The sequence below is a fragment of the Diadema antillarum genome, unplaced genomic scaffold (genome assembly GCF_040938485.1).
Source record: "Diadema antillarum isolate AM-2024a unplaced genomic scaffold, OU_Dant_1.0 seq00000932_RagTag, whole genome shotgun sequence".
Taxonomy (NCBI): domain Eukaryota; kingdom Metazoa; phylum Echinodermata; class Echinoidea; order Diadematoida; family Diadematidae; genus Diadema; species Diadema antillarum.
In genome coordinates, this window is record NW_027271783.1 from 1017330 (window position 1) to 1089418 (window position 72089).

General features: G+C 37.8%; 2 protein-coding genes across 2 annotated transcripts; both read right to left on the reverse strand.

Moving 5' to 3' along the window:
* Positions 1–941: 941 nt before the first annotated feature.
* LOC139741523 (adhesion G-protein coupled receptor G7-like) lies at positions 942–14432 on the reverse strand. Its single transcript, XM_071652104.1, has 13 exons — positions 14346–14432; positions 13823–14051; positions 13300–13413; positions 12680–12801; positions 9712–9858; positions 7682–7867; positions 6868–7020; positions 5875–6141; positions 5302–5511; positions 4340–4449; positions 3191–3468; positions 2802–2868; positions 942–1764 (listed from the first exon to the last, which is right to left on the reverse strand). The coding sequence occupies exons 1-13, from the start codon at positions 14373–14375 to the stop codon at positions 1125–1127; spliced, it is 2553 nt and encodes an 850-aa protein (XP_071508205.1). The 5' UTR covers positions 14376–14432; the 3' UTR covers positions 942–1124.
* A 1661-nt stretch (positions 14433–16093) lies between these two features.
* On the reverse strand, positions 16094–54552 carry LOC139741521 (uncharacterized). Its single transcript, XM_071652103.1, has 30 exons — positions 54264–54552; positions 49661–49751; positions 45533–45772; positions 44127–44286; positions 43335–43462; positions 41691–41954; positions 40854–40958; positions 40038–40142; positions 37490–37723; positions 36611–36767; positions 36011–36129; positions 35030–35290; positions 34425–34577; positions 33389–33613; positions 33039–33201; positions 31780–31907; positions 30714–30974; positions 29970–30062; positions 27532–27756; positions 26725–26847; positions 26064–26177; positions 24782–25003; positions 23479–23700; positions 22772–22891; positions 21395–21616; positions 20010–20132; positions 19364–19474; positions 17882–18130; positions 17192–17320; positions 16094–16341 (listed from the first exon to the last, which is right to left on the reverse strand). The coding sequence occupies exons 2-30, from the start codon at positions 49737–49739 to the stop codon at positions 16214–16216; spliced, it is 4863 nt and encodes a 1620-aa protein (XP_071508204.1). The 5' UTR covers positions 49740–49751; positions 54264–54552; the 3' UTR covers positions 16094–16213.
* Positions 54553–72089: the final 17537 nt, after the last annotated feature.

Consider the following 72089-nt stretch of genomic DNA (forward strand, 5'->3'; position numbering starts at 1 on the left):
CCATCAGCTTGATACTGACATATATTTAGGTAGTAATTACTCCCCCTGCTTTCAGAAAGCGGTTAGTCAACTTTAGTGCTCATTCATTATGCTAGAAGAGTGAAAGCGTGTCGAATTCTCTTTATTATTTTCGTTATATTGTTGTCCACATACATGTATGACGTCATAACCTCTAGTAGTCTCCTCATCCAGCGGTTCCATCACCAAAACTTTTGAGTCGATTGTCCGAGTTTCCTCAAACTTTCAGTGATGTGTTCTACTAATGTTGCTGCTCTCACTCCATCCACATTTCTCTTTGGGTTTTGGTTTCCTTTAATAATTTGAGCCTGAGCCCTTTGTGGAGAACTAAAAAGCGATACTAACCATTCTCGACGAAACAGTGATCATGGTGCCCCTTCTATATTGTGAGTTTCAGTTTCAGTTTCCGTTCAGTTTATTTTCATATTTTTCAAAACATACAGAAAATATTATGGTAACACAAAGTGTTTTCTCAGGAAACATATAACGAATACAATTAAACATTTTCAAGTGTTAACGTCAATTGTGCCAATTAATTATTCTCAGAAACTTGCACAACAATTTCCTTCTCTGTACTTCTTAAGTTTTTTTTTATTCCAATATCATTACCATCACCATTCCTAACTGAAAAAAATATTAATAATCTTTTATTTTCCCAAATGAACTGTCAATATTCCATAGAGACAACGTTTACTATGGGCTATGATGCCAATGAAAAAAGAAAAAGAGTACTTTTGTTCCAGAATGAATTCTGTTTCTTTAACTTAGACGATTTCAAATAGACATTTCATTTTTTTTTTGGAAAGTTCGAGGTTCCCTCTGGATTTTGGACCTTTGACTTATGTCATATCGTCACAGTATGTTTTATCTGCACATGTCATTCAATATGATAATAATCCCCACCCCCCCCCCCCCCCCACACACACACACAAACACACACAATTCCAAACAATTCTTGAAAGTACATGTAGAAAGAACTACATCTGAATGAATAAAGATACGGGGAACAACGATGCGGGGAACTCAATTCAAGGTAAACACGGAACACACTCATGTGTTGTCTTCAATGTCTTCATTATTTTCTGTCTTCCAGGATAACGGACCTACTAAACAAAAACATTATCTGATTCTTTGTGGTTTCCTTTGTCGTGCGTAATAATGGGATTGTTATACCATTGTAACTCACTTTGGCTATTCGACTGTGTCGTACCGTCGATATGACTAGAGTCAGAGAGAGTATTGTCTCTAGCTCTATATTTGCTATCATTTTTGTGAGTTTTAAAAAGCCCAGTTGTAAGAGAAGAGCTCAAGGCAGAGACCGTGCTGATTTTGCGTGACCCGGAACTACTTCCGTCCACGGAAGCGTCCATCCCAATGCCGCAAGCCAACCCCCACTGTTTGCGCACGACCGGCTTGCGCACGCAGTAGAGTAGGAAGATGAAAAGGCCCTGGAAAGAGTTGAACACGATGAACAGGGTTTGGACGACGTCGCTGATACTGTCAATCAGAAGAAGGTATCCGGTTATCCAGGTGAGACCCAGCAGCACCAAAATGGTGATTGCGTTCTGAACGCGTTCGATGGTTTCGCGACGCTCAGCCTGCTTGTCTTTCTTGACCTTTCCGCCCACCTTAGCGGAGAGCGCCAACTGGCGAATGACCAGGATGAAGATGATGACGTTGATTAGCAAGATGACCGCCACTGGGATGAGAAGTCCGCCGACTTGCGACCACAGGTCTGGAAAGCAACTGTACGACAAACAGAGGCATATTCCACAACGGTAGGTTTTTGAGCCACAAATAGAGAAATATTTCCGAGACGATTTTTTTTTCTAAATCATCAGAAAAATTTAGCCTGTGTGTTCGCAAATGCTTGTGCTACAGCTATCCTTGAAGCAAACGAAAGAAATATATATACATATATATATGGTTTGCCCTTTAACAAAAACCCAGCATTGGTGCTTTAAAATAGTTCTAAAATGTGGGTTAGGAATAGAAACAACAACTGTAAAAATTTGAATCGGTAGAATCGATGTTAGATGTATTTGTTAAATATACAAAATGTGAACAGTAGTTATAATAAAAATGTTTCCAGACTAAACCGTCTACAGTTACAGTTTATTGAGAAAAATAAGATATCTCCATATATTTTAGGCTTTATCGTGAAAATTTTATGTGATAGGATGTTTCGTGGTACAACAGACATACACATATGCATTAAATGTCATATCTTGATGTTTTTAAATCACTGTTCCCAAAGGTAAACAGGACCTTTAACTAAGACACCTTTCAGATGGATATTGTATCTGCTATAAGCGAGGTATCAAAGAAAAGCATTTAAGTCCAATGAAATATGACAAGGTTGGGAGTATTTTGTCTCTTCTTTTCACTGGCAGGAGGATTTCTATATTGTCTCTCTCACATTCCTTACCTCCAACTTCCACTGGAATAGGATAGCAGTCCGCTTGTGTCATTTATAATATTTCCCTACAACTGCGAAAAATACATCGATGAAATGGGTCCAATTTAAAGAAAAATGTATAAGGTCATACCTGCGTCCTTGAAGGCCACATAGTATCGGTGACGACTTTTGTTATTTTTGTGTGATGTATTGATGACTTCTTGTTCTCGTTTCCCATCATCCGTGCCTTCTGTATCGATGTTATGGAATGTTGATTACGGAGTCATGAAGCGTTTTTATTACTTTAATATAAAGAATACTCGGACCAATGATCATGACACAATAAAGCAAAACAAGAAAATCTTAACATCATTTGTATACTTACACTGTACGCCTGGTATATTTGTCTCTTGCAATGGCCCCATTTATGATAACTCCCAAAGCTGGGATACCTGTGTAAATGTGATGGACAGGAAAATTATAAGAGAAATGCGAATGCAATAAGGAAATGAAAACCATGACAGCGTGAAATCACGAGGAACACATTCGTTGCTTTTTTTTTCCCCGCGAAATTTTTTTAAGGTTTTTCTCCAACCGACAAACTAACAGTCAATTCTGAATAGAATTTTGATGGAATCGTGTACTTAACTTACGGCCTACACTGAAGTAAAAATAACGTCAAGGAAATTTTGATGTGCTAACCATTATGATATTGGCTACATATCAAGCAAAATTCTAATTTGTATCATAATTATGATTCTGCTATAGCCATACCCCATGCTGCAAGAGCCGCCTTCTGCAGGAAATTTGGCACGTAGGTGTTGAAGACTTGGACAATGATGAGATACGTGTTGTAGCCCTCAACGCCCATCCAAGCAATGGATGACAACATGAAGAATTGGACCAGTCCGGCTAGGGCGCCACAAGCGGTAGGATTTGCCCTGCTCTGTTCAGAGTCTAGAGAGCTCATGATGAGGTAAGTGACGTAAAGACCAATCAACGTGACGCACAGGCACATGAACACTTGATGGCACTGCCTTTCTCTAAGCTTCCTAGGAATGAAAGAAACAAAAGCGTTTCAAAAATAAAGGTTTTAGCTTATTGAACTGCAGTGGTATGTAGCTATCTAACCAAAAATAGAAGAAAAGGAAATCATGCTGGTGCTACGGAAAAGTGTTACATGTGGATACTAAAGATGAAGACACTTATGGCCAGCGAAATATCCCATAATTCAAAAACTCGGTTTGTTGACCAATAAACTTAAAGTTTATTGCCGAAAAACTTAATTTGCCGCAGAAACACATTATAGTTTTGTTTGTTTGTTTGGTTGGTTGGTTTTTGTTCGTTTGGTGGGGTTTTTTTTTGAGAGAGAGAGAGAGAGAGAGAAACTTTGTATCTCGACCGAAAAGTAAGTTTATCCATAAAATTCGTTTGTCGATAAGTTTTTCGAGTTTATCACCTCCGGGATTTTTGGATTATCGTATGGCAAGCCAAATATCCAATGAATCAATAAGCTTGGTTTATTGACCGATGAACTTTAGGTTTATTTTCTGAATTCTAATGTCTCAAAAACTAGGTGAAAAACTACATTTATCAGGCAAAAACACTAGATAAACTTGGTTCATTACCGGCCAAAAAAAAAATCGAGTTTATGCGACATTTGGCTTACCATGCACTCGGCAAAATAGTGTGAAAATGGCTGCAAAAACAAGAAATTCATAAGTCTTCTAAGGTTGACGCCTTTACAACCTCTTGTCTTAATCTGATCAAAATCGTAATGAAATCGCTCTTCTCAATTTGACTTCAGTCCCATGTAAAGAAAAAAAGATGGTTGTTGAGTAATATTAACAGTACGCTTCTATGGCGAGTTCTGTCATCCTAAAAGAAAATGCCTTTAGTTCATTACTTGTAGTTGATTCTTACTTGTTAGAGAGATACGTAGCCAAGGCCACAACCAGACATACGATAGATACTACACAGCCAATGTAACTCAGTGCGCGAAGTGCTGGGTGCCCAGACGACTCTCGGGTGTCCTACGATTTTAAGAACCAAAAAACAGTGAAATTCAGATGATAAAAAATCCTCATCTGGTAATACCAGAATAATCGAAGCACTCATAGTTAGGATATACCCCCCAAATATCAATAAGCCTAGATAAATTATAAATCCCTGCCTCTTTTATTGTCTCCACCTTCTCATATAAGGCATCAAAGCACTCATCTTCCTTCTCATATGGCTTTTGAGATGTTCCATTCCAGATATGAGGCATCACTCTGAACTAAAGATGTGTATATCTGTGTGTCTCTGCCAGTGTGTATGTTTGTGTGCGTGTATGAGTATGTGTGTGAATGTGCGCGAAACTAATTCTAAGTTTGATCAGGCCCGTAACTACTCTCTAAAAAAAAAATCGAGTGAAAATATTCACTTTTAAAGGAGTGAATACAAAAAAGAGTGAAATTAGAGTGAAATTGGAGTGAATTTTGAGTGAAAATGTTCATTTTCACTCATTTTGGAGTGATCTCAGGGATCACTGGAAGATTTTTGAGTGATCCCTGACGTCACTAAAACGAGTGAAAATGAACATCTTCACTCAAAATTCACTCCAATTTCACTCTAATTTCACTCTTTTTTGTATTCACTCCTTTAAGAGTGAATATTTTCACTCGATTTTTTTTTAGAGAGTAGGATTTTTAATGAAGGATTCAGAATCAGAAAAAGTGTGCCTTTTTAGTTCGAGTTTACATGTATGTTCACTTCCGTTATTTTACACATTTGGGTTCAAATGATATATATGTATAATATATATATATATATTTCTGATTCCACTTCCGGTTACCTCCTCTCCCCCCCCCCCCCCCCCCCCCCCTTTCATCCTTTCAACTCACCATCAAAACTGCGAAATTTGTGAGATGGTTGCAGGAACAGGTGTGGAACTCCGGTTTGCTCAAATTTCCGCGATCGGTCGAGAGTTCCGAAGATGGGTCCTGGGTCACAGCGTCAAAATCTGTTGTCTGTTGTACATACTCACAGCCTTTGGATGACCAGTCACTGATGGTGAAATTCCAAAAGACGCACGTTTGGTTCTCGTAGTCCGGCTGCAGTCAGAATCAAGTAGAAATAATTTCACGGCACTTTAATGATATTCAATTAATTTCAATTCAACTTAATTTGTTTTCCTTTTTTCCAAAGAGTAAGGGAAATTAACAATGATCTTGGGTATACATTCTTTGACTGCAATATGAATTATTGAATAAGCGGTTCATAATATGAATGAATGCATACAGGGTTTAAAACCAAATTTTGCATTACAAAGATGTATTTACGTTCCGAGGAAAAAAAAAATCAATGGTCCATCAAAATCGTAGTGCTTTTATATTATTATGTACATCTTAACTAGTCTATCCGAAAACTTGGTCAAGTAGTGTTTAAATTACCGAAGAATGAATGTGCTTTCTTACCTCCATAGCGGTGAATGTTAAATTTATGGGCTGGGCAAGGTTCTCCAACTTGACATCGCCGACACTCAACGAAATCACGGGCGTATTCGCAGTACGATTCACCGTGGCGTTTTTCTCGCTGAAAGCAACGATCGAATTGGAAATGAACAGCCGGGGGGTAGAAAACACGTTCATGATTATTTTGATGTTCTCTCCGCTGGAATTGCCTTGACTAAAATCAGATGACGAAGAGGCTGCAATACTCGAAATTGCCGGAGGGAGGGCCACCTATAAACAGAACAATAAAAGTGCATGATTTATGAAGGGAGTTATAATAGTATGTTCCTTACTTTTGAACGTATGAACGTCTTCCGTGTTACTTGCTGCACCATCTTCGCTATCATCCACGAATTTCCCTATCGACAAAAAGAGCACAAAAAAATGAATATGCACCCACTTGGGTATAACATAGCGTAGCTCAATGAAGATCTCAATCCTTTGCTCTATGACATATTGGCGAATAAAGCAATACATGTGCAGCAGACATGTAGACTGAGGAATAAAGCTGAGGAATAAAGCTGAGTGAACAAGAGGGAATTATATAACTTGAAACGTGTGACATCATACAACTAGACCAGAATCTTTTGCATCAGGGAGAGGGCAGTAGGGGCAGATGTTCCTTCAGAAATTTTCAGAATTTTCTGTGGGATAGATATAACTCAAGATTGTCTTCACTATTAAAAAATAGAAATTGTACAATGAATAAAAAGAAAGGAGGTAATACGTTGCCCCCTACCCCTATACCAAGCAACAACAACAAAAAGGACAATCAAACTACTCTCCGTACAACGTACCTTGCGTCCTACCGCATAACTGCAGAGAATTATACTGCACATATTCATATAGTCATTATCAACTTTGGTACCTTATTGTGTTTTGATCGCTTTAGTGAAAAACTGATGTGCCTTGTTCTCCTTATCACCACTATAATTTGCCTACGTCTAGTGACGTCACCTGCGCAATCAAGTCTTCGATCTCTTCAAAGTCATCTCCACCGCCAGCTGTAGTGTTCAAGATGATCCGAGACTGGCTGTAATCTGCAGCACTGTCTCCTGTCACTGTCAAAACAGCGCCCTCTTGCAAAGTTTCGGCTCGAACAGAAGCGACCTGGAGACACACATACATTATGTACACAAGCAGGTAAACAATAATTCAACAAAAACAACATGATAGATGTACAGCCAACATGTACTACAAGGTAGATGACGTAATACAAACTACTCACTCCATTTATGTTTTGTTGACTTTGACTCAATGGCTAAAAAGAAAAAAACGGCGAATAATTCATAACTTATGAACTGACTGTCTGATTTTTCCTCAAATTTTCAAGTAGTGTTTTACCAATCTCTCTGCGTTCGCTAATCAACATAGGTTTAGCTTACTTGTCCCGGAAACATGTCTTCAATACTCGGTGACAGAAATATCTTTTTGTAATGTTAAACGGTTAAACCACATGAGCAGTATTATTATGAGCTGTATTCTCCATAATCAGTATGAAACACACGACAATAAACAGATTACATATTTGCTACGGTCCCTTTTCGTACCTAACGGTTTATAATTTGTTTTCATGTACATGTACTATGTTTTGAAGTACGTTTATGTCATTCTTACTTCATGATGCATAGACAAGAGGAAATAAGTAAATGAAATGAATTTTTTATCATCGTTATAATTATCATATTATCATTATGAAATGAAATGAAACATTTGTGTATCTCTGCGTGTGTGCATCTAGAGGTGTGTGTGTATTATTTTGTTTAAATACCTGAACTACGACATTCTCCTCTGCAACGTTGAGGGCTTCTCCGTCTTCAACTTCCGTGTTCCTCAGCTGCTGTTCGAAGGCGGTGACGATGTCGGAGATGGCGTGGTTGTCTTCTTCCGCGTTCTCTAGCTGAGAGCTTTCCACGGCGGCGATGTTGCTGACAATTCTTACCACTTCCCTGGTCACCTTGGTATCATTTTGATTAGAAAGAGAGAGAAAAATGACTTTTTGAGCATTTCGCTGATTACCCACGTAAGCTTGGGTCGTGGTGACGCCATATTAGAACCATCACGCATCAGGCTGGGGGGGGGGGGGGGGGAGGGGCAGTTTCCTGCACTTTTAACATTATTACCACAAGAACTAAGTACTGTGCAAATTTATGGGGAAAAACAGTTAATATGGCATGGTAGAATCATGAATTTTGATACATATTAACTTCATTTTAGAAAGTTTCACCTTAGAACGTCAATAATTTGAAAAGTTTTCATAAGAGTTTAGAATCATCATCATCGATGGAGATTTTGGATATATTAGTTATTACTGCGTGTGTCATTTAAGTTTATAGCGTACATCGAGACGTTCGAGAAATTTAGCACAGGTGATCCAATATTCTCGTAACACATAAATCAGATATTTCACTAGATTTATTTTGAATCTAGCATTGTCAGGACATAGGCCTATTTGTCGGGGAGAATTATATTTTGTTTTGAGCATATTGTACCAATTGGCCAATGTTGCAATCACATCAACTATCGAGAATTCATTCATACGTCAGCTCAGTAATTGCTGAAATGAAGTGAAAATCTGAAAGAATGTACCTATTTTGCCAGCCTGCCTCTCTAAACTTCCTCAGTCGTCAATACTTAATTGAAAGCTTCTATATTTTCTTCAAAAAATAAAAAATAAAAAAGATAGTGCACGTTCTGTCTTACACACCAACATTTCACGTTATGCTTTGAGTTCGTGTGATACAACACCTATAGATTCTTGTCATTTGATTGGTTGCTTGCTATTGATCATTCGTCCCACTTTACTATTATGTCATCATTCGTGCAATTTTTGCTCCATTTACCGTGCAATCTTGGATCCATACGATTTGCTCCATTGCCAGAACGTCGAGAGCCCGGTACACTTACGCATGTAAGACGCTTGCGTTTGCAGTGTTCATGCGAGACAGCGCGCTAGCGTAAAGCGCTCAGCTCAGTGAGCACTCTCTCGATCTCATTAAGATCCAGCACATTCTCTTTTGTTTCTAAATTCATAAAGCATCAAATGACAAGGATCTATTGTAGGTGTTATACAAAACAAATAATACGTTTTTCATTCGTACAATGGACAGAATATTTCATTTGGTGAAAGATTAAATTATCAATCCATTCAACTCGGCTCACCTCGTTGAATGGATCATTTCATCTTTCACCTCATGAAATATTCTGTCAATTGCACTCATAAACATTCATTGTTACCTCCGCCAAGGGAGGAGGTTATGTTTTCGTTACCGTTGGTTTGTGTGTTCGTTCGTTCGTTCGTTCGTTCGTTAGTTAGTGAGTTAGTTAGTTTGTCCGTGTGCAAAATAACTCAAAAAGTAGATAACGGATTGGGATGAAACTTGCAGGAAAGGTTGAGAATGACACAAGTACCAAACGATTAACTTTTGGTAGTGATCCGAGAATTTGGGGGGAATTTATGAAGGATTTTTGATATTTTGGCAGGTAGGGTCAATGAACTTGGGAGTTCAGGCTGCGCGTATTTGAGGTTTGCATGCGCGCACTAAAGTGCGTGCTCTAGTTTCTGCTAGGGCGTGGCGCGCCGTGTAGTTGAGGGTTTATGACGTAACAAAGGCTTCTATATTGGGAAATTGGGCGACTTTCAGCACACTATAAACACTTTCAGCATGGTGCCAAGTACGTATGGGTGGAAATCACTGATATCTCTACTGGAAGAACAAGATCAGTGGTGGAAATGAGCTGCATGCTTGGCGGAGGTCTGCGCTCTCAGAGTGCTTTTCTAGTTTGTGTATAATTCCATACCTGAGGTTCTCCAGTACTCAAGTTAGCGATGACGGCGGTGATATTTGCGACCACCGCCACATCTTTGGCTGTGATTGTGCTCGAATCAGCTGTTACAATGGCCACGTGACTGCTCACTTCATCGGCTGTGTCTTCCGTGACACCATCCTGGATTTAAATGAATAAATCTTCCTTTATGTCAAAGAATGGAAATTTGAAGCTTAGGCGAATTTAACCTATGAAATTATTTTTAGTATTCATGTCACAATAAACTCCTAAGAAAATGGCGACAATATAACGATGGTGGCGATAATAGGCACCTACTAAGAATGATGACAATGATACCTAATCGTAACGATGTCACATCTTCATCCTTTCCGCACGGAAACCTGATGGCCTGCGTATTAAATCTATAGGCATTTCAGAATTCAGTATGGAATTGGTTAATAGCACGTCGGCACCTTTCATATCGTATAATGATTAGAGAGGGAATCATATTTATTAGAAAAAAAAATTAAAATGGTTTTTGTGTTTTCAAATTGTTGACGATTAATCGATATGACATCTGTTGTATTGGGAAATGGAGGCCTAACTGTAAGATAAATGAAGAGTTCAATAGTCATCACGGGGACATTCTATATGCACTGCGTATATACGTGTATATACCTTTAAAAATCACGATCTCCCGATGTAGAGATTATGTGACAAAAGCGCAGGGCCTCCTTACACATAAAAGGTGTAGATTATGACCTCGACGCACTGACACTTTTGTGCAAATAGCTTTAAAATCAATCTTTTTCTAACGGTATTGTACCTGATAAGTAATAATGTTAATGATAATAATAATAAGGTCTTATTTACCCAGGGTAGCCTCTTCAGTGGTGCACTGCTCTACCAGAGGGCCCTGCCATTATTATTACCCTAGCGTTGCCAGGTACCCATTTATACACCTGGGTCGAGAGGGACACAGTGGGTAAAAACATCTTGTCCAAGGACGTAAGCACTGGGCGGGATTCGAACTCGGGTCCTCCGATCGGGAGTCGGGAGTCTTACCCACTATGCCACAGTGCCCCCATTGTGGCACTATGAAAATAGCCAAAGTGATTCCCTTTTTTTTTTAAAGGTGATTCTCAAGTTTTAAGTAATCATCGACCCATTTCAATTTTACCTTGTTTTTCTAAAAATCCTCGAAAGAATAATGTATATTATTAGATTGTACAAGTTTTTATTGTCCAAAATTGTTTTATGTCCGAGTCAGTATGGTTTCCGAAAATTGTTTTCAACTGAAATGGCTATTACTGAAATACAAGACCGAATAATTAAAGAAATAAAAGTTAACAAAAGTGTAATTGGAATATTTATGGACCTTTCAAAGGCTTTTGATTCTCTTTCTCATTTTACTTTATTAAAGAAATTAGAGTATTATAGTATTAGTGGTATTTGTTTGAAGTGGTTTATGTCTTATCTCTCTGGTAGAATGCAATATACTGTTTTTGATTCTGTTTCTTCTGATTTTAAAACGATTTGCACCGGGGTCCCACAGGGGTTGATTTTAGGTCCTTTGCTTTTTTGTTTTATATCAATAATATTGTTAATTCTTGCCCTGATTTTGATATTATTTTGTATGCTGATGACACCACTATTCTTGCTTCACCATATAGAAAATGTATGCAGAAAAGTTGCGCAGTTTGAAGTTTGAATTACCGTCTTTTGTTTTATTTTCTCTTTACAATTTTTTTATATTACCTCATTTGTTGTATTGTAATGTCGTATGGGGAAACACTTTTAATTCCAGACTTGATAAGTTATTTAAATTACAAAAGAAAGCAATTCGTAATGTTACAAAATCTCCACATTTAGCTCACACCTCTCAGTTATTTAAACGATTGAATACACTTAAGTTGCATGATATAAATAAACTTCAAATAACTTCTTTGATGCAACGTTTCCACACAGATACACTCTCTCCTTACATTATGAATATGTTCAGATTAAATTCAAATATACACACTCATAACACACGGAGCTGCAATAAAGTTCATCAATGGAATTGTCCTAGTACGAAATTAAAACAAACTCTTCGTCATACAGGACCAGTTTTTTGGAATGCAATAAACCCAGATAATTATGATAAGCAACATAATAATTTATTTAAGAAGCAGTATAAAAGACATCTTTTGTCTTTTTATTAGAATTACATTGATGTATTTATTAATCCCTTTTATGTTCATTTCGTCTTTTGTTTTGTTTTTTGTTTGATATTTTTGTGTGTATCTTCTGTATAAAGCTGATTTATGATCTTTGAAAATAACTTAGATTCCAATTCTACATGATTTGTAACAACGGTTTACGCGCGCCTACAGGCCTTATTGGCTTTTTATGTGTACACCATTTTCCAATTTACTTGTTCCCTTTTGTAATCTGGAACAATTTATGACTGTAATTCTGATGTCGTTGTTGTGTTTTTTTTATATGTCATTGTTTTTATGTTCATCTGTAACACTGAATGCTTCATGTTGTTTTTATTGTGATTGAAATGGAAATGGAAAGAAACGAATTGAATTGAAAATTATATAGTATACTCATTGAATGTTTTCTTCTATTTCACCAGAACATACAAAGACAGCATGAGGAGTAGTCAGCAACAGAACTATACTTCAATGCAAAGCTGTTAGAAGGTGCGAAAAAAACTCACGATGAATACTTCATGTATAACGACAAAAAAAAAAAATGAATGGTAATGGTTTGCAAAACTCATAGTTATTAACCTTTTCAGGCTGTGTGTTTCTTTATTCCCTGCTGGAAAGAACACAGTGTTCCATAGTGTGAGAAACACAGTGTGAACACAGTGTGAGAAGCACAGTGTGAATGTGAATACAGTGTGAAATCCCTTCACACTGTTAAATTCGAGCATTGTAACAGTGTGAACACAATGTGAGTCATCAATTCACAGGGGAAGGTATAGGTGGCCTAGTTAGTCAGATACTACCTGTTGGATTTCCGTCAGAACTTCTGTAACATTTCTGACGTCTCCGCAGTTGTCGGACGGCTTCCATGTCGCCTGAGAAATTTTGTCTCCGGTGCAGACAGCTGTAGCTATTGGCTGGTCGGCTGAAATAACGGATCCATTCGAGTAATTTTGGTGTGAAATGCAAACAAAGTTTAAATTTATTCCAGATAACTTACAGATTCCTAGTACTCGTCGTTTCTACACTGAAAACAATATTTCGTTAATATTTCCCGTGCATATACAACAAGCAACAGAGTTATCTACGCCAGTGGTTCACAAAGAAAGCCAATCATGGGCGGTAAGGTTTTGGCAAAATATGATGACCGCAAGTTACAAGCCAAAGTGTTAGAATGAGAAACTGGCTAAATGATCCGACTGACTGATTAAAAATATAACAAGGGAATGTATAAACACAACAGATAATCTAGGAAAAATAGAGATAGATTGCTTAATGTTACTGTCATGAGGCATCATTGTTTATGTTTGTCACTCATGCCATAGAAATCGAAACGATTTGAGGCTTCGTGGCAGCTTGAATGATTTTGTCCTCGTCTGTCAGTGACAGTTTGACTTGTCAGTATTAAGATAATAATTCATACCATTGGTTGTGTAGAATGGACACGTTTCGTTGGATGACGTCATAAAGCCAAGCTCTCCTTGTGGGAAGGACACATCTCCGTATTCCGAAGTCCAAGTTAAAGGGTAACAAATCACTGCATTTCAAAACACATGTGTTCAATCAAAATGCAATTTTAAATATTTCAGCTACATCATAGGAAAACAAGAAATAAACTATTGTAATATTACAGTGCCAATAATTATGACACATATGTGTATTAATAAATAAAATTTATAACTTTTCCCAACGTATTACAGAAACATAGAAACCTTTTCAGTGCTAAGACTTCATAATCCCCATTTTGTGCAATCATAACTTCACGAACTATCTATGGAATCTCTTGGTAAGCCTTTAGGTTTCAGGTAGACAAAAGTGACTAATTCATCGCTGCTAACCATGGCTCGAACCCAAGAGTTTAACTTACAGGAATTATCAAGAATACAATTAGCAAAATGGGCAATGGACAATAAGTAAAATATTAGAAGATGACTATCTATACTCACCCGTACTTGTAACCGTTGCACGTGATGCATCGAAGAGACCGTCGGAGGACTGGGCGATTTCCATAAGAGCACTGCTGACTTGCCGCTGAAGCTCTGTGGCTGACATGCCGTCATCGCTGCTGGCGTAAATCACCACGTCGGCTACGACACTGCCTGGTCGCAGACTAGAGACGACCACGGAGGGCGAAGCGTTGTCGAAATCGTCACTGTTCACGAGGCCGTTTATCACCTGAACAACGCAAAAGAATGTAATGTTTTGCATAATCGATGGTGGCCACCATAGGTTACGCGGGTATTTTCCTGAGAGAGTATGATATTCTATTATCGCATGTTTTATCTTACTGTTGACGTAGCATAAAAGTCTGCGAGAGCGTCATCATTGTGAGAAACCATGAGGTACACGCAATAGTTCACGGTAAGTCTCTCTTTCACCTTTTTTTTTTCTTCATATCTAAGTATTAATGTCATATTCAAGTACAAATTTCACTTTTTCATTGTAGTAAAGACAATTATCGTCACTTACAAAGTCGCTAATGAACTGGCTGTGATTCATGTAGGTGTCGGAAAATTGGTCGGAGAGCTCTTGAGGGCGCCCTACTTGTTGGTTGAACACTAGATTGCTGACAGCCACGTTGGATAGGTCTTGGGGGAAAAGAGAGAAATGTATCCCTTCTTTGGCAAAACATAATAAAATGCATTTGAAGTTGTATCCTCATTTTATCATTTCTTCCCCTTACGAACACGTTTTACAAATACCGGTAACCATGGTAACAATAACAAGATTCAAAGTAGAATATTCCACTCATAACGAATAGTAGTTAACAGCGAAAGTACGACACAGGTCTACGATTATAATCACTGCATCGACAGCTGGAAACAAAAGACAGTGAGTGCAGGACTCCTCTCATTGTTACTATCAATGTGACTGTGACGTAACTTCTGTCCATGTTCCGTTTTACTTTTCTCAAAAGGAGCATACTTAATGTAGATTGATTTTTGATCTTCAACAATTTGACAATTACTCGGATATGTTTGTACACATGGATACCGAATTATTGACGATACATAGCATGCCCTATTCCACAATAAGCATTGCAGAGGTAACAAATGGGTGTCATACATCACAAGAATTAGAAGACGAAGAGACGATGAGGAGGGGTAGGGAGAAGAACAAGGAGGCGAAGGAGAAAATCCCGAAGAGGACATGTTTACAGGTCATAGTCTCATACTGCCTTGTGCTCAACACCGTAATAAAGATTAGAAAAAAAAAACTATGAAACTTATTGATGTGCTATTGTCTGTTGATGTCTTTTTTTAATACTTTCGAAAAAATCAAATCAATCTTAACATTAGATTGATATTGATCAGTGTTTTAGTCGTAGTAGCCATGGCAAAAGAAACCATGGATTTATAAATACATGATTGAACAACTCAACTGAATAATTATTGCACTGATCGATTCAGTTGCTTATTCATGTTGATGAATTTGTCAATCTGGTGCAATGGGAAAAAAAAAAATCGACGGAAATTGTCATCAAGATGAATAATTACGCAGTACCCGCTGCATGCTATGAGGATTAGAACCAGCATTGGCTGCCGCGTGGAAGCTCGACGGTCTGTTCGATGATGCAGATGGTTGTAGGTTCGAATCCTGCTCGATTGTGTATGGCAATGATTTGTTTTGTCATAGCTACTACAAAAACACTTATGAACCAATGCTTATTTACGTCGATGTAGGGCAATTTGTCAATCAGTTGCAATAAAAGCTACTCGACGCAAAAATTTCATCAATTTGAATAAACATTCTTATCATTCTAATTTCATGTCATATGATAAGAAATATGTTAAAGATTAATTTCAATACTTCATTTAAAAAAATCGTATGGAACTTCAAATTCATAACTCTGTTATCTAAGAGCTGATTTCTATGCAGGTTTTGTCATTCTAAACGATTTCAATCTATTTGCTAATGTCCATAGGCATATGGAGTCGAATTACTTCTTGGATAATACAAGTTAGGAAATAAAAGTGAAAAACATTCGACATGACGTCATAGTCCTGAGACCGAGTAACCTTTTAAGAATTACATTTTTGCGAAATGGGGGACAAAAAAACTACTTCTACCAACAGAGTAGATAATGAGATTAAACATAATGGCAAGGAGCTTTTTTTTCATCATTATTCACAGGCGTAAAGGCACTTTAAGCGTACTGCGCTACGACTTAATTGCATTAACTTATCGTAATAATTATTGTCTTCTCTCACTCTCAATGGTGACGGCTGCTTGAGCGGTAGCCACGCTTGGTCCCTCTCTTCCTTGCCCAACGCATCGGTAATACCCAATATCTTGTGGCGTCATGGCGGGGATGACATAGGATTGTCGGTTTGTCGTCATCTTGATTGTGACGTATCTTTCTGCCAGTCAAAGCTTAATACATGGTTAAAGGCACACGTCAATTCGACTCTCATGAACTGACTGACTTCCTGGCTCATGGGACTCAGACGGACCTGTACAGGGGCTTTGAGTTTAAGACGAAGTGCATATGAAATAATCATCTTTGTCATGTCAAATTAATGATATAGTGTAGATCTGATTATGAAGTGAGGAAAGCAGCACATATTGAAACAAAAGTGATATACCTCTTTCCATTTAAATTTCAATTCAACTTATTTTCATATTTCTACATAAAAAATGCATTAAATAATTAAAAAAAGAATGAAATGATACATGATACGTTGATTGGATGTGCAGTGATATATCATTAATATAGAGGTTGAACGTCAATTTATTAAGACTAGAATATATCTAATAAAAATATGAAACGCAGAGATATTCGATCAGACTTTCTTTGAAAAAGAAAGAATTGAAACAAAATTGTAACGCGTAGATCCCAGTAGAAATCGGGTTTGGTTAAGTTACATGGAAGTCCTCTTTCGAGACTCCTGGTGATTAAGAACTAGAGTCAAATAGCATTTTTTGATAAAACATAGGTCTTCGTTTTATGTATACATATAATACTGTAATATAGGCGTATGTATGTATATATATATATATACTTATAATTATTAAAAAACACACACATATATGTATATATATATATTCTTATTCCTCTTCTGTTGGCGGTCAAACAGTTACATCTTTTGAGTTTATTCTTGTCGGGTGATTTTTTTTTCAAGAAATGTATTCTCTCGTATCAACGTTTAAAATAATTATTGTCTCACGATCTTTTAGCCTAATTCGAATCGTTCGATCGTCTCTGCGTTTCGTGTATCTTATTTCACCTCATTAAGTCTATCAAGTATGGTTCGTTTTGTTTCGATATTAATAATGTGTGTTTCACGCACGCAAACGTCAATCAGCATACTTACGTAGGTTAACGTCACTGCAGTCTATGCCTTCGTAAGGAGTCTGGCATTGACATATGTATGTTAAGCCAGTGGATTCAAAACACGTCCCTCCATTAAGACAGGGGCGCGATGAGCAGGGGCTTGGCAGCGCTTAATAAAGAAAACAAACAGACAAACAAACAAAAACTCTGATATAAAATCGAGCAAAGGTCATCATACTCATTTGTGATTGTGGCCATCCTTTTGGAATTAATTTGATCAAGTCAAGAGTCAAAATTATTGACTTAAATAATATCCTGTTTTCTTCTTTACTTGCAATTGCTACATTAGTCAAACACATGCATTATTTGGCAATACTGATGACTATTCAAAAATACGAAAGTTTCGTAACCCTGTATTTCCGATAGAATGTTTAGTTTTGACATTGTACTACTATGGTAAGTAACTTTGTTTCTCTTCTAATCATATTTCAATGTACTCATGTGTGTGCGTATGTGTGTGAGTGTGTGAATGGAATTAAATCATACGGGGTGCTATATAGTAATAAAAATAATGATTGAATCGGAACCTTGAAAACATTTTGGCACTGGGGAAGTATGGGAGGTGAGTGAAGAGGCTCTGGTGCAAATTAACTCCAGAAAAGGAAAGAAAATAAGATTATTTAATGGGTGCTGCATTCAGTGTAAGTATAGTAACACAACATCCCCTTACCTTCACAGTGGGTACCATTACCAGAGTAACCGTTGTCACACACGCAGAAATAAGATCCGAAGGTGTCTCGGCAGAAGGCGTTTCGATGACAAGAATTCAGCGCAGCGTCCGCGCACTCGTTGATGTTTGAGCATGCGTCGTCCTGCAGTGTAGTCCCAGACGGACACTCGCAGAAGTATTGGTCATGCGAGATTGAAACGCACGTGCTGATCTTTGGACAGTTGTTTGGATATCTGCATGGGTCGTATGCTGTAAAATTTCACGCACATCAAATGCACGGGTGGTCAAAGATTTCGTCATGAACATTATGTTTATTCAATCACGAAAAAGTCGCGTTAGTACTTTCTCATACAGATGACTAGAGTTTACTGGACGAGGTAGTTATGAAGGGAGTTTATGGTATTTGATTTTTAAGTTGGGGTCTATTTTCCCCTCGTCTTAATTTCACCGTTTTTTAAATTTTACGACAAAACCATCTTTCTGTACACTTAATTTTGTGGGGCTCTAGAAAATAAAGCTAAAAAAACCACAACCGGAAATCACAGCGCCGTGTTCATTTGCATCTACAGAAAAAAAAAGGGCTAATGAACCTCATTCTTGCAACGGGTGTTCCATTTCCTACATTCACTCCTTATAATGAATTTACCTTTACGTGATATTTTGGTAGAAATTGTAAGGATGATAGAGCATCAACATCTAAACTTTTCAAATCATTACACACTCTTAAATTGTAAGATTTGAATAAAATGCAAATATGTTCTTTTATGCGACGTTTCCATGCTAAAACTCTTTCACCTTATTTACAAAATATATTTTCTGAGAACTCTGATGTACATAGTTATCATACAAGATCGTCAAATCATTTTCATCGATGGCGTTTTTTAACCGATAAATCTAAATATTCGTTGCGTCATACTGGTCCCGTTTTATGGAATACGTTAGAACTGAGCAAATTCAATATACAGTTTAATAATATGTTCAAAAGGCAGTACAAGAAGTTATTGATTAGTAAGTATTGATTGGATGTATGGATGTATTGGTCTTTCTTCTATTTGTATTATGGTGTTTAATGTTTTTCTCTTTTTTTTTGTTATGATTAATTTGATTTTTTAAAAGTAATTTTCAAATGATTATAACGCGGGGTATGTGCAACATAACAAGCCTATTCTGGCTTCTACGCGCATACCATTTCCCGATCAACCAAACACATAATGTTAATGAGTTTCTGTTTTCTATGTACCTGTAATATCTGTTTTCCCGATGTGTTTTTTTTTTCTTTTGTCTTTATCATAATCTCACCTTGTTTTGTTGACGTTTCCATTGTTTTTAAACTCATTTTTTGTACAATTTGCTCATATTCACATGTAGTTTTGTATATTATACATTGAATCGGAAATAAAGATTGAATTGAATTGAATTGATTATAATATTGTTCTGCTGAGAGGGAAAAAATGAATAAGAGCAAGATAGAATTGTCCTTACGAAATGAGCAGTTCTTGCCGTCCCATTCGTCGGTGCAAACACACCCGTAGTTAGTTTGTCTATTTCTCGTACACGTCCCGTTGTTCAGACAAGGATTAGGGTTGCACCAATCTGGGATGTGTGCAGTAGCACAAAAGGTACAAGTAAATACAGTCATGCTCTGCTATCTCATGACATGACGTCTCGTAATATATGCGCTTGACCGAAAAATGTAATGTGCAAATAAATGTCCCTGTAAAATCCTTGTCAAAGAAAAGAACGGGAGAGAATGGAAGAAATCGGATAACATTTTGTATGGTTCAAGGCTGACCAAGAGTTGAAAAAAGAGAAAATAAGTACATACAATGTATATCAAAGACAAATATATTAGCTGGAAACATATTTCGATAACATACAGATACATTCTCAGATGAGCCTTAAAGAATTAAAAAAAAAGTGAAGTGCACTGCTTTAGTTGACCAGGGTGGTTGTTCCAAACGTCGAGACGGTAATGTCTGACTGGTTTCTGAGCTAAAACAGTTTTGGGGTTCACAAGGTGATAATCTGTCGAGCGACGAGTTGGATATGTGTGCGTATGTACTGCACAATTGTTTGTTTTTCGTTCTCTTGAAATAGTGTCAGGAATCTTCTCTGAAGTAAACCTTACCTATCTCGCAGCGATATCCGTAATATCCTGGCTGGCATAGGCAGATGTAAGGTCTGTCCCCAGACAACATGGATGAGCAGTTTCCTCCCGAGAGACACGGATTGGCGTTGGTCTCACAATATCCTGTGATGGCATATAATACAAGTATTGACGCGATTCCCCAAGTCATTTATAACACAAGATATCTGAAATAACCATATCTGAGATTCATGCGTGTGAGTGTGTGCTTGAGGGCAGTGGTGGTGGTGTTGGTTGTTGTTGTTGTTGTTGTTGTTGTTGTTGTTGTTGTTGTTGATGTGTGTGTGTGTGTGGGTGTGTGTATGTGTGTGTGTGTGTGTGTGGGTGCGCGCGCGCGCTCTGTTTCTTCGACGAAATTATGTTTTCTCACAATCGCAGAAAATGTTTTCTCCGTCAATATTTTTTCTTAAAAGATCGCTGACTGTTTTCATCCTTTCATCAAATGGAAATATTATTTCACTGTTATACATCACAACACCGTAAACATTTAAATTGGCATGGGTACACTGCCAGACTGCAAAAAAATAGGGTGTTAAATATAAAACATCGAGCGGGTTTTAAATTTCCGGTGTTCATTTATGGTGTAAGATTAACGTGTCCTGGTGTCACTTCAAAATAATAATGAATCTTTTTTTTTATAGGTAGTTATTTCCTGTTCTTCTTGTGCATTTTGAATTTCAACGGGACGAACAAGAACTCCCCGTTAAAGACCTCATTTTGGGAAAAAAAAATCGAGAACACATTTACACCACAGTAACACCAGTGGGGTCTTCTATTCACACCGGGCGGGTTTATACCATTAGAAATACATTGTAGCACCAGTGTAAATGCCAAACATGTAATGTCAAATCAACACCATGTAGTGTTATTGTTAAATCAATACCGGCGCAGTGTCAAAGATATCACCAGCTACATTGTCAAATTAACACCACAAGGAGCCAGGTAAAACTTTTCAACATCATCACACTATATACTTTCTACACCTGTCTGTGTGGTCCTCTATTGACACTGGTTTGTGTTATATCTATTATCTGTGGTGTTAAATCTAACACCGATTTTCAGCAGTGTATATCTCTTTCGATTGTAATAACACAGGTTGAAATCCGCCCACCCAAAGTACTCTACGCCTGCTAAGAGAAAATGACTTCATCCTATACAATTTCAAGTTTTCCATAACAAAACACACCTCAATTCGGCACCTACACATCAAAAATGGAGCGATTAATTACTCATTGCTTTGTTCGCATACCTTGCTAGTAGTAGATATAATTCACCGTCTGTGATCTGTGATTCATTACCATGAGGTTTTCGCTTTTTTTTTTTTGTATACAGCATGACTTCACTGCATTCAGACTGGTTATTCGTACCGATAATAACTGGAAAGCTGCAGTTGGCTACGTTGCCAGCCGGGTCGATGGCCGTGTAAGTCACCACGGACCGTCCGATCGGGAACGTGTCACCTGACTGGTGGGTTGATGTCAAGGTAACAAATCCGGAGTTATCCGAGGCGGTTGGTTCTCGCCATGTGGCCGTTGAAGAAATGTTTTCCACACCAAGCGGACAACCCTCGATCACTGGTGCATGAATATCTACAAATGCAATGACATGTTAATTATTTTAAGGAGATTACTAGTATTGTTTTTGGACAATTCTCCTAGGGTCGTGTCCATCCTGGGGTAAGTGCTACATTTCTAAATTAAAGAAAAAACGATATCTACAGATCACATACTATAGAAAGAGATACTGGTCAGACAAATATTGCATAATGTGAATAAAGAAGGATCCCTGCTATTAGTCCGGCAATGAATTCCGTTATTACAGTCTACGCTATTACTGTAGCTGTGAATAGATTCTCCATCAATATCAATGTCCTATGACGAATATGCAGGCTCTTTTGATGAAACACAGCCATGTGCACGAGAAGTAGTGTGTCAATTGACTGACACCAGATAATATGGGGTCATCCCACGAGACCGACACCCACGAGTAATACAGCCCATGATCGTTTCGACGTTACAAACAGGTCCATGTGTCATACAGCTCACGAGTCTTTCAGCCCATGAGTTCGACACTAGGCAAATAAAGACCATGATTTCCACACTATAGGTAAAAACAGCCCATGAGTTCGACAGATACAACACGAGTCTTAATGAGTCGGTCTCGCGGCCTTGTTCGTTGTGTTGTTAGCGTATTGTCGAATTCATGGGCTGAACTCGTGAGCTGTATAACTCGTGGGCTGTATGACTCGTGGGTGTCGGCCTCGCAAAGTGCACCCGATAATACAATATCTGAATCCGAGGCTTATAGCTTATAATAAAAAAAACAAGAATAATTCTATTGTCTTTATAAAATGCAACTGAATGTCAACTGTATATCTTGATGACTGTTACAGCTATACAATGGTAAGACCCATATCTATATCCCTATAAGCTGTAGGGCCTACTCAAGGTATAAACCAAATATGCTTCTGCTCATTTTCCTGCAAGTAAGAATGTAGACCACAGTCTGACGGTTCTCACATTATATTAAAAAGAAATGTGCTGTTCTTATCTCGTGTGTTTTTGTTTTTCAATGAAAATGTCACCAACGTTTTGTGCAACCGTAATTTTCCTGCATGCACTAATGAAAGTCTACGGACACAATTCTATGTACTCCTATATAATCTGGTTTGGACGCACGACTAAAGTAAGTACCTACGGGAAGGCAATAACTTTCAGAACGTAGACAAAATGAAAGAAACTTGCCACTATCACAGCGCTCTCCGTGGAACCCTGGTTGACATAAGCAGATATACGGTCTGTTCCCAGACAACAGGGAGGAACAATTTCCAAAGAGACATGGATTGGTGTTGATCTCGCAATATCCTGTGATGATGATTAATGAAGGAAAACATTGATGTGGACGTCATTTCTGAGAAAAGTTATTTTTAACCTCATTATTTTCCTTTGGTTTTCGTTGAGGGAACATTATATTTTTTCTTTTTTTTTCATAATTATGAAGTATTCCATTGATTCTTTTTTTGTAATCAATATTTGGATCTCACAATACCTCCTAAAATCAAATAGACTTGGATATGGCATTGTTTTATTTGGGATGTGATAACAGAGATTGTAAGACTTAACAAGATTATGAGATAACAACAGGGTGAAAGCACTCCTATTAAAATTGAATCATACTTGTTATACCCCAGTTAGAAGATCTTTTCTTGTAAACCACCAATTATTACGTGAAATCGTTCAGCTATCGATACCCTTAGGATATTCCTATTATAAAACTATAACGATCGCGTAAAATACTTCTTCCATTTTGTTTCGTAGGTACTTCTGGTTGTCAGCACGGTGTTTGTGTTTATGTATATGTGTGTTGTAATTTTTTATTGTACTTCTAAAGAGAATCTGAATTGTTATTTACTGCAACATGTCTTCACTTTAGTCAGACTGGCTGTTCTTACCAATAATAACTGTAAATGTGCAATTGGCTACGTTGCCGGCTAGGTCAAATGCCATGTAAGTCACCGTGGACCGTCCGATCGGGAACGTATCACCTGGCTGGTGGGTTGAAGTCAAGCTTTGGACTCCAGAGTTATCCGAGGCCGTTGGTTCTGGCCAAGAGGCCGTTGAATAAATGCTTTCCACCACAAGCGGACAGCCGTGGAACACTGGATCATCAATATCTGCATGAGAGATTTTGATTATTATTCAGAATCTTTGTAAACTTGTCGGATTTGTAATGCCCCTTTCGAACGAAGTACATGTAGATCAATGAGCAACTTGAGAAGAGGAACAGAACACAATCGGGCCTACATGAAATACCTAATATAAGTCTTTCCGAAGTAGCTGTCTATAGCACTACAGAGACATGAACTGGCCAATGTTAACTTTATTTTCTTCTAGCATCAGAAAGAAAGGGGGGACATACATTCTTGCCATTTTGCCTCTCCTGCAACTGCAGAATATAATTATTATCACTAGTTCGTCTAACTCCTCATTATCGCGATGACATGGAAGAAAACATTCCGAGAAATGCGATATGACATACTTTCTTGTACATGCAAGATATTGTCCTACAGGATTTTTAAATAGACACTGCATTCGAACATGATAATCTATGAAGAGTTTGTTCGCAAAAACCGATAAGTCCATTTTTGAAGATTTTGAAGTACGGTCTCTGTCATAAAGTACAAATTAATACATTTTAAATGATATATTGGTCACTACATATAAAGGTACATTCTTTCAAAAGAAGCAAAAATGTTCTTATTATTCTCTTTATTTCTCTTGACCTTTAATCGCAAATATCTCCATTTGGCAGATATGGACTTGTCGGTTTTTGCGAACAAGCTCTTCATAATCATAACCTACGATACATAGATCGCGGCAAGGGCTTCTAAACAATATAAACACATTCAATTATCTGTAATATTCCTGAAATAAGCTCTTGTCGATTCACTTTTTAGAAGAGTTTGATAAAGAGAACATATGGCAGCTCTTCGTTTGCAAAGAAAACTGTTCCTTTTTCTTGATTTTAAAAGGTTGATCTTTTCCAAGTGCAAAGATACAGCTTCTTTCTCGGGTGCACGTAACGAGATCGACACCCACGAGTCATACAGCCCAAGAGAGTCATACAGCTCACAAGTCATACAGCCCACCAGTCATACATGATTCGTCGATATTTTGTTACATCTATAAAGAGTTTCAATTTTGGTTGACTGCAACACACGTCAATTTAACCAGACTATTCATTATTATTCGTACCGATAATAACTAGAAAGCTACAGTTGGCTACGTTGCCAGCCAGGTCGATGGCAGTGTAAGTCACCGTGGTCCGTCCGATCGGGAACGTATCACCTGACTGGTGGGTTGATGTCAAGGTAACATGTCCGGAGTTATCCGAGGCGGTTGGTTCTCGCCATGTAGCCGTTGAAGAAATGTTTCGCACGTCACGGGAACAGCCTCCGATCACTGATACCTCAATATCTGTATCATCCGTATCAATTCAAGAATCATTCTAAAGTTACAGTACATATCAAATTAGAACAAAGTGTCGGATATGATTTTGCTTCAAACTGATTTAGCGACTTTGAAACAGGAGGTCAAATGTAAATTAAAACCCATGAAATGCAAATTATGAGACATACCAATAGAGCTCTGACACTGAATATACTAAAGAAAGTTCAATTGGAAATACAGAAGGGTCAGGGTTGTAGTTGACGAAACGTATTCCACATGAAGGGGACAAGCCTCAACCACTGGTACGTCGATATTTCACAAGTCCTACTCTTCATGATATTTCAGAATTGTGCTATGTCTAATTAGGATTGATAGATTACAGTGTTGCAAAGATCTATATCCGCTTTTTATTTCGTACAGTATCAGGGCAATTACCCCCCCCCCCCCCCCCCCCCGAACCCCCCCCCCCCCCCCCCCAGCTGAACACTGGTTAGTGATATGGTTAGAGTAAGGACTAGGATTAGGGTTAGGTTTAGGGTTGGGAGTTTCGGTTAAGGTTAGGATTAGGTTCAGGATTAAGATTAGGGTTAGGGTCAGGGGAAAGGTCGGGGTAATTGCACAGGGGTTAATTCCCCTAGACACTTGTATTTTCCCTATGACTGAAGCAGGTCAAGAAACACTCTGAAGTTAAGCCAGAAACACTGTAGGCAACCCTACATGAAATACAGAATACAAGAATAAGAAAATAGCTTTCAGAAATAAGTGGTGTACGTAAACGAAACGAGAATCAGCTTGCCTATTTAGCAACGATCTCCGCTGAACCCATTCTGACAGGTTAAAGAAAAAGTCCGAAAAAAAAAAACGTTATTTGTTGAACTCATAATGAGAGAAGGAAAAAGAGCACACGAACATTAAATCTCTGTTTGCAGAGAATAAAATGAATTGTGAATTCCCTATGTGTGTTTTTTTTTTCGTATGAATTACCTTTTCCAAGTCCAAAGTACAGCTTTTCCATCGAAAGATGGATCACGTGTGTTTAAAATTCATGAAACCTCACTTCACTTTTGTAACTGGTGGTCCTTCTTACCATGTGTGCAGTTTTCTCCTTCCCAGCCACTACTGCAGATACACGTGAAACCATTCACAGTCTCTCCTCGAAGACAGAGGCCGTCATTTTGGCATGGATTTGGCTGACATAGATCTACATTAGTTAAGAGAGTTTAGCATGTATTACAATAACGAGACAAATTTAAAGAAATAAGATAGAAGTAGAACCGAATATGTTTGAAGACATATCGTGTCAACTTAAAGTCAGCAATATTTTTTTTCTGTGGTGATTAGTGTGAAAGACTATGATAGAACAATGCGACAAAGTTTTGTATCATTTCTTAACGTTTATCCATTTACCAGCAAACATTATGTTAGGCCGTGAACTGTCCTTGTTTTGGAAAGGTATGTCAAATTCTCTCCTTAATATATAAAAATGTCACTATCAACTTATAGGGTATATCTTTCTTTTTTCTGTCCAAAAGTCTTTACGTCTTCAAAATATATTGTTTGTATTGATGCAAACTCAAAGAGATAAAGACAGCAATGCTGGACAGACAAACTTGGAGTGCCATTATGCATCGAGAACACCACTCGAATTAAGCAAGATTCAAATGTACTTGTACAAGCAGCAAAGTGGGACCTCCCTGGTCCAAGGTAGGTTAACAACTTTTAGAAATACCAAACGAAAAACAGCTTGCCTGTTTGACAGCGATCTCCTTGGTACCCAGGATGACACGAGCAGATGTAATGTCTGTTCCCAGACAATATGGATGAACAATTTCCTCTCGACAGACATAGGTTGTCGTTGAATTCACAAAATCCTTTGATGATAATCAATATTGACAAATAATGATGAGGAAGTTATTACTGAGAAAGCATGTTTGAAATTTCTATAGGGTCGAGCGTCACTGCTTTAGTTATAATAACCTTTTTTCAAATGTCTTTCATATCGTTTTAGATTTTTTTCCTTCGATTATTCTTTTTGGGTAAAGGATATCCGATTGTTGACACCTGGTTGAAACCCTTTCAACCATTCCAAGGAGACAGGAGCTCATTTCAATCTCATAAAATCCAATATAGAATGAAGTAAGCATGGGTTTAAGTCTTCGGATGTGATAACACATGCTGAGTCCACCTTGTCAAAGAACCCTGCTTCCCAGGTAAACTGACTCCATCGTCCCCGGTCACAGTGCAAGATTGTAAATGCATCAATTATGGCGTTTAACCTCTCAACGATCTTTGGAACATCCTCCAGACACACCTGTTCATTCCACGTGTGTAACGAATATAATACATGTACATTGAATCAACTTGTTTTGTCGATGCGACTTGCCGACAGTAGATTATTATTATCATTATTATTTTTATTACTACCATCATTATCATTATTATTATTATTATTATTATTATTATTATTATTATTATTCATTGCTATTTTGGCTACTTACTTTCGGTGGTAATTTATTGCAATGTGTCTACAATTTGATGAGACCAGTTATTCGTACCGATAACAACTGAAAAGTGGCAGTTGGCTACGTTGCCAGCTGGGTCGACGGCCGTGTAAGTCACCGTGGTCCGTCCGATCGGGAACGTATCACCTGGCTGGTGGGTTGATGTCAGGGTAACATGTCCGAAGTTATCCGAGGCGGTTGGTTCTGTCCAAGTGGCCGTTGAAGAAGTGCTTATCACTCTAGACAGCAGACAACCCTCAATCACTGGTATCGTAATATCTACAGAAAGCAAAAAAAAAAAATTGTTTCAAAATATATGAAAATCAATATAAAGCTACAATAGATTTTTAAATTTCATCAAAGCGTTGGATTGTCATTCTTCAGAAGGAATTGCAACTTTGCAACATGAGGTAAAGATTTAAAATAGGGATGAGATACCAGACAAAATAACATGAGATGCTTTAATAGAGCCAAAATACTAACACAACAGCTGTAAATCAAAGCCTAAATAATATGCAAAGTTCAGTGATACAATCTATAGCGCTACCAATTAGGCCTCTATCACAGTAATCACACAGCAATCATAATTTAATTCAATTCAATTCAAACTTTATTCAAACTTTATTCAAACTTTATAACATCTACACTCAAATGACGTCTTAACGGACAAGTTCACCTTCATATACATGTGGATTGAGTGAATGCAGCAATATTAGTAGAACACAACAATGAAAGTTTGAGGAAAATAAGACAATCCGTTCAAAAGCTATGATTTTTTTAAAAGTTTCTAGGCAGTCATTGCTGGATGAGAAGACTACTACAGTTTTCGATGTCACATGCGTAGAACGATATAAGGAAAATATAATGAGAATTTCATAAAATTTCATTTTTTTGAAGAATGTACACTTTCCCTCAAATTGTCACTGACGTATGTTCAAGCGTAATGATATTTCCCCTGCCTTTTGAAAGAGGCAAGTCAAGTGCTCTTTTATTATGAAAGAAAAGTGAAAAGATGTTGAATTTTATTTTTATTTTCTTTATATCGTTCTGCACATGTGACATCACAAGCTGTAGTAGTCTTCTCATCCAGTAGTGCCTGCGCAGAAACTTCACAAAAATTCACAACGTTTGAACGGAGTGTCCGATTTCCTCAAACTTTCACGAATGTGTTCTATTGATATTGCTGCATTCTCTCAATTTACATGTTAACGAAGGTGAAGTTGTTCTTTAATGTGTTAATCGGAAAGATGTCAACAATGTGAGCAAGCATAATAATATACACACCATACGGTAAAAATTGTTGTGCTATTGGTACTCAGTTATCTGACGTTACTTTCTCGGCAGGCATTTTTTTGTGTAAATTCCTACATATTAGTTTTAGAATTCCCTTGCATCTAGTTACAATAAAGCTTGTACAACCTAATAAAAGACTGAAGGCGATTTCACTAATCGTTGCCTACGACGCAATTTTCGTTATTTTGACAGTGATTCTGCTGACAATAATCTGTGCAGAAGGATTGAGGACACACACACAATGAGGATATAAAAAGCAACGCTACAGAAGACAATGTCAAGTAATATTGTTACTTAAATTTGCTGTTGAATGACTTCTTTCTGAGTTAGGTTCAAGTTTTCATCGTACAGTAAGGTGAGATCCGTCATTATTTTGTTTTTCTGTTTATTCTGTTGATTTTTTTAATTTAACATATCTTTGTTTGATTACCTTTTTTGACGGAAAATGAAATTCAGTACAATACAATACAACAATCATGACAATGGTAGTCCTTGCGCTAACTGTAGACGCTGCATTTTCTTTCAAAGGCTGTGTCGTAGGTCGAAACATTATGACCACGACAGGGAGAAATTGTGCTCTTCTTTGTATAGTGCAATGCTTTCACAGATAAACGCCTATGTTCACAATATATTCGTTTGTAGGTCTAACGCGTGAGCTAGGTGGATGTTGTTGGGGCAATTCCTGTCGAAAGCCCTATTTCATTCTTAATTCCATCAATGCCTATGATAGCCACGTAACTTCCAGCTCTATACCTTTCACTGTATTAGCGTTAGGCAACTCATGCATTATGGGGTTAGGCAAGATTTGGTCTTATTAAGGATGGCATGTTTCACTTGGAAAATCATAGAGATATTACTGCAGTCTCCTTGACCGTAATGTACCCCTGAACTTTGCCGATGGAAAAAAAAAAAATAGTTTATGTAATTACGAAGCGCGCATCTGACCGGCTCATTATTTGCCCTCTAATGACTATTCTCCTTCGAATGGCGACCACGACTGTTCCTGTTTATCTTATATCTAAGAACTGTTTTGTTATTAAAGCATTCGACATTCAATAACAACAGTCAGGTGACTGGACCATGAGACTTATGCTAATCTTACACACTTTATTCATTATCAGTTCTGGCTATCAACCATTAGCCAATAGCAAACCAGTGAAATCATGATGTTGACGGTGCGGTTGACGTAAAGGGCTTACCTATTTCACAAGATGTGTCGCCAAAGAATCCTGCGTTACACAGACATCGTTCTCCCACTCGTATCCCGCTGTTGTTACAAAGGTGTGACTGCGCTGTGAAATACAAAACTAAGATTTGTAATGTATTGCTGCTTTTAGATGTTTCACTTTTATTTTGTGAAATTAACAGCTAGGACTCAATCATAACGTAATCTTCTTACTTTCGTCAACCAAACAACAAGGAAATGTATGTGGATTGCTTTATGGTAAAAAAGAGTCTTTCGTCAAAGATCATGTGGACAAACACAGAATAATTTGACATGGATGATTATCTTACATGCGTTTTGATTCGAAAACTAATCAGTGTAATGAATTACAAATTAAGTGGTAAGACGATAAACCAATTAAAACAATAAATCGTAAGTGTTGAAAAACAGTAGCTATACGTAAATTTGGAATTCAAGTGTAATTTCCAGCAAAACGTACAATTTCAAATTCGGCATTGATCGTATGATAGTCTGGGTCCAAGTCTGATTAGGGTCTTTTTTTTCAAATTTGATCGTAAAACTTCGAAAGTACCTTATCGTCATGATTGTGGAGAGACTTTGTATTAGATAGTTTAAATTGTAAAATGAAAACAGCTAGGTGCCATACCTGTTCATACGAATAAGTCTATTCCACGCAAAGGTAAAATTAAATAGATCCATAATTCCATTTAAAAGAGAGATTAAAGAGATGGGGACGTCAGTTAAAGTGCCCATTTACCGTCAAATACATGGAAACCAGTAGGTCTTGTAAACCTCCTTATCACGGCGAATTCGTTTGGCCAGTCTTGCCCGTCTAGTTGCATAGACACAAAACCATCCAGCTCCCAGTCGGTCCACATGAGAGTGCCTCTATGCCATATGAGTCCGTACGGGTGTATGCTGATATGGCTGCTATCCAAAAGGGTTCTGCGATCGAGTCCGAATGGATCACAGCTTTCGATTTTGTCGAGATTGGCGTCGCACCAGTATAACCGGTTTCCTATGCGTCAACAAGGAAGAGACGCAAAATACTAAAATCAAGACTCATATAACCCAGCTTTAAATTGAGAAATTTGGAAAATTAGAAAAGTCTTCTCGAGAAGGTGACATAAAGATCTCGCTGGTGCCGTGTAAATCTAAGAAATTCTAGGATATTTCTTTAATAGGAAACAAACTTCTCTTTCGGATTCAATGCAAGGAGACACGACCTGCCCGAACGTATCAGGAAAAATCGGGGGGGGGGGGGGGGAATCACCTCGATCCTGTTAAACGCCGGTTAATAATAGGATTAGAGTAAAGATTAGAGTAAGGGTGAGGGTTGGGCTTGAATTGGAGTTGGGGTCAGGACTAGGTTCAGGATCAGGATAAGAGTAAGATTCAAAGGTTCAGAGGAAGGGTCTTGGATCATTTACCAGGGGGTAGTCGTCCTAAAACCGACTTTTCATCTTGACGAAGATGCCAATGTAAACCGTCATGTGCCATGCATGTGGTTACAATGGTTTGAAAAGAAAAGTAGACAGTTATGTTCAAGTTTCATCAGAACTTGATTCCGTTTTGCAAACTGAAACAGAAATTCATTTTCCATATCGGAAGTGCGGTGAATTCTTTGTTGATTGGTGATTGTCACCAACTCAAATGCAAATAATAGTGCAATAACAGACTTCATACAGCAATAATCATTCTCAATAGTAAACCTTCTCCGAAATGTCTACCAGGTGGATCATGTCATTAAGACTTTTATCTATTTTCTTGATACTTCAAGACAAGGCAAAAGCAGTCCGATATGCGAGTCCGACAATAGTTACCTTCTGTGTCGCTGGTTAGTCCGTTGGGCCAAACGAGGTCCGTTTCTACAATCGTCTGTTGACCATTACCTGAGAGATCTGACATTTCGATTTTGGCCGTCGCACCCCAATCCGTCCAATACAACCATCTAAGGGGGAAATTCCATATTTTTATATTGTAGTTACTTTTTCTAGTTTACAGTAGGTTAGAATAAAATGCTCGCATCATCGTATTTCGATTTTCTACTACGTCTTGTATACTGTTGGAAGGGTCCCCCCCCCCCCCCCCCCGAAGGAGAGGGTATGGGAGAGAGTACGACATGTCGTATGAGGGAGCATTTGCATTTTTAGAACAGAAATTCAACTATTTGGTGAAATTTGGTGTACTTGGAAAATTTGCAAATCGCTAGCGTATACCAAATCCATGGAGGGAGACCGAGCTATGGTGTAGGAGGAAACATCCCCCTCTTGCACAAGGGGTCTTGTGCAATGTTAGAAGTTCAATTCATCGATCCACGTGGAGCACACTCGTAGATGATTATCTAAAAATATTTTGAAATTGTCAACCTAAAAAAAAACCCGTACGACATCTCTATAGGTTTCCGAGCGTGAAGGGTTTGGGAAAGTATGTCACCTTTCTCCCTGAACCCGTCATTTAAATAGCTGGATCAAATAGACCGGCAAAAGCTTTCCCAATAAAATTTCTAGAAAATGCCTTCAGGCACTGCGGAGGAAATATTGAAACTTTAGAATTTGATCATCATCCATGACCTTTACCTCGAGCTCGTTTACCAACAAGATGACGGGCGCAGCTGTGACTACCTTACAATATTATACCCATGTGCCAAGTTTCATTTCAGCACCTTTAATGGTTCTTAAGTTATGTACGTCATCCGCAACATTACGGACGGACGAATGGACAACCCGAAAGGATAATACCCTCTGTCGACTCTGGCACAGTATTAAAATGCTTGCTTTCGTATTTGTGACTTTTACATGTTCGGAGCACAGTGGCAAAGGGGTCAAGGATGTGGACGTGAGTACATGACGTCCCGAATGCGGATCCTTCAAGCAGCAAATATCCTGTTACAACAGTCTTATCTACTTGGTCCTTCTGGACCAGGATGTAAATATGGGAATTCGGCTTGTGATGGAGTAGTTATATCATGGAACCAGTGCTTATACTGACGAAGCAACAGAGGATAAATGGGAACATATAAGCTGCTTGGGGTCTCTATTCTGTTTTTATCATAATGACTTGCTATTAATTGCATTGTTACCTTCTCCGCGGTAGGACTATGATGTCCCGTGGTTCGTCCAAGGTCGCGTTCACAATGATCCTTCGGTCGCTACCATTGAGGTGTACAGCCCCAATCTCATCAGTAGCTGTATCCGTCCAGAACAATGTGTAAGATTCGCTGTCCACAAACAAGCCATCTGGAGCTATAGAATGAATTGAATGGAAATGTTGATGTGTCGACGCTGATGTTCACACAACTTTGATTGTTGAGCAGCATATATATCCTGTATATTTCCATGAATGTTTTCATATTCGTAGTCACGGTTATCATTATATTTGGTAGGAGTGTTCTATTGAAAAACAATGATAAGTTTGTGAAATTAAGCTTACTTCCCAAATTATCCACAATAATGCGTTGATTGGTCCCGTTTATTGACGCTGCGCTGATAGTACCTCCACGAATGTCGGACCAGTAGACCAAACCTTCCACCGGATCGAAACCAACGGCTACTGGCCTTTGCAGGCCATTGAAGGGTAGCTCGGTAAACGTCAAGTTGGCAAAGTTCGCCATGTATAAGGCACCGGCACCAATGTCCGCAATGAGCAGCAACGAATCTACATCACATTGATATGCATTGAAACGACACTCTCTTTTCAAGATTAATTTTTGATCATGCAGTGTATAAAAAAAGAAAGAACTGGTGACAGTAAAAACAGACAAAATTATCAAAAGCAGTAGCTTATGGTGTTAACCAAAGACAAATGTAAGTCAATTGCAATTCATATGCGCATACTTGTCATTATAGCTGTAGGATAGGCCTATGTACAATATGAATATGATTATGCAAATGTACACATATGAATACACAGAGCTACCAAGTCTCACGCATTCTGAGTGAGACTCAAGCATTTAGGGGGCATCTCACGATCTCACGCATGGCATCCATTTTTCTCACGTATTGGGCAAAGTCTGCAACTTGGACCTATATAGCCCAAAGGATTAAAGTGATAATTGCAATTGAAGGTATATTTCCCTTTTGTCTTTCAAAACAAGTAAAAAAAGTCACTTAAGTATATATGCACCTGATCGCACCATAAGAGCTAAAAATTGAAAAAGCTCAATACCTTGGAAGGGGTAAAAAACCCCTCCTACCCTCGGTCGCGCGCACATTCGTGCGCTTAGATGCCGAGTTATGAAAATCTCACTCATAGAAATTTTTTGAACTTGGCATCCCTGGAATACACCTACAGATGTATAGTCAAGTTATGTAGGGCCTATATGTGTCAATATCTTTCATTCAAGAACTAGTCATGCGTACAATGTATGTAATAAGATATATCCAATGCATCTTTGATGCAATACGTGCGGCAATGATGGGATATACGGCAGATTAATTGCTGTTACTGCTATGGTCATTCTAGAAACCTGGAATCTCAGGGTCACAGTCATTCTCGTCTTCCCCTGAGGGACAGTCTTGAACACCATCACATTTCCATGACAACGGGAGACAGATTTGGCCATGACACTGAAACTCGTCCCCTAAACATGCCTGTCCTGGGGAACAGCTGTACGCTTTACCTGTGCGCAAATAAAAAAACAAGTGAACATTGTTACGCCATCAATACAGACTCATTCACTTCTTGTTTTTGTGTGAGGAATTGCAATAAAAATTCCCTGAGCATATGACAATAATTTCAATTGATAATCAATTGATAATTTCTGTACGTTTATCACTAAGGTGATACAACCTAAACAGGGCTTGAAGGTGCTTGCAGCCCTTACAACAATATACTGGTAGTGATAGTTTTGATAACTCACATTCAACATTCATCATGCACATTTCATAATTGTACAAAAAGGATGAAACTTACGACAAAATGGATAAAGTCTTGCAAATAAAAGCATTTACACACACGCAAGCAAAAACACATTTAAAATACAAACGCCAGGATAGATTATATAATTATACTCTAAAGTATACTGCAGTATAAGATATATATGCTCAAGTCTCGGAATTTGCTACTTTTTACCAGGGTATATGTGTAAACCCGTTGGATTGCTGAACACATTTCTTCCTGTGATTGCTGGTGAAAGTCCTCTACGTTCGTCCAGATATCCGAAACCATCCCATACTGTGTCTGTCCACACAGGTAGTCCCCTGTACCAGGAGACAGTCTGCAGTTGGTGAGTGTTGTTCGAGGCTAAGATCTCGTCGCATGAGAAACTAAAGCCAAAAAGAATACAGGATCTGAGAACGTTGGTGGTGCGATCGGCGATGAGAAGTTCATCTCCTAGAAAAAAAAACAAAAACGTGAGTACGCTTTGTGAGCAGCAATAAATCAGTAACCAAGAAATCATATCAAATCAAATCAGATCAAATAACCAACGATCAGTCTTAACTCGGTCGGTTACTTGTCGTGACTAGTCATTGCAGTTGCTGTCCAAAAATCGTCATGCTATTAGGAAAGGGCTAGACCTCCCTGACGGACAAGTTCCCCGCCTTTTCATGTCAAATTAGATAAAAACTGTCACCTACCAGCTTGTTCGGCAAAAGGTTTTCGATGCAGCATCAAAACCTCTAGCCGACCAAAACCGGTTGACAATTGGTCGCGGACCGGTGACAACCATTTGCCGATTTAAAAACAAGCAAACAAACAATTTTTTTTACAACCTGTGACACTCAGCATCTTTGCCATAGTGGTCTTCATTTATAGAAAGTTGTCAAACAGTTGTCGACTTTATATGCCAATCCTTGTGCGAGTGGTCGTATGTCTATAGACAATAGACAAGGTTTTAATGAGCTAAAAAAAAACGGTTGCAATGCGCTTCGTCAGCAAGTCAGGAACGTGTCTGTAACTTATCTGTTGACTAAAGTCCCCGATTTTTTGGCAAATTTCGTGGTTTGGTGGCCCGTTAATTGTCGATGGTCATGATGGTTGTATGTGTATGAGTGGCCGAATCTCAATGATCCTTTACCTGTTTTTATTATACGAGGGTAAATGATTACAAACCTTGTCGATTCAATGACATGGTGGCCATCGAAGAAGACAAACTTGATCCCAGCACTCGATTCAGATTTCCATCCAAAACTATCATCTCGTCCGGAGATTTTAAAGCGTAGTAGAACTGCCTGAGGATCAGATTAACACACAGCTTTGACAAGTAGGTCTTTACTTTCATATTCGAAGGTAGGTCTGGCGTGATGTTAGCGCGAATACATTACCTAATACTGCAAACACCGAACTGCCGAACAGCAAAAAAAAAAAAAATCTTCACGATCTCATTTTCATTATCCTTGTAATGCCACATCGTCCTTGCAATCGACTTCGACATGGATAGCTGTTTATTCAGTCTTTCATTCTTTCTTGCTCAATTGAGATAAATGCATAAAGATAGAAAAACAAGTATCGGAACGAATTACATTGAATACTCAAATGCTTAAGGAGAACATAAAGAGTACAGTATTGATCCATAACTGTCTTGGTGCTATGTTTGATACTCTTGGAAAATATGTTGACGTTATGATCCTGTTACCGACAATCACACAGTATGAACTTTCATCGATTATAGTACCTGCTCATACTCATCGTTGTCATAGGGAGCGTACCTACCCGAAATATTGGTATTCTATGATGTCTTGCAGGTTGCTAGTCTGGTAGACAAATTGTGATAGTGCGCCAGATGAGGAGTCAAGCCGTCCAACAAATCCATCCGAGGCTATTACCACTATAAATGGAGGCGTAGCAGTCACGATTAATCCCCTGTAGTCTGGTTCAAATATCAAAAGAACAGAAGCTCGTGTATATTCCTAGGTTTATCTAAGATCAAAATTACCGTAACTCACTCAATGATAAAAGAATTGAAGTATTAATGCAGGAAAGGCCTAAAAATGAGATCGATTAGAGATCATTGTTTTCAATTAATTCATCTAATACTGCCCCATTACCATCGAAAAGCAATTTTCTAAATTGTCAACTTCATTCTCTGTAGTGTATTTATATTCGAAGATGAAAAATGATTATTGCAAGGACTACGGTAGACGACGGTATTAAGATAAAAGGAAGAGAGGTGGCAGAGGACAAAAAGAAAGATTTATACGTGAAGCTGAATGAGTATTCTCACTATTAAGAGCACAATGAGCATTCAGTCACTAAGTTATAATGATGATAACAATGATTATAGGTCTTCTTTATCCAGGGTAGCCTCTCCAGTGTTGCAACTGCTCTATCGCAGGGCCCTGTTCTTATTACCCTAACGTTGCCGTGCAGCTGCCGGCCCGTTTATTCAACTGGTTTGAAATGGACATATATGCATAGCGTTTTAAAACATCTCGCCTAAGGATTTTGGCAGTTGGGTGGATTCGTACTCCGAGTGAAAGTAAGGAGTCTTATCCACCTTGCCATGGTGCATGTCTCATGTAGACAGCTTAAGGAGCAAATTTCCATTCATCAGCAACAACAAAAAAGTGTGTACTACATGTTTAAACTTACCTCGTCCCGTTAGAAGAACGGTTGTATCGGAGCCATTTTTGAACGCTCGGTTTACGGTCTGGAAGGTAGCGTCGATCCAGAAAATGACGTCTGTGTCCGCACTGTACCCGACATCAATAGGGCGACTGACATTTGAAAGAGGTATCGGATTGAACTGGAGCGAATCGAGACTACCTTCGTATATCAGTCCCCTGTCCTCGTCACAAACAAAGATCCTTGGTGGGTGGCGTGCGTCTGTAGTTGAATGTAAATTGGTGATTTCAAGTTCGGTGCTAGTGCTAGTGCTAGTGCTAGTGCTATCTCAGCACCATCACCGGCGATAAAACCGAACTTGAAATCACGTCGGTGTTGGGAGTTGACCTCAAAATTATGACGTATTTTCGGTTGCTGGTGCTGGGCTCGGTGTTGAATGTTGTCTGCTGAACCGAACTCCGCCGTTTGTGTAAGCGATTTACGTGCTTTTTCCCCATTGACTAACACTAGCCCCTAGGGATTATCATTTTCGTCATTTCAAGTTCGGTGCTGGTATTGCCGTGCGAGACTCATATTCACGTCCATAATAGATGCACGTTACGTGCAAAGTCTATGCAAATGCAGTGGTATCCCACGTAACGTACACGAACACTCTCGACATGGTTTTATAAATCTGAGCCTAAAAGCAAAATTAGGATAATTGTGCTTTGTAGAAGGGGTGAAATTTGTGCCATTTTAATCAGTCTTCCTCGTTACATGTCTAAAACTAAGCAGCCACCGCTACATCTTTTTATATTTGACTTTAATTATATACGCCCTATTCCCGGGGGCGGTTTTTTTTTTTTTTTTTATAGACGGCACAGATTGGGGCATGGCACGTATTAAACCTATGGGAAACACGTTGGGTTAGGGTTAGGGTTTAGGTTTAGGGTTAGGGTTGGGGTTAGGGTTAGGGTTAGGGTTAGGGTTAGGGTTAGGGTTTGATGGTTAGGGTTAGAGCTAGGGTTAGGGTTAGGGTCCCCAATCTGTGCCGTCTAAAAAAAACACGCCGGGGACTACACGTTGATACGATTCCAACACCAATTGCTGGTGAACGATAATTTTGATCTGTATCGCCTCGGTAATCTGACCGTCGGTGTTGGAGCTCGATTTAAGGCTGTTATTTGAGGGTTAACACCAGCATTGCACTAGCACCAAACTTGAAATCACCAGATGTATTCACGAAGTCGGCCGAATTACTAAGAGAAAACAATCGTGACTGATTGAGAAAAAAACCCCATTGCGCACATGCTTTTGCAGATCTTTGAAACGTTATATTTTAAGGTGCCACACGACACTAATTTATGTGGTTGCATTACTGAGAGTGTTGACTTGGAAATATAAAAGCTAAAGCAGGCACGGTTGCGAGTGCTGGACATGTAGAAAGAAGACATGAAGAGGATGTACGCATTTGTAGTTCGCTATTCCGATGGTTCATCCTTCCTTACGCTCGTTAGTCCGCGAATGTAAAAAACCAAATCAAAATTTGGTGATTTTTGGTAACTTTTTGGTGATTTTTAGACCAATGAAAAATAATCACACGAATTGAAAACGAAAATGCATTTCGCCCAAAGTTTTCCCCTTATTTCCTTTAGAAACATACGATGTGCCCCTTTTTTGTCACTCGACACACACAAACATTCACATATCCATACACATCGTACACATTTTGCATTTAGTATGTGTGACTACGGCGCGCCGAAAATTGCACCGAGACTCGCTCAGAGTGTTTGATAAAGGTTTATTGACATAATCTTGTCTTGAAATTGAAGCCTTACCTACGCTTTTTCCAAATTTGGTGATTTTTGATGGCTTTTGGTGATTTTTTACAAGCCTTTTGGTGATTTTGCTCTGTTGGGACCTGGCAACGCTGTCCCCTCTAGCAAGAGGCAAAACACGCTGTCCCTCGGATAGGACATAACATGGAGGTCCCGTGTGTGAGGGAGTCACAACTCATGCAAGTAAAAGATCCCGCTTCATTTGTTCAATTATTCATCGCAAAGAGCAGGGTGTGTAAAAAGGTGAAGTGGTCCCACCTCACATCCAACTAGACCCCATTGAAGACCAGCTTAGCGTAGCTGAAAATGATGGAAATGAACAAACAAACAAACAAGAGAGAAAGGGGGTCCGAGGGAAGACGTTGTGGACGAAATACGAGGACGTTCGTATTCATGACATCGCTACCTCATCCAAAATGCCCAATCGGAAAGGCGTGAAGCAGAAAGGAATGGGATTACGTAAATTCATGAAAAGTCACACGTGCCGATTCAAAAAGTTATATGCCTTGTCTATAGTTTTTGAATCTATACGTGATTTTATTCTTGAACCAACGACTGAGGAGCATGCTTTTATCATAGGCCCCATCATATTCCTCCTACTTTGAGTTTCAAGATTTTAGTCTAATGTGAACAGAACATCATGTTAATTTTCATATTGACACAATACATTGTACATTCAGATGAAGGACATTCTCCTGACAAATATGAAAATGAATTGACATCAAAATCATTCAAAACAAAAACTGCTGTATTCTTACGAATTTCGCAAGTTGCTCCCTCGTAGTCATCGGGACAGAGACACGTCGCTCCTTGAGAAATACGAAAACACGTCCCGCCATTCACACACCTGTCAGCACATACATCTGTCATAAAACAAATGAAATAGGACTCAGTCATCACTTTGCGTCTTTGCGTGTGTTTAAAAGAAAAAAGAAATCGTCATGTCAAAGGCTCCTGAAGCAGATATCGTAGTTACGGTGGTAAGCAGCACGTAAAGTTGAATTGAAGGCAAGAAATATTTTTTGTCATACGTATAAAATACGTGTGGTTGTCTAGTTATGCATGACATGTAAAACCCTATTGTAATTTAGCAAAGCCGAGATGTCAACAAATTAACATAGCGAAGTGCGATTTTGGCAACATGTTATAGGAAACAGAAAATTTAGTTTATTCGGGTCCGGCAATTTTGTTGGAGACAAATAAAACACACACACCATTCAAACGATGTATACCAGAAGTTAATTCTTCCTCTACCAAAGTCTACGTGACAATGAATATTTTGTTACGACACTGCCGAACCCAAAATCTAATGGATCACTAATCTGCATGCCGTTCGTGACATTGCGTTGTAAGTTTGATGGGTTGTTTTGGAATCTTTTTTCTTATCAACCTATACAGAAGCCCATTAAAAGAGTAAATTCTTCTCCCTAAATTATACTTCTCTTAAGACATAGAGCAAATTGATTCATTACGGAAGTTTTGTTTCTTTTCTGTTTGTTCGCTTGTTTGTTTGTTTGTTTGTTTGTTTGTTTGTTTGTTTTCGTTGATCATTTTGCTTGCTACAAATCTCCTACCTGTCTCACAGAATTCGCCATCATATCCCAGTGGACACGTACAGGTCACAGATGCGAACGATCTCGTGCAGACACCACCATTTTGACATCGTTGCAAGCACACATCTGAAAAGGGAAACCCCCAACCGTCAATGAAGTGTTCGATAGAGATCATTATCATGATTGTCAGTGTAACAACTTCCCAGTGCATTTTACTAACAAGCTTTCTATTTCACAGCATTTTACATGCATTTCTTTGGTTCCTATGTGAAAAATAGGAAAACAAAAACTCACAGATGGGGAAAGACTGGTAAGAAAATAAGAATGTTGTGCATCTTTTTATTTCTTTATAAAGTGAATCTAAAGAGTATGTTTTTGTGTCATATTCCTTCTCTTGATGTTGTTACTTTCTATTTTGCATGTTAGGGTGTGATTGGATGTTTATTTGTGTACTTTCTTATTATTAAACAAATACTTTTTGGAACTGAACACTTTCGTCCCTTGACAGCAACATAAGTCTTTACTCAATCTGTAGTGAAAATGATAAGATCCAAAATTTTCTAAAGAAAAATCACTTATGTGCAGCAAAATTCATCGCTACAGTAAGATATAAAAAGATGAAATACGTGAAATATGAGTTCTCCTGCTAACATCAGCAAAGTAAGACGTATTATTTTATGAATTAATTCTGAAACGTTTAAAGAGGACGTTACACGAACTGAAGGGTTAAGACCTTTGCTTTCTTTCTTTTTTCATCTTCAAACTAAGCCTTCAACGATCGGTTGATATGTTCTGTTCTGTTTTGTTCTGTTTGTTTATCTGTTTGTTGTTTTCACTACAGTGATCTGACACACTAACCCGTATATACGTGTAGCATGGCCGGCGACGGGAAATTTATTTGAAGGGCGTCAACAGACTTTGTGGCGCTGTCTATCCTGTACACTCTATTTGTGGTGTTGTCGGAGAAGTAGATATCAGAATAAAAGATGTCAATTCCCAGAGAGTAGATGTCCAGTGTGGAGGTGGCCTCAAGCCAAAAGATGACGGAACGTAGGCTTGGATTATCGGGCGTCATGGATTCGATGACGTCACGAGAAGTGTCCGTCCAATACAGTCGATATTCTAGCATGACAGATGAAACGGTATCTGCATAATTAACATGTAATATTTTCTTACTTTAAAGTGGGTCTGCACTGGAAAGAAATATGTCTAGCGCCATCATAAGGCTCATTTTTTCTCTGTGGTGCCCAGCATTTCTCCCATAATGCCAAGCGGCGTGCAGCAATTAACCCGTTCCATATTGAATTCTGATATCCCCATAGACTTAACACACAGATCACCAGGTTCCCGTAAACGTAGGGGATGGCCTAGCAGCGCAGCGGCTCGCTTCGATCCCGCACTATCTTGCGCAGTCCAGTGTATACGTATATGTATACCACGTACCATAGTATATACCATGGTACGTACCATTATACGTTGTCACTTATCACTTCGCGATCTGTTCAGTGCTTTCAAACACTGTCTTCAACACTCAGATCGTTTATTCTGATCGTTGTGTCGAACTTCAATCTGCGATTATGTCGCGGATACAACTTGGTAAATGCTGGATCCAGTGGGAGGAGATGCGAGCTGCGCTGGTGTATAGCGAGTAGGTCATTGGGCTGAGTGAGTGGATTGTCGTGGATCTCTCTCGCGACAAGTAACCCGTTCCCTCGCGATCCGGCCGAAAGATCGAGGCCGCGCCGGGCGGGCCGGGCTGGGCTCTCGGTACCCCACCATTATGCACTGCTTGTGTCTGTTCTCTCGGCTCTGCGCACAGCTGCTGTGAGATCGTGCGCTGACCGGCAGGCGGCGATCAGCCACAGTATAAAATAACGATGTAACCACAGAACTAGAGTTCTGTGGATGTAACCCGGCCACCGGAAGTTTTGATAGATGGCGCTCTTTGCAAAAAAGTTCTGGCATCAAAATAATGGCTAGTGCAGACCGGCTTTAAGGACTAAATAACTTACATTTTTCTGTCGTATTGCAAAACAAATAAAAACATGAAATTTACTATAGTTGTATGATACATAATCGGGACAAAATTTACTAGTTTACTCAACTTTACAATAGTATACTAGTATTCATTTCTGATTGGCACAATCTTCACAGTGTTCTTGTCTAGGCACTCTAAAGATTTGGAAAGAAGCTGGTAGTGAAAATTCTGTCTTAGTGTAAAGTTTCAAAAAAGACGATTCCTTTCTATTTGGTGTAAGTTATCGCTAGTCCCGATATTTTCTTCTCCGAACAGCATTTTACGAAATATCTCTTACTTATTAGTCATCCAAATTCGAATAAAATTTAACAAAAAGGGAGTTTTGTTTTACTTCCCAATCCATGTATAAGCCCAGCTTATCCATCTGTTTCTGTATCTTTTCTCTCTTTTTTTTTCTGTTTTAGTCTATACGATTCAGTGCTGTTTGTCTATTTCATGATCTAAAGGTAATTTAAGGAATCTACCTGTGAAATCAAAAGCTAACCCATTCGGGGCTATGACGTCAGTGTCAACTAGTGTTTCTTGATTCTGTCCATTCAGATCAACACTTTCGATGCTCGGTGAGTTACCAGCTGTTGTGAAGAATAATTTTCTGTGTGGAAACAAGACACAAAAAATGAATGAAAGGGCAAATACTTAGGTTGTAATAATGAAAATTATAATGGCCATTATAAGTCTTATATATAACGTGTCATATCGGCAATTTCAACGTCATGTACATACATCTTATAAGATTCTGCACTACATAAAATCATATTTGATCAGAATTGAATACTCCCGCCCCCTACGGATGGTCAATATATTCATGTTAGGTCTAATCATACCACCTGGCGGTTTACTGATACATGTTGGCGTATCATCACCTGGTATAATTATATGTCATATTCTTCACTGGTCTTCTTTTGTTTGGTGTAATTTAGCATTTTTTTTTCTTTATATAAGTTTACCAGGTATCTCTCATTATTCCTTTCCTTTCCTATCTTCACTTCCCCTTGCGCCTAGAAATATTGTATTAAGCGCATTGATGATTATTATGAGGATATATGAAATATTTGATATATTTCGGAATATACGTAATATCTCAATACAGGAACACTTGATACCAGTATGACAGAAAATACTAGTTATTTTGCACAACAACAGTATTAAACATATGAGTCTTGAGTAGTTTCATGCGCATATATACAATGTACCAATAAGTGATAAAATGCATGCAGCAACGGACGGGGTCAAATTAGAACGGCTGTAACAATTACCGTCTGCTGTATGAATAGGCCACAGCACGGGGTTCTGAAATCCCACAAAGAAGAGTCGACCTTGAACTTCCGTTCAAGTTTGCCGATTCAAGGTTCCCGCTTAACCTTGATGCCCAGTATATCTTGTTGTCTGCCAGATTCAGTGCCAAGCCATGTGGCGCTGTATTGTTTAAGAAATGACGTAACACAAAAAATGAACCTTTTATTCGAGAACCTTAATAGCAAGCCTCAATGAATTAGTGCAAATATGAACAAAAACTGAAAGAGGAAAAGGAAGTTCAAACTATTAAAGCAAGCAGTTACCACATCAGGGCAGTGCAGTTTTCAATTTAGTGGCAACGTGTGTATAACGGCCTTTGTCATAAGAGTAACTAAAAAAAAAAAAATGTGTATTACTAAAAGCGATTCTTTCCATTTTCCAGCGCACCATTAAGGACAGAATGATTATAGTATACCAATAAATAACATAGGGTAAAATGATATCACGAATTCTTGTTTTGTGTTGTTCTGTTGTTGCTGTTGTGTGTGTGTATGTGTTAGTTTATTTTAAAAGCAAGAAGGTACTATTTGATAATAAAATGTAATCATGGACAAGTGACAATAATGAATAGCAATAAGATTGTCTTTGGTAAAATCATTGTTAGGCCCTATCCCAGAGAGCCTTTTCATTGTCTTTACCCAAACATTTTCCTTCAGTTATAAGGATATACAGGTTGCCAATGTCTCAGGAGATATTAAAGAACATTTCGTCCCTGGATATATCATAGTTTATCGTGAACTAATTCATTCGGATTCATTGTGACCTTTTTTTAAGATCGAGACACGTTCTCGCAATAAGCTATTATATAATGACACAATATTTACAGCTGCACTACGATTCTCTGCCTAAAGCAAGATTCTTAGTATCTTTGTTATTTTCATGTTATCCTTTGATATAAATCTTTGCTTCTCTGATTTATTTTGAAATGACCGTATAGATCCCCTCCCCCTCTCTCCCTGTCTCTTGACTTTCGACTGAACATACTTCTGACGACTGAACATACTTATTTCTATTCGTATTTATGCACTAGAATGTAAAACATGATGCATTTATATGTTCAGTAGTATTTCCCCCATTCTGCTGAATAAAATATGTGTATAATGTAGGTAGGTTTCCTGGGCTGCCACGTGTTCAAGCTTTTGCTGATTATATAGTGGTAGTCCTTCTTCCCTGTAATTTCTCAGGTAATTATTTGAAGTATGTTAATTCGACATATGTTTTTTTAATGGAATTAACTCACACATGTATTTTTCTTCTTCGAGTCATCATGTATATTGTATCTGCACACTGGTATCTTATGTGATATTACTGAATAGAATCTTGATTTATGCATGAAATTGAGTTCGAAGAAAATTAACAAACAAACTTGAGGCCGATGAAGCAAGGACCATTTGGGAGCCTCCGTGTATGCTTGCTCTGTTGATTGTATGAGAGCCCTCATCCGACCAGTATATCATCTCATCTCGGTAGTCATAGTCAATACCTACGGGCGAAGCTAGTCCAGCGATGGGTAGCACCTCGAACGGCGACTGGCTAAAGCTGGTAACATTTGACTCAATTTTTACGATTGCCGCGGCTGATGTGTCGGCAACGAAGAGAATATGAGCTGGAGAGGACGTAATGAAAAAGATGGTATCACTGAAAATACTAGTAGACAAAATTCGTGGTGATGTAACTTCATATATGGCATTTCCGAATTAGGCAAATTAATCTTCAGCGAAATGTGCAAATAGAAAATAGACTATAAGATATAGTTGGTCGTTCGGGATAGAGTCACTCAGACTAACAGAATATCAAAAGTTCAATCTAAATCGGACAATGCACAAGAAAATAGTGGAAATTGACGGTGAACGTCATTATGTTGAAGTAATTCAAGAACTCTAAAAAGTTACTATTATCGATTAAGGAAATACAAGCCTGTCCGTAACGGTGGTGTTGCTTGGTTACATTTTGGTCGTGTAAAAACAAAATAGATAGATAAAAGAAAAAGAAGTATGTTTCATTCCGCTCCTCGGACTTGACCGTATGAAATTTTAGCCTGGTATTTTATCGCATGTCACGAAATAATTGCTGTGACTTTTCAAGACCTATCATCTACGATTGAAAGTGGACACTTTAGAACTGCGACTTCACTATGAAAGATAAAACATATCCTAAATGAGAAACAATGTAAAAGTGTAAATACTTTTGTGAATATCTATGATATTCGTGTACTTGCATGCAACCTGGTTGGGGACTTTATGGGCTCATAACAATTTTTGAGAGGAAAGCAAAGACACGCAAGTTTTTGAAAATGTATAGTATACTGCGTGTCACTCATTGTGTCTTGGAAATAGACCTGGCAGTCTAGTCTAAACAAACACCGATCAGGGAGTGAATAGTTTGCAGCATCTTCACCAACGAAAACGACTTTATTCATTGGAATGATTTCTTAAAACAAGTCTTTTTCAAAGAGTAATATGTGATTGCGAATATCACATGAACTTAATCCTGAAACATGTGGTTATGTGACGAACAACATTAATAGAGCATAGGCCCACAGCACTACCGCCGGTGTATGTTTATCGATATATTGTACTATAAAAGGGGTTTCCCAAATTGATTGAAATGAATGCCGCAATATCATTAGAACACTTCAGAGAAGTTTGAGAGAAATCACGCAATCCATTCAAATGTCATGAATGCCAAAGGACTCGATGACTCCTACCAGAGGTCGCTGCACAAACTATTGGCTCAGTGCCGTATATAATGAGAGTCTGAACAACTACGAAATTGGACGCCATGTCGTTACCGCGCGTATTATGCCTTACCGGGTTAGCGTGTACGCTCAGACGTAACAATAATAATTTCATGACCAAGCCAAATAAGGTGTAGTTAACAGTGGGCGCTGCGTATGAGCGCACTTTGGAAACGACACGGAACCAGTTTTGACCAATCACAGGCTTCAAAACTGCAGCCGAAAAGCGAGTTGGCCAGACTCTCTTTATATACGGTAAGTAATCCAAAATAAATAAAAGTTCTGAATGGAGCTTTGCGTTCTTGCGTGCAGTATTTATTTCATACGGTATATTGTCCAGATTGACGACATTGATATCATGTCTGCTTGTCACAAATTTCTTACCTGAGCTCAACGTTTTTCTTTGATATTATAATTAATCATAACAGTATAATATCAAGGAAACTGAAAGGTTCTATAATCAGCACGAGATGACTTTCATACTGTCCTCTGAACCAATATGTCTCAGAAATATCAGAGCTATTTATTTCAATTTGCTTTACATGAAATGATTTAAAAATGAAATAGCATGAATATAAATATTGTGAAATGAATAGGGTTGAGATGTTGGGTAGGAGTAAACTATCCTATTCATCGGAACAATGAGATATGTGACGTGAATGATTGACCAACATATCATATCATTCACATAATTATACTTATAAGTGAAACAATGAAAAACGTTCTTTGCTGAACTCGAAACAGTAACTATAAGTGTTACTAATTATTATACTGTATAAGGTTTGTGTGTGATCTTGAAAGGCTACACTGCTTGATATGGAAGGTTTTTTTTTTTATAAGAGTAAGATATTGTTATTGTAAGTAATTGAAGTTGTTTAAACCGTATTTTACCATCGAAAATACTGCAACGATTAACCAAAGTACATCATAGTCAAAGTCAGGAAGAAAATCTCGAAATTAAAGGACAAGCTCATCTTCATAGACACGTGGATTGAGTGAATGCAGCAATACTCGTAGAACACATCAGTGAGAATTTAAGGAAAATCAGACAATCTGTTAAAAAGTTGTGGATTTTTGAAGTTCCTGCTAAGTCACTGTTGGATGAGAAGACCACTATAACAGCTTGGGATGCCACACACGTGTTCAACGATATAAAGAAATTATCATAAAGGAAAATAAAACAAATTTTCACTTTCCTCGCATGATAAAGTACACTTGACTTCCATCTTCAGAAAGCAGGGGGAGTAACATTACCCTTAACATATGTCAGTGACAACTCGAGGAAATGTGCACTTTTTTTTTCAAAAAGTAAAATTTTGTGAAATTCTCTTTATATTTTACTTTTGTCGTTCTACCATATGTGACATCATGTCGTAGTCTTCTCAACCAGCATGCAGTGACTGTGCAGATACTTTAGATATTCATAACTTTTTAAAAGTGTATTATCCTAATTTCTCCAAACTTTCACTGATGTGTTCTACTAATATTGCTGCATTCACTCAATTCACAAGTCTATGAAGGTGGACTTGTCCTTTAAGTAATTGAATAAAGTCTTTCTACATAAAAAACATCAAGCTCAAATACCTGTCAATGTTTTGATGAACAACCCCTGAGAATGAGATGAACGAAAGAAATATAGCAACGTGTTATCTTCCTCTTTTTCATAGTCCAAATGTCATTTTGAACGATTTTTTTTTCATTAGTTAAATGTACGCTCGCCTAGCAACAAGCGTTCAGACGACGCGCAAACATGATCTTAACAAGCCCTTTAATATTTTCCCCCAAAGTGTTAACAGTAGAAATAGAGTAAACACTTTCTGGCGGGTGGTCATACAGGAAGAGAGTGAGAATCAATCCATAGATCCTGTGCGCGAACTGAAGTGTTAGTAAGGTAATTCTCCTCTGTCAATTTCAGTACAAGACAAGATTACTACATGTAGTGCCTAGCAGCAAGGGTAGCTTTGAAATGGGCGTAAACGGTACCTACAGTCAGCTAAGCTCAGCTCGACAAAATAGCACAGCCGTCTGCAGATGTCAATATCATTTACACTGGTTACAGTGCGTTATTCCGGAGGATCGGTAATCCGAAAACGAAATAAGGTTCGTAATTCCAAAGGTGCGCAGTAGTCTTTTTTTCGAATTAATAACGAATCCTATTTCATTTTCGGATAAATAAGTATCTAGGTATACACCGGAGTAGGGGCTTTGATTATTTCGGAACATCGACCCTCGGAATAAATCCTGTACAAGGTGAATTAGCGAATTCAACGGGATTATCTTCTATTTATGTTTTCTTAGAAATTCGTCAGCTTTGCAGAAAATCTTTTGCTCGGTCTTGTCAAAATTTGATGAGACTTGTGGGAAATATCGTTTAAACGGCAAAGACTTTATAACTTTTATGAATGAAAACAAATTGTTTCTTATCTTACTCGTAAAGATGAATGGGTTTCATTTGTTTTGCTTTGTTTTTGCATAAGATTTTACTAATAGCTCTATTAAGAGCAGTAATTAAAGTCGGTTGAATTAGATATATACAGTGTGCGAGGAAAAACAGATTTTGTTAATCGTCAATCGAAGATAACTTGAAGGCAATGTTACATATCATCCTATACAATTACGCTACATTATTAACCGCCACATCACTATAAGTTACGTAGTTTGTTACGTCTGTAAATTAAAGGTATCGAAAATAGAATACGGCTGATGGATGAAATGAATGAGCCTATCAGAATTTTGCTAAGTAATAATTCAACTTACCACTGTGAACTCCGACAAAAACTCCAAGCAAGTACAGCAACCCTAGACACAGAATCCTCCGTAGTTTCTGGCCTCCCATGTTGGTAATTATCTGTTAAAATAATAATGATTTTTACTAATACATGTATTTTAAAGCAACGACAACAGATGATTTCTTATGATACTCTGAATCCCAAAAGGCTTTCACCCGTATCCATTTAGATTCCCACTTGCAAACCCGGTAAAATCGATATATAGCCAAATAGTAATGACCAGAACCATTTTTTGATTTGATTTGAATTGATTTATTCACAAAACGCATATATATATATATATATATATATACATATTTATACATACATTATTCACGAATATGCACATAGTTTGTACATGAAATATGTTATTATACATGTTGTGTGGATCGTCATAAGCTATGAAAATCTTGACTGAGACATTAAGTATGGATAACTAACACATGGTCATGTAAACATCATTCAAAAAAATATTTTCATGAACATTCAATGAAATAAGAAAGACAAAAAAAAAGAGGAGAAAAATTAGAAGAGGGGTACTCTACATCATGGTGGTTAAGGGTAGACAAGACTGATAATTCTGGTGACATAGAAAGACTCGCTGTTTTTATGTACGCGATGCACGTATGACAAAATGAACCTGTGAACCTGGGGTGCAGGCAAGAACCATACAAATATTATTGCTTACATATTTGCAAAGAAGGGTATTTTTCACTTGTCTTCTAAATGTATGCTATGACTGGCACAGTTGTTTTTCATGAGAACGAGAACTCCAGATGTCAGGACCGGCATGTCGTATGGATCGATTAGCAAGGGCAGTTTTCAGATTTTCTAGGTGCACGTTCGTCGAGGGTAGTTGAATAACTATCGAATACTAGTAGCCTAATTAAAATCAAACATGTTCAACAGGTTGACTGGTTGGTGGGGAGTTCTTGGAATGGAATCTATACATAAACATAGCACTTTGGATAATCATAACAACATTGACAATGATAACAATGATGATAATGATGACATTGATTACAATGTTAGTTATATACTTCTGCAACACACAAACTTTTTTGTGTGTGTGCATGTGTGAACAGAAATGTAATTTTGGCCTTCATTACTACAGTGAATGCCAGAATACAATCATTTTTTTTTTGTCTTGTACAAACACCAAAAGACAATGGCACGTTATTGACATGTTGAAGCTTCAGTTACAGTATTGGTGGAGATGAGAATTGGGCTTTTAACTTTTTGCGAGACATCAAGAAAACACTTATGAAATAGTACACAGCATACCATTTTAGGAGGAATTCAAAGTTTATTTGATGAAAAGCGGGCTTGGAATGACTGAAACATCCAAAAACAAAGTAAAACAAAGCGATCGTAATAAAATATGGGTGCCACACTTTATCAGAATCGCTCTGTTTTCGATATCTCAGCCATTTCAAAATCAATTTTCATCAAATAAACGTTGAATTCCTCATGGAATTACATGCTCTTTCATATTTCATAAGAGGTTTCTCATTATCTCACCAAAAATGTTAGAAACTAGAAATTAGGTCTCAACCAAAGCCATACGATCCCTTTAAAAGGGTTCAAAGCACATGATAAACATTATTTTGTAAAGCTACGTCAACACTGTTAGCAGACGCATATACTAATATAATTCTGAATATTTTTTATTCATTTTTTTTATGGGGGAAACAGACAATTCTCTAAGATATGAAGTTGTTCGTATTTCATGTATCATAATACAATTACTTTGAAGTCAGAGAGCCACAAACTCAAATTAATTTCACCCCGTCATTTCCAGTGAGAATTTTGGGTCTCTATTTCATGATTTTCTTTCTTTTCTTTTTGGATGCATTCAATTCAATTCAATTTAATTCAATTCAATCCAATCCAATTCAATTCAATTCAATACAATTTAATTCAGTTTTTATTTTTCAATCCAGCAAAGAGTGAAGCAAAATATGATATAATATAAAGCATGAGTAAAGCAATCACATTGTTTGATTAATCACAATCAGATTAATTTCACCCCGTCATGTCCAGTGAAAATTTTGGGTCTCTATTTCATGATTTTCTTTCTTTTCTTTTTGGATGCATTCAATTCAATTCAATTCAATTCAATTCTATTCAATTCAGTTCAATAAAATTCAATTCAATTCAGTTTTTATTTTTCCATCCAGCAAGGAGTGAAACAAAATATGATATGATATGAAAGCATGAGTAAAACAATCACATTGTTTGATTAATCACAATCAAGAAAAAAGAAATACAAAACGAAAAGTGAATCGCATAATATTAAGATGATAAGTATAGTATAACTAGAGCACCTACGCATGCTTTGAAGGATAACAGTAGAGTAGGTATGGAAAAAGAATGATCCACTAAATATTCTTGTAATACTTGGATCACTCAAAACATGATAAGTTATATATATATTATTCAAACCGTAATCATTTTGAAGTATACAGAAAATACAATTACAGGCAAATCTAAAGTAAAACAAATCTAACAAATATTCCTTTTGTGTCTCTGTCGAAAAGTAGATTATTTCTCTTACGCGTCACTTAACAGGGAGTACACCTTGCAAACTTGTCAAACATTGTATAATCATGTTCACATAATCATGGTTAACCGAAATGCCATTCCTTTTAAATGTTCATACGTCGCAGGATGTTATATTTGTAATTTTACATTTTTGTGAGATAGCATAATCATCTGGAACTGAACCCCAAAAAAAGACCATTAGTTGTTGTTTTTAAACTACAGTCTAGTTCAATAACTCTTTAGTTTTATCTGTGCCCTTGTACAAATTAAAAAAAAACACGAAATAAATCAACAATATATCAATTACGTGATCCTTCTAACAAAATAATGATTTTAACTAACTGATTCATCCCTCTTTGAATGCTTAGGAATTAGCGGGCTATAGTAAAATAAGATAATGAATGAGAATAGACTCAAGAGTTCTCTGAAATACAAATGCATAACTTGCATGTTTCTGTGAAATTAATGTGACTAGCGAAAGACTTGGCGAGGGAACATGCAAGTTATGTTGAGTCGAGGGGAAGGTGCGTTCCAATGTCTTTTGTTAAACACATCAGTACTTAGCAATGATTGACAGATGAGGTCACAACAGGAATATTGGTTTGGAAGGATTTTTTATGAGCATATCCAAGTAATCTGAAGACATATAGAAGAAAAGTTAATTAAAAATATATGTAATGTTTTTAGATATTCGTTTCACCGCGAAAGTGATGTTGAGGGTGTAATAAATCGAAACAAATCAACATGCATTTGTATTTCAGAGAACCTTTAAAAAGCCACTATGGTAGCGGTTGATGAATATTGACGGTAAAAGTCTACCGTATGAACATGATGAAAACCTAATTAGTAAACAGACAGAAAATGCAAATATGTCATATTATTCAAGGATATCTTCGTGTCGAGAGGAATTAAAGCTCATTTTACGGAATATTTGCACAGGTGCATGAACGTATTTCTTTTTGTAATTACAATGGTATCCTGCTCGTTTACCGGTGCCTTTAAACCTGTATTACCCACGGCACAAGCTACGCCTTTTATGTCATAGGCCAGCCGAACATAAGATTGTCAAATGATTATTTCTTAGGTTAAAGGGATGGTACAGTATTGGTGGAGATGAGAATTGGGCTTTCAACTTTTTGCGAGATACCGAGAAAACACTTATGATATAGTACAGAGCATACCATTTTAAGAGGAATTCAAAATTTATTTGATGAAAATCGGGTTTGGAATGACTGAAACATCCAAAAACAAAGTAAAACAAAGCGATCGTAATAAAGTGTGGGTCCCACACTTTATCAGAATCGCTCTATTTTGGATATCTCAGCCATTTCAAAACCAATTTTTATCAAATAAACGTTGAATTCCTCATAGAATTACGTGCTCTTTCATATTTCATAAGAGGTTTCTCCTTATTTCACCAAAAAATGTTAGAAACCTGAAATTAGGTCTCAACCAAAACTGTACGATCCCTCTAACGTACTGATGCATACCGTACTAAACTGATGTGCCACTCAACTTGATGTATATGATAATTACGTCAAGTCATAGTGACTAAAAATGAATTTTCACTAGTTCAAGATCATTAATGATAAACACACTATGTTTTGAACACCAAAGTTAGGCTTGATTAGTGTCTGTCATACGTTCTGGTTTACAGTTGGCTAAGATATGCGTAAGTTTTGAAAATTTTCGATTTGATCTGTTTTTTTTTTTTTTTTTTTTTTTTTTTTTTGTATTTCTTTGCATTCATACTATCCCGGAATGGTATATAAACTACATGTGCATGTCTATATCAAGGTGATAATTAAGTTCCACGTCAACAGCCTTCATACAATGACTATAATGTTGTCCATCAATTGAAGTAGATGTAAGGTTAACAAAGAAAAGGAAGGGCGCGACACTCCAATATTCGCACCCACTGTGTCAAAGTGACAAATTTCTTGCATTTTTAGAACAAAATAACATTTGTATCAAAATGAAGTTGACATTCTAATCTTTATTTCTTTTTCATGTAAGTAGAGACATCACACACTGTAAGTACAACTTACCCAGCTGCGTACACTCGGTGCATGAGTTCCTCTCCGTAATATCAGTGTAAATGATTGCTTGAAATACTGGTGTTCACCCGGCAAAAGTCCTCTTAATCCGGAAGGATTTACCAGACAAATACATTAATCGGAAGAGTTGTTACATCAATCCATAGCCGCCTAATTGTAACATGCACGACGCCCGAGACACCCTGCAAACCTCTGGTCGTTAATCGATGGAATGAAGAAATGAAGGTGGCCAAATTGTGTCTTCCAGTCAAGGCAGAAATTCTGATGATTGGTCTCGGCGCTCACAACAACAACGCGGCCAAATTGGAAAGAGCTCGAAATTCCCGGATGCGTTGCTGAAGGAGTAGACCTGAACACCCACTGCATTGTGGGATGCGTGTCCCGATCGGTGAACATGTTACGATTAATGTTTTCTTCAGTAGCGAACCCCTGCCTTTCTAGCTGCGACATGCTTTGTTATTGTCTGTCTGTTTGTGCGTGTGTGTGTGTTGTGTGTGTGTGTATGTGAGCATAAGGAGAGAAATCAAACACCAGCTTATTTCTCTAAACAAAGTTCCTCTTTTTTCCGCGCGTTTGCGCAGCCCCCGAAATGAGTCGCTAAACAATGTGTGCTGTCTTCCAGGTCTGTCGAGTATGCCATGACTTCGTACGACAATGTGTCAGAGAAGAAAACTTTGTATTTCCAATGACATTAATTTACCTAATGATTTCCTTTTTCAAATCAAATGCGAAGTTATATCTTATAGCTGAGAGGTCTGACGAGTTAGATAGAAAACATAAAGACTGACATCAAGTAAAATGATTCTCAATTAGTCTATTGGAATAAATCGCCGATGAATTTACTTTCACTCTGCAGATCTTAACTTTAACCAGAGTAATACTTTTTTCACTTTTCTTTATTCGTCCAATTCATTCCTTTCGACGGACCTACACAACATATCGATGTAGACATACATAGATGTTGCGAATGCTTTTCAACAGTGTATACTTTAATATAAGACCACAATTCTCATGGTCCAAAAATTGCATTACATTGATATACAAATTCAAAGACATCGTTAGTTAGATTATCTCAATTTCAGTTTGAATAAGAACATAGCTGTATGCGACAAATATTGTTTTGTGGAAGCATTGATCAAAGCTATCTAAAATACAAAACTTAGCTCCCTGCCTCCTGCTCTTGAAAATTGACAATCAATGTCAACTGTTTTACCTCATGAGTACTTTTCATTTCTCGTCAAAACAGACAATAAAGGAATACATAAGGGAGCGTATCTATGATAGCTCCGAAAGCAGTTTGTCATTTGCATACTATTTTCAGAGCATTTTTCTTTTTGGGGGCAATTGACACCTAAATAACTCATCACAGATATTGGGCAAACGCGAATTCGCTCTCAGTTGCAGGTAAGGTACTGAGTAAAAGAACAAAACAAAACATGATTAGAGCACCTTGAGGGACAAAAAAAAATCTTGATACTACAAGCTGGATTCAGCAAATGAAATGTGGTAATTGAATTCTATACAAAACATGCTAATCTCCCCCTCTTTTCATTTATATTCAATGAGCTATTACAAAACATTGCTCGTATGAGCGAAGCGTGCCAGAACAGTTATTATTTCAGCCACTGTTAACTGCACGTGTAGTGGTCTATAGGCCCTACGGTTCCCTTTGGTACGTCTCACTTTACATACTTAATACTAATAAAAACCTAATACTTGGTACCTGCCTTAGTTGAGACGAACATTGGTTCCATACCGAGTGCAGCAGGCAAAGACATTTATAAACCTGCCTATATAGAGAAGATATCATTGCGATATGTTTGTTATAATGCCGTTTCATTGCTGTCTAGCGTTTGAAGCCTTACAAAATACATGGACGTTGACTTAATCATTAATGTCGAACGCGGAAGTTAATCCTTAAGGCATTTTCCCACGTGTTTTTACCATGCCTGTATGGATCAACTCTCACGTCTTTGTTTTCTGTTGTTGTTGTTGTTGTTGTTGTTGTTGTTGTTGTTGTTGTTGTTACTGCTGCTTCAACCTAAGTTTTCCTCTTCATATTAACATGAAAACATACACACACAAACTATGATAGATTTCGTGTAAACTAGCAGAGTGTGTTTGCACTTCCGTCATGTCCGTGGGTTGTTTACACTGTTCTGCTGACAAAAAAAAAAGTGGAGGACATAAACCTCTTCCCAAATTTGTCTATATCAACGGCAAATTTGAGTTTCTATAAACTTCAAATGCTGGGTAAGTTAGTTTGATTAGGCATATATACTTCTCGCTGAAATCATGATGAGAACATGTTTATAGGAAGGGGGTCTAGGCTTTTGCGTAGGTAATTTTTAAAGGCATAATTTACCATTTGAAGATGAAACAAAACCCCAACATCATTGCTTTAAAATAATTCTAAGATGTGATTTAGGGATAGAAACAACCAATGTAAAAATTTGAACCAGTTATAATCGATATAATGTCTTGTTAATATACAAAATGTGAACAATAGTTATATTAAAAATGTTTCCAGACTAAACCGTCTACAGTTGTGGTTTAATGAGAAAAATAGTGATATCTCCGTATATCTTAGGATTTATTGCAAGAAAAAAAAAATCTTATACGGTAGGATGTTTTGTGAGACAACTGACCCACACTTATATCTTGTGATATCTTGAACATTTATTAAATCACTGCTCCAAAAGGTAAACAGGTCCTTTAGCGGCGATGAATTTGCGTTTTTCAGTATTTATTCGCCTAAATGTCCAAGAGACTACGTCTAGATCAAGGTCAAAGTACACTGAATGTGTCGCTATGGTAGAATATCATCAGACTCGTAATTCAGCAGGATTCATGATATACACATGCAGGCGAACTTTCTTTGGCGTCAAATATGAAATAAGCACAACAGAATAGGATCGGAAAAGGGGAGAGAAACCAAATGATTAAAAAAAACAGACGAAAAGGGGAAAATAGAAGACCAAACTTTACGTATCATGGCTAGGATCTTATAGTAACAGAAAAAGGATGAGAGATTTGTTGATCCAACATTGTTTGTCGACTTTTCTGTTCTGTGTAGAAATTGTTGTTCATAAGATAGAACAATCAATGTCAAAAAACAGCCTTTAGATTTCTTTTTGTAGCTCAGGAAACAAGAAGAGATATGATATAATGCAGAGATGTCAACCAGGAGGTGATAATAATTGGACAAAATAATGATGATCAATCGCCATAATCACGATTAACTTCAAAGTCTAACTCCAATAACCCATATTATTACCTATACGAGGTAATTTTTGCGAGGGAATTCCAGTTGTTATTTTGCAGGGTTAAAGGTCAGCAGTTGTTATTTTGCAGGGTTACATAGAGGTCAGCAGTCAATATTCGTTTCTCCACGTCGCTGCGTGTCGTTTACACCATGGAACTACTAGCTCCATGGTTACACACACCGTACCGTACACAAAACAATATGAGCAAGCAGTGCAATCTTCTGGTTTGGGGAGGTGGGAAGAGAAAGAGTGGAATCTCTCTCCCCACCTCCCTGCTTTAAACGTAAACATTCCGATCGACCACGGAAAGAAAACATTCCAGGACGTCCGGGGTGTCAGTTACACGCACCGCAGAAGAACGCTGATAAATCAACTCATACAAGGTCGACCACTAAAGGTGCAATCACACATCGCCGGTTTAAAGACACTCAGTCGTGGCGAGTGGTTTGTGCGGCACGGAGACGAACGCAACACGCTGCCTCCCCCATTCTGTATCAAATGTATTGACCCCCAATGAGAATAACGCTGGCTCAATGGGTCAGCGAAAATACGGTAGGCTACAAGAGACATCTCCTCACCCAAAATGGCTGTCCCAGCGAGCCACGAGAGCTTCCGAATGGACGTACTCTCTCAGTGCGCATGCGCATGAAGAGAGGCCAAAAGAGCCACGCGTCTTCTGGCCTCTCTCCTCCAATCACCGCAGCTCGCGGTGACAATGTTTGTGTTTGATGCGTACACACACACGCACACACACACACTTGTCTCAGTGGTAGCATTGTCCCACACGTTTATGGATATAGCACCGATACTGGCATTGCGCAATTGCATGCACAAACTTCGGTCGTTCGGAGTTTACGTACCATTAGGGATGGCGATCGGCTGCCTTTAAGGGCTTTTTACACTTGTAAATTTTTGCTTAGCCCCAGACCAACGGTGGGGCTAAGGGGGGGGGGGGGGGGCCTTAGCCCCACCGTTGGTACGGGACTATCCTTAGCCCACTTTCTGTTTACACTCGTTTTTGCCAAAGTGGGCTAGCCCCACCGATAGTACGGTACTATCTGGCCCTGCAAAATAGCAGGGGTTAGCACCGCAATTGCGGTGCCAAGCAAGTGAGTGTAAACAGAACGAAAAAATAATCCTGGGCTAAGCGACGGAGACGAAGTCCGACCCTCACTGACCAATCAGAAACGAGGTAATCAAGTGCTGCCGGTGCGTGCGTGTACGTGTACAGTACACAGCGTAATTATGAATATTCATGTGGTTTGGAAAGTCCGGGGCTAAGAAATACGAGTGTAAAAAGGTCGGTTTTCTCCTTAGCCCCGGACAAGAGATAGAACGGGACTAATTGGCGAGTGTAAAAAGCTGAAAAAAAATTGGTACGGGACTAACGATAGTCCTGGGTCAGAGAAAGTCCGGGGTTAAGAAACACAAGTGTAAAAAGCCCTTTAGATGGCGGTTCATGGCAGTTCAGCAAATCGCCGTGCTCCGCCAAAGACCGTGTTTACACCGTACACAAACCGTGGTCATCCGTCACTCATCCGCCATGAACCCCGAGAACCGCGAGGAACCGCAGGGAACCGCCAGAGAAATTAAACATGTTTAATTTTTCGTGGCGGTCTTGGTGGTTTGAAATGGACCGTGTTCACATCGCCGTTCATCGTGTAAAGAACGGCATCCTCCGTGTTTGCACCGCAAGATCCGTGATAATACCGTGTTAACACCGCCATAATTTTCAAGCGAAAAGAAACAATGAACTTAAAAGAGAATAATGGCTCCGGCGACACTTCGTGGCGGAGCAATAAAAAATGAAGGAAAAAGAAGCAAAGATGAACCCATAATCCAAGATCGGGTAAATATATTGAATGCTATAGTTTCCTTACTTCTTTAACACATATACAGTAAGAAATAAAGTTTAATGTTCAAAAAGTTGTTAGGTATGTTGAATTACCTCATTTACATTAAAACCATCATTCACATTAAAATGTAAGTTCATAACTTTTATTAAAGCTTAACAGCTTACAGTTATACACAGAAGACTTATGTAAATGTGTTATGTTGATACAGACAATATTATGTTGAAACTTAAGAGAGTAGAGGGAAAAGCAATGTTGAAACTTGAAAAAAAAATCACCATTATTGTGTTACGTGAACCTGTAAGTAAAGAAGAAACTATGCACACATACTGTATATGCTTATGTCTTTTTATTGACTATTGTTAAAGATATTATTATTATATTATCATCATTGCCGTTCTTATGAAGCGCATAATACCTTTGGCAAGGTCTCTATGCGATTAAGAGGGGGAACAAGAAGATAAACAGGAAAAGGTAATTTCAGAAACAGCAACATGCTGCATTAATCATCATCTACAATCACTATGTTACTATTTTAACATAAGTTTTTAAAAAACATTTTGGACTTATTGATGGAACTTGCATGTTTTATCACTTCGGGTGCTGTTCCACAGTTATGGGGCGGCATAAACTACGTTTGTCATAGTAGTTTGTTGTAATGGATCGAGGGTATCACATACAGATTCCCCTTACGATTTAGGAACTCTCATAGGCTCATATTTCACAAGGAGCTCTGAAAGGTAAGAAAGAGCAATTTTGTGAAAACATGGATAAACAAGCAACAAGATCTTAAATTCAATACGCGAAATAATTATGTGAGAATTTAATAAAGAAAAAGAAAGATGTTGAAACAAGCAAGTACTTGTACATCACTCGATAAATTAACCTGCAAATGAAGAGGAATCTTTGAAAACTTTGTTGGATTCTGCTTTGATATGTATGTCATTTAATGACAGTTAATACAGATATTTTAAAAATTAAAAGAGAGAAAGAGCACGTTGAAACTTGAAGATAATTGCTTGTTGCATCACTTATATCAATCTGTAAAACACAGGGGGCTACAACGTTTCATAATTTCTTTAAAATTGTGTTTAACTAACAAAGCAAAACGCTCCTTGTTGAAAGCCATTGAGGACAAGTGAAAGGGCTCTGATTGCATCCAACTACATGGGCTTGGTATGGACTCCTCCACCTTCCGGGGAGATCCGTGTTCCTACCGCGTCAATCCGCGTTTGCTCCGTGTTCATCAAAACGTGTCGAGAACGTAGTCGCATCGCTTTCCGCCATCATTGGGACACGGTTCACGGCGGTTTGAGAACCGCCATGAACCGCCATCTAAACCGGCGATGTGTGATCGCACCTTTACAGCAGCACAGTAGTTAGGCAATGACTAGTCCATTTGTGCTCAGTAATTGCACAGTGACCTTCAGTTTAACAACTCTGCAACTTTAAACAGAGAAGTAAAAATAAAGCGTAAGAGCGATCAGAAGTTTAAAGTTTGCCTGTTACAACTACATATGTATCTTTGAAGTTGAAGTTGAATGATATACATTGATGAACAATTTTTGCAATTATTCAACATGTTGATGGTCTACAGGTAATCAAATGTGGCTTGATCTGTATCATAGTGTATAGCCGTATTCACATAGTTTCTTAATTTACCTAGGGGATAGGTAATAATTTTGATATTGACTGGCCTTTCTTTCGGGAGGTACCAGTTAAATATTGCCCGCACTGAAAACATATTGCCCTCGTCTTCGACTCGGGGAATATGCTTTCAGTTTGGGCAATATTTTCTGGAACCTCCCTCAGGGCCAGTCAATATTATATAAATATTTATTAGTGGAAAAATGAGCAAAGAAGATGGGATTCCATCGGGATTCGAACCCGAGACTTCCAGATAGCTAGCCCGGTACTCTACCCACTGAGCTATAGCAAGCCCTAGTACAAAAACCCTTAATTCTCAATGCTCGAATGGTCAGAAGCTATAGCAGTGTGTATGTGTGTGACACATTTAAACCTGACGTAAACCCGAAGGATAATTCAACTTGGAGATAAATGCGAGGGATCACCGAAGTGATGCAGCTTTTTGAGTATGTAACAAGCGCAAACAGAAGGAAACTGACCAGAAATGAATATAATTCATTAGTGGAAAAATGAGCAAGTAAAATGAGATTCCAACGGGATTTGTTACATGTATACATTACCTAAGTCTCGATGTAGCATAATGTCGAATACCATGATCGAATAATGGCCTACCTATAATGACAAGAACCTAGAGTGAATTGTAGGTACAAGAGTACCCAGAGTGTAAGTAAATGGAATAAATAAAACCGTTTTCAAACTTTCCAGTTTCAGTTAAAACATGTACATGTTAACATCAGTCAGGCTGATGTGGATCGCTTACAGAGAGTTCAGAATGCTGCCTCTAGATTAGTGTACCATGTTCGTTCACGTTCTCATGCCACTCCGATACGTCAACTCAACTGGCTGCCAGTCTATAAGAATATCATTCAGGCTTCTCCTACTGGTCTACAAAGTAGTCAACAATAAAGCTCCAGAGTACATTGGGGAGTGTCTGGTACGACACTCTCACTCTAGGCGCACTCGTCTTTCATCATCCGTTACCTTTAGGCTTTACTCAACCACACACGAAAAAAACTAGCTGGCGATGCAGCTTTCTCTTCTTCTGCTCCTAGGCTGTGGAATAAGCTCCTTCCTCTTCTCAAATCATCACCAACACTTGATCATTTCAAACCAAACTTGAAGACTTGTTCATTTTGATGTCCGTGTGTGCACTGGACTTGGACTGTCGCTGCCTGGTATTTTGTATATATTTTATCTCCTGTGGCGCCCAGGTATGACATGTCATAGCGCTTTGTATCCAGTGGAAAAGGTGCTCTATAAATGTCTACTATTATTACTAACATTAACAACGATTATATAAATAAATTTATCTCACAAGCACTAATGCAAAATACACTAATTTAATCAATTGTTATGACACTATATCTGTGCTTGAGTTTTCTTGTTTTGAACTGTTATCAAGAAGACGATTTTTCTGGATTTAAATCAATGTAATCGATGTAAAGTTGAGCAGTTCTTATTTCACAGGGAAGACAGGAGGAAGCTCAATGTATAATAACATGATGATCAGGGCCTACTGACCGAAAGGCGAAATATTCACCATGAACAATGTAATGGGAGCTGTCATGAATATGCATGTTGGTACAAAGTGGGTGTGGCCTGTTTGGCCCACGGTGGAAGACATGATGGCTCGAGGCTGGGACCATGCCGTCTGAGGAGGCGAGGGAAGAATAAAGATTTCGTTACTTTAAGTTTGATTTCCTAGTGGTGGTGATTTGTTTTGGTGTCAGAATGTGTGACATGTTGTTGCCTCATCAGGATTTCCCTCCTTTCTGTAATAGGAGCATTCTGACATTTTTGGGTCATGTCCCTGAAACTGTGACTGATATTTTTTCAATGGAAGCTGTGAAACTGCATGATTCCATTATGTTCTCATATCTTTTATCTGACTCCAGTAAAGCTACATAACTAAACTTCGAGTTTGATTTTACCCCCATCGACAATGTAGTGAACAGAAAGCGGGGTTTTACGCACAGTAGCAGACCACACCCTCCTGCCACATTAGGGATTTTCCCCGTTCATTCACATTCTTGTCTTAAAGGACAAGTCCACCTTCATATACATAAGGATTGAGAGAATGCAGCAATATTAGTAGAACACATCAGTGAAAGTTTGAGGAAAATTGGACAATCCGTTCAAAAGTTACGAATATTTTAAGTATCTGCGCAGTCACTGCTGGAAGAGAAGACTACTACAGTGTATGATGTCACATGCGTACAACTATATAAGGAAAATAAAAAAGAGAATTTCAAAAAACGTTGCTCTTTGAATAAAGTGCACATTTCTTCGACTTGCTACTGACGTATGTTAAGGGTAATTTTATTCCCCCTACCTTCTGAAAGAGAAAAGTCGAGTGTTCTTTTGTTATGCGAGAAAAATGGAAATATGTTGAATTTTCTTTATTCTGTCTTTATATCGTTGTACTCATGTGACATCACAAGCTATAGTAGTCTTTTCATCCAGCCGCGACTGAGCAGAAACTTCAAAAATTTATAACTTTTGAACGGATTGTCGGATCTTGCTCAAACTCTCACTGATGTGTTCTACTAATATTGCTGCATTCACTCAACCCACATGTCTATGAAGGTGAACTTGTCCTTTAACTTCAGCTTTCAATTGTTGAATGGAAATGTAAACAATATACGCTGCAGTCGCCTTCAAATACCCATTGTTATCATATACAGTATGCAGTAAAAACTTGGAAGGAGCGAATGCACGCTGTGAAGGCCTAAATACCAGTCGATTCCCTCTTAAAGGGTCTATGTAATGCAAATCTGCTGAATTGATTCGTTATGCACTTAACGTCACACATATGTGGCCAAGTGAATATATAAATGTGTAGCATATGTTTCATAATGATATTTCTCGTATAGAAAATATTAAAGTCTTCAGATTACTTGGTTTAAAAAAAAACACATTTGAAACCAATATTCTGCCAGTGACATTAATACCAATCATTGCTGACGTATTATATAGATTAACAAAAGACATCGGAATGCACATCCCCTAAACCAGAGGCGGATCCAGGAATTCCGTAAAGGGGGGCGCAAACAATATTATTGGTGCTACTTCCGGGTTTCATCTCATTTTTTTTCTTTTTATTTCTTTTGTTTTATCAACGAATAAAGAGGGGGCGCGCGCCCGGTGCGCCCCCTCCAGATCCGCCACTGCCGAGAATGAACTTGCATGTTTCCATATGTTATCAATATCATTATTCGGTAGGGAAAACATACTTGTACATTGTGTATGGCACATATTCTTTTGGCCACATAAGTGATTGTCAGGTATTATGCATCAATACATGCCAGCATGCATTTGCAATTGCATAGGACCTTTAAAGCGCATTAGCTTTGCAGGTGTGTGCGTGCTGAACTGGATTATCTCAGCACAGCTCTTTGATATGGCTTCAAGTTGCATGATCTAATTGATTTTCAGTCAAGAGAGTGAAATCGGAGGAATAGAGTGTATAGGAGTTCCGAAAAGGAAGGAAGTAAGAAGATTTAAAGTTGTAACATCATGCGTATCTGAAAAGTGTTATTGGCTGAAATTACCACATTGTTGGCAGAGCATATTATGATGAAAATAGCAGGATGATCCCCTTTACCTCGGGATACCTCGTCAGAATTGTTCTGTGAGAGGTTACCATTGCTGCATGCCCCAACGTCCGATCGCTAGGTATACACCAGGCAGATGCCAAGGTCGAGGGAAACGTAATATCGTGCGTGGGTAAAAAGATCTTGTCCAAGGACGTACGCACTTGGCAAGACTCGAACTCGGAACCTCCGTTTCAAACTTGGTCTAGAATCTTATCCACTAAACCATACACTGTAAAAACATCGGTGTTAGATTTAACACCATGGGTGTTAAATCTAACGCCGATCAAACTTCAATAGAGGACCACACCCACAGGTGTAGAAAATGCACTGTGATGGTGTTGAAAAGTGTTCACCTGACACTTCGTAGTGTTAATTTGACACTGTACCTGGTGTTATTTTGACACTGTACTGGTGTTAATTCAAAAATGACACCACATGGTGTTGATTTGGTATTTGTTGGTGTTAATATCAATGGTTTAACACCCGTCCAGCTTCAATAAGAGACCACACCAGCTGGTGTTACTGTGGTGTAAATTTATTTTCACATTTTTTTCAAAAATCTAGTATTCTAATGTAAAATTCTTGATCGTCTTGTTTGAATTAAAAATCAACAAGAAGTGCAGTTACTAAGAAACTCTTCAAAAAACAGTTTTATATTTGGAAATGACAACCGGAGGTGTTAATTTAACACCATAAATGAGCACCGAAAATTTAACACCAGCTCGGTGTTCACTATTTAACACCGGACTTTTTTGCAGTGTATAGTGCCCAGGCAACTGACTGCTGGTACACATTTTTGTCTGTATAAAAAAAGAATAAATACAAAATATAGAATTTACAATAGCTTAGATTCGGTGTAATTGAAAATAAAGCGACTTTATGCCCCCTTTGCATCAATGACTAACAGAGTGAGAAGTAGTAGCTCATTTAAATTTATTGGTAAAAATTAGAAAATGGGATTCCAACAGGATTAGTTACATGTCCATACCTAAGTTTCCATGCAGCATAATGTGGAATACCATGATCAAATAATGGCCTACCTAATATAATGATAAGAACCTAGAGCGAATTATAAGAATAGTACCAACAATGAAATATATGAATTAAGTAAATGGAACGGTTTCATTCAAACATTCCAGTTTCATTTAAAACATGTAAATGTTAACATAAAACAGCGATTATATGAATAAAATTATCTCACAAGCACTAATGCAAAATACACTAATTTAATCAATTGTTATGACACTATATCTGTGCTTGAGTATTCTCGTTTTGAACTGTTATCAAGAAGACGATTTTTCTAGATTTAAATCAATGTAATCAATGTTAAGCTGAGCAGTTCTTGTTTCACAGGGAAGATAGGAGGAAGCTCAATGTACAATGTATATAAGATGATGATCAGGGTCTACCGACGGAAAGCGAAATATTCACCATCACCAGGGGGCGGATCCAGAGGAGGCGTACAGGGCGCGCGCCACCTCTTGGGCGTCCCCCCCCCCCCTTCTCTCTCTCTCTTTTTAATTTTTGTTAAAACAAGTTTTTTTTCTATTTTCCTCACCCGCGGTACTTTATTTTTCCACATAACTTCGCATATTTACAATCACTTTATCTGCAAGTATCCAAAAGGCGTTCAAACATAATCATTATGACAGGGGAAAAATGATTAAAGGGTACATCAATGATACCAACCAAAATGATTACGTATTCTTTTTAATCCAATATCATCGAATCTTGTTTGGTTGCACTTAAAACTGATATAAAATCTTAATTCCGCTTTCAAATCTTATACTAAATGGTGTACATTGAACAAACATTGTTGTTTCTTTCATTACGTTCTCTGACATAATTTCTGTATACAATGAATTGGACATAATTTAAAAAAAAAAGGTTTCCTAATTTCATCTTTTTGTTACCTATATCATATCCGAGAATAATGACTTTTTCATTGATATCTACTACAAGGTCAAAGATTAAACATTAAAACCGAAACCACTTTCCAATACATTTGTATTGGAAAGTGGGGGCGCTGGGCATAGTGGATAAGACTCCCGACTCCCGAACGGAGGATCGCGAGTTCGAATCCCGCCCAGTGCTTACATCCTTGGACAAGTTGTTTTTACCCACTTTGTCCCTCTCAACCCAGGTGTATAAATGGGTACCTGGCAACGCTAGGGTAATAATAATAGCAGGGCCCTCTGGTAGAGCAGTGGCAACACTGAAGAGGCTACCCTGGGTAAATAAGACATTATTATTATTATTATTACATTTTGATTTTTTTTTTTTTTTGCATTTCAGCAAAAAATGACAAGTGGTTTCTTTACAATTACATATAGTACACAAATTATCAATCAAAATTTCCCATTTCAACAAATTGTCTTTACTGGGCAGTATTAGATGAAAAAGCTTGAAATCAAATTGTTTTATTCTGTTATCATTAATCTGATGAAACTTATATTGCAATACCTTTTTCCAATCAGAATCACAGGGTAAATTCAAATAACCTTGCCAGAAGTATAAACATGAAGGTTCTTGTTTTTTCTTATAATAATGTTTAGCTGACGTTTTCTGTACACTGATTTTATCACCTGTTGACAACTCATTAGCATCAAATTCTTCTGTGTGCAGCAGTACAGGAGTCTGTATGTTATTACGTAATTTGTCCAACCAAAAACCTGGGGAATGCTTTTTTTTTAACTTAGACAATTCAAATGCGGCGAGCAGCTGCCTGTCTCGGAAGGTTTCATTTATGGATGTAACGTCTTTCCACTCCCCATCTTCTATAATCTGCTTCACTGTGATAACATTTTCATTTATCCAACTCTGGAAACATAACATTTCATTTTCATATCTACTATGACTGTTATTCCAAACAACTTCTTTCTTTACATCATTAACATTAAACATATCTATGTACTTTAACTCAGACCATGTACAGAAAAGGTCAATGTAAAACTCAGGTATTTTCTCGTTCTGCATATTCTTAATATATCATTTTTCTTGCAATTAAATTTCCAACACAAATGCATTCCGCCAATTTTCTGGGTCCAATATTGAAACAAAATCTTCCATGACATTTGTTCCCCAGAAAAATACTTCTTAATCCATGATAAATGGAGAGATAAGCATTTTAAAAACAAATCGACCATTTTAAGTCCTCCTCCTGTTTCTGGGTTGCAGCATACGGTGCGTTTTACCTTTTCCCGTTTAGAATTCCACAAAAAAATACAGTAATCTATTTACTGACCTAATCATTTTTAAGGGCACTGGTACTGCTGTAGCTGTGTATACTAACTGAGATGTAACTAATTGTTTGATAATGGTCACCTTTCCATACAATGTCAAATTTCTCATTCTCCATAAATCTAGTGCATTTTTTATTTTCCCTATTTTGCCTTCCCACTTAAAGAGATCGTACAGTTCTGGTTGAGACCTAATTTCAGGTTTCTAACATTTTTAGGTGAGATAATGAGAAATCTCATATGAAATATGAAAGAGCATGCAATTGTATGAGGAATTCAACGTTTATTTGATAAAAATTGGTTTTGAAATGGCTGAGATATCCAAAAAAAAAAGAACGATTCTAATAAAGTGTGGGACCCACACTTTGCAACGATCGCTTTGTTTTACTTTGTTTTTGGATGTTTCAGTTATTCCAAACCCGATTTTCATCAAATAAACTCTGAATTCCTCTTAAAATGGTATGCTCTGTGCTATATCATAAGTGTTTTCTTGGTATCTTGCAAAAATTCGAAAGCCTATTTCTCATCTCAACCAAAACTGTACTATCCCTTTAAGGTTTTCAACTTCTTTATAACATCTCCCAACATATTTACCGAGACATTTTATGGCGTCTTCTGTGAGATTTAATTCTCCACTATAGTTTGAATATCTAAATTCAATCTCATAAACTGAGATTTTGACCAATTAATTTTTGGGCCAGTATTTTCACCAATAAATTCTACTTCTTTCATAACTTCTGTAAAGGAATCAACAGAATCAACTAAAGGTATAAAAAAAAAATGGGGGCACGTGGGAGAATTCTGACATCATTGCGTCATGACAATGAAACTGTGACTGATATTCATTCAATAAAACTAGTGAAACTGCAAGATTATATCATTTATTCATATCTTTTATTTTACTCCAATAAAGCTATATAACTAAACTATGAGTTTGATTTTATTCTTTCGACAGAGAGCGGGGGTTTATGCACAGTAGCAGACCACACCCTCCTGCCACGTGAGGGGGTTTTTCCCTTTCATTCACATTCTCGTCTTAAATTCAGCTTTCAATTGTTGAATGGAAATGTAGACAATTCGCTGCAGTCGCCTTCAATATACCCATTGTTATGAAAAAATGTGGAAACAACTTGTAAGGAGCGAATGCACGCTGTAAAGGCATGAACACCAGTGGAATCCCTCTGAATGATGTAATGCAAATCTGCTGACTTCATCCGGTATGCACTTAATGTCACTTATGTGGACAAGTGCATATCTACTTACGTGCCATATTTCGTAATATTTTTTCTAATATAGGAAATATTTAGTCTTCAGATTCTGCCAGTGACATTATAGATAAACCAAAAGACATCTGAATGTACATTCCCTAGATGCTATCAATATTGATATTCGGCAAGGAAAACATACTAGTACGTTGTATATGTCACATATTCTTTTGGCCACTTAAGTGATGATCAGGTACTATGCGTCAATTATGTCAGAATCCATTTGCAATTGCTTAGGCCCTTTAAAGCGAATTAGCTTTTCAAGTGTGTACGTGCTGCACTGGAATATCTCGGCATAACTCTATGGCATCAAGTTACATAAGCCAATTGATTTTCAGTAAAGAGAGTGAAATCAGGGGAATAGATTGTATAGGAGTTCCGAAAAAAAGAAGGAACTACTAAGATTTAAAGTTTCCCCGTCATGCTTCATCGAAAAGTGATATTGGCTGAAACTACATCACCGCTGTATGCCTATATTATGATGAAAATAGAAGGATGATCTTCTTTACCCAGGGATGCCTCTTCAGCATTGTTACTGCATGCCCCAGCATCCGATCGCCAGGTACATACACCTGGGTCGAGGGAGGCATAATATCGCGTATTTGAAAGACATCTTGTCTAAGGACGTATGCACTTGGTAAGACTCGAATAAACATGATAATGCGCTCCTTTCATACAAGCATGGGATCAATAGCTTTCCCGTTCATGCAGTGGGATACACTCACCGAACAACAGCAAATCAATGAGCATTAACTTTTCATGAGGAAACATTTTCGATTTGTACTGTATCACTTCTTTATTGAGGGTCTTGTCCATTTACAACCTCCAGAGTACCTTCCAATATGTGGTTGGAGAAATGAATAGCTAGAGATAAATACATAGAGATAGATAGGATGAGAGATAGATATATTATGTATATACATAGATAGATAGATAAATAAATATATATAGGTAGATAGATAGATAGATGGATGGATGAATAGATAGATAGATAGATAGATACTAGGTGTTTCAAAAAACATTTTCCACTTTTGATCATAAATATTTCAAAAACTATTCATTCGATAAAACTGTCATTGATATGAGTAATAGCTGGATAGTGTACAATTTGGTTGAAGGTGATTTGCACGTGAAAGCATAAATCAGTTTCATTAAATCTAAGATTGATTTTGAAGCAAGGTTTCACATTTTGGTCAAATTTTAACCCTCTGTACAAAAATTGAACTTCGCACAGGAACCAATGATGTGTATGTGAGTGTGTGCTGACAATGGCCCTGAACAATGGACATGCCTGAACTACCTGTTGACTAGGCGTCAGTCTCGCGCTCCATGGCACGTGAATGCTTAATCAATAATTCATGTGGATTGCCCTGGGCACTGCTAGTCTGAATTCATGCACGGTAAAGTGCTTGCAAACACCACATTTCATTCCAGCTGGCAATCATTTTCAAATTTTGCTTCTGACATATCACTAAATTTGGGATATAAATAAGCATAAATGATCTAAAGTTCCTCATTTTAATACAACTGTCTACTAATTAAATAGTCTGACAAATTTTTCGCTTTTTCGATAAAAAGAGATCATTTTTGGTAAAGAGTTCAGCAGCATTTATCATTGGGGCGATTTGTTTCAGAGTAGATTTATTTAAGGCTCCATATACACAAGTGTATACTCTAATTGATTTTCTTTACTTTCTGTCACCACGTTTACTATAGAACAAAAGGTATTCATTGTAATTTTGTTTTTCAGAAGTAGGGAGAGCACTGACGCGACTCAGCGACAGTATCGACAGGTGTTTGACTTTACACAGATACTGCCAGAGGCTGAATAAAGACTAGCTGTGATAGTGGAATTTCTCATGAATGAATAATGAAGCATTCAAACCCTGGCCATTGTTCAGGACCATTGTCAGGGTGTTAACCACACACTCCCATACACACCCATTGACCCCTGTGCAAAGTGAAATTTTGTACAGAGGGTTGAAAATAGAGCAAAGTCTGGAACCTAACTGTGAAATTAATCATGGATGTCATGAAACTTATTTATGTTTTCATATTAAATTAAACCGCCTTCAACCAAATTGTACACTATTCAGCTATCATTCATATCAATGACAGTGTTATCTGATATATAGTTTTTGAATTATTAAGAATCAAAAGTGGGAAATGTTTTTTGAAACACCTAGTAGATAGATAGATATAGATATGTATATGCATGGATACTCTCTAAAAAAGATCGAGTGAAAATATTCACACTTGAAAGAGTGAATACAAAAAAAGAGTGAATTTTGAGTGAAAATGTTCATTTTCACTCGTTTTCGAGTGACCTCAGGGATCACTCTAAAATCTTCGAGTGATCCCTGAGGTCACTCCAAAATGAGTGAAAATGAACCTTTTCATTCAAAATTCACTCCAATTTCACTCTAAATTCACTCTTTTTTGTATTCACTCTTTCAAGAGTGAATATTTTCACTCGATCTTTTTTAGCGAGATAATGATAGATAGATAGATAGATAGATAGATAAAAAGATATAGATATGTATATACATGGATATAGAGAGATTGATAGAGAGAGAGAGAGAGAGAGAAAGAGAGAGAAAGAGAGAGACTGAGTCTCTGATGACATGATTTAAAGAAGCATTTCCTTAACTGGTCATTTTAGTTAGTCAATTAAATTGTCATTTACGCGTTTTTTAGCTAAAGTTAGTGAAGAAGTTCCCTTTACACTGTTTAGTTACACTGTCAACTGTTCTCTGAATTACGATGTATCAACAGAAAAAGAGAAAATGCGGCCTGAAAAACAATTTAACCTGGCACTATAAAAGAGGAAATCCAGAACAAGTAAAAGTTAGTCTGATAAAAAAGAGTAAAATCTTACGAGTTCAAGGGTAATTAATATTTGACTAGAATCGGAGGAAAAATAAGGAAGTTATGACTTTTTGAAGCTTTGC

Coding starts and splice junctions, on each gene's coding strand:
- LOC139741523 (XM_071652104.1), bottom strand. CDS start 14,375: ATGAATCACAGCCAGTTCATTAGCGACTTT. Junction 9,859..12,679: donor TTCTGACGGAAATCCAACAG/GTAGTATCTGAC, acceptor ATTTAAATCCAG/GATGGTGTCACGGAAGACAC. Junction 4,450..5,301: donor CAAATTTCGCAGTTTTGATG/GTGAGTTGAAAG, acceptor TTAAAATCGTAG/GACACCCGAGAGTCGTCTGG.
- LOC139741521 (XM_071652103.1), bottom strand. CDS start 49,739: ATGGGAGGCCAGAAACTACGGAGGATTCTGTGTCTAGGGTTGCTGTAC. Junction 23,701..24,781: donor TAGCTTTCTAGTTATTATCG/GTACGAATAATA, acceptor TCTCTCATGCAG/ATATTGATGATCCAGTGTTC. Junction 18,131..19,363: donor CGGCAAGAACTGCTCATTTC/GTAAGGACAATT, acceptor GAAATTTTACAG/CATACGACCCATGCAGATAT.